Source organism: Opisthocomus hoazin, chromosome 12 (genome assembly GCF_030867145.1).
Source record: "Opisthocomus hoazin isolate bOpiHoa1 chromosome 12, bOpiHoa1.hap1, whole genome shotgun sequence".
NCBI lineage: Eukaryota > Metazoa > Chordata > Aves > Opisthocomiformes > Opisthocomidae > Opisthocomus > Opisthocomus hoazin.
In genome coordinates this window covers 19,426,277-19,498,365 of record NC_134425.1, presented here as the reverse complement: position 1 = coordinate 19,498,365, position 72,089 = coordinate 19,426,277, and the positions used below count along the sequence as shown (strand labels likewise).

The window sequence follows — 72,089 nt, the reverse complement described above, 5'->3', positions numbered from 1 at the left end:
CAGCTGAGCAAAGCTTTATTTTGTTTTTCAGCTCCAGATTCAGCTTCATATTAACATGGTAGGTAATGACAAGACAAATGCCAATGAGAAGCTGAAATTTAATTGTAAAATACATAGACTATTCTTTCATTAAGCAATATGTATTTTCAGTTGGATTATGGCTATAGCCTATGGATGTCACTTTGGAAGTACAAATGGAATACAACAGATTATTCTAATGGCTCATATGCATAGGAAAGTTGTGTGAAAGTTGAGGTGAACAACATAAAAATGTTCTGTAAAGAAATGAAACCGACTCTTCATTTGTGAGCATTCCTATTCAACACAAAAGGGCCTCATTGTCACTTAGCTAGTAATGGGTTAGAGGTGATTTAAGCTTAAAAATAAATATCCACAAGGGAGACATACTGTAATAATACTGCTAATTAGCAATGCCAATATTGTTATACAAGTACAACGGAAAAAACAATTTAACACTGGACATAAGAAATGCACCTGACTGTGGTGTATGTGCTGGACAGTAGCAGCTAGTTCTGTAGGGAATACACAAGAGTCAGTTTTGGAAAAAGTAATTTCTGACACCAAGGCTTTACTAGATTGTACTTAACAGCAGCTGTATGATATTTCTGTAGAATTCCTCACTCACACACTGTCTTTGTTTTTCACTAGTCGCAATTATGTATTGGACATGAAGAGAGGAGACTGCAGCACACAAACTCTCCACTTAAGCACACTTACCTAGAAGGAAACATGAGGCAAAAAAGTGAGAGGTTTAAAATAAACAAACAAAAAACAGATGGCAATTAATAAAGCATTCAAAATAGGAGAATTGCTGCAAGAATGAAAACAAAGAAAGCTCAGGTACAAAGTCCCCTTCTCCACCCTATTAGCAAGTCTTGCTAACTCCAGAGAAATGCAAGTAAATTCACCCCTGCTTAGCCCACAGAGTCATGGAAACCAAACAGACCCTTTCAAGGTTCAAGAGAACAGACAGGTTCATCCCCGCAGGCACCAGCCAAGCCTTGAATTGTCTTGGTATTGCTGCTATATTGCTTCCTGCACCAATTATTTCTGTACAGGCAGACCCTGAAATGTAAAGAGGCAACTGTTCAGCAGCTCTAGCTCATATTCATCTCATGATGAAAGACAGGACTAGATTTTGCATTAACTTAGGGGAGCAACATAAATCTCATTTTCACAATTCCATTCTACAGGACACCCCTCACTCCAAAATTCTTGGAATCCTGATCTAGTCCTTCTCAAAGTCAATGTAAATGTAAATGTACTTCAGCAAGGCTTTCGACACAGTCTCCCATAATATCCTCCTAGGGAAGCTCAGGAAGTGTGGGCTGGATGAGTGGTCAGTGAAGTGGATTGAGAACTGGCTGAATGGCAGAACTCAGAGGGTTGTCGTCAGTGGTGCTGAGTCTAGTTGGAGGCCAGTAACTAGTGGTGTCCCCCAGGGGTCAGTACTGGGCCCAGTCTTGTTTAACTTCTTCATCAACGACCTGGATGAAGAGTTAGAATGTACCCTCAGCAAGTATGCTGATGACACCAAACTGGGAGGTGTGGTAGATACACCAGAAGGCTGTGCTGCCATTCAGCGTGACCTGGACAGGCTGGAGAGTTGGGCAGAGAGGAACCTGATGAGGTTCAACAAGGGCAAATGCAGGGTCCTGCACCTGGGCAGGAACAACCCCATGCATCAGTACAGGCTTGGGGCAGACCTGCTGGAGAGCAGCTCTGTGGAGAGGGACCTGGGTGTCCTGGTGGACGACAGGTTGACCATGAGCCAGCAGTGTGCCCTGGCTGCCAAGAAGGCCAATGGCATTCTGAGTTGCATTAGGAGGAGTGTGGCCAGCAGGTCGAGGGAGGTTCTCCTTCCCCTCTACACTGCCCTAGGGAGGCCTCATCTGGAGTACTCTGTCCAGTTCTGGGCTTCCCAGTTCAAGAAAGATGAAGAGCTACTGGAGAGAGTCCAACGGAGGGCTACAAGGATGGTGAGGGGACTGGAGCATCTCTCCTGCGAGGAGAGGCTGAGGGAGCTGGGCTTGTTCAGCCTGAAGAAGAGAAGGTTGCGAGGGGACCTTATAAATGCCTACAAATATCTGAAGGGTGGGTGTCAAGAGGATTGGGCCAGACTCTTTTCAGTGGTGTCCAGTGAAAGGACAAGGGGCAATGGGCACAAACTGAGGCACAGGAAGTTCCGTCTGAACATGAGGAAGAATTTCTTCACTCTGAGGGTGACGGAGCCCTGGAACAGGCTGCCCAGGGAGGTTGTGGAGTCTCCTTCTCTGGAGATATTCAAGATCCGCCTGGACAAGGTCCTGTGCAACCTGCTGTAGGTGACCCTGCTTCGGCAGGAGGGTTGGACTAGATGACCCACAGAGGTCCCTTCCAACCCCTACCATTCTGTGATTTTGTAAAGACTCTCACTAACTTCAACTGTCTACACATTAAGCCTCTACACCAACAGACACGTTCCCTGCCCAGTATTAGGAGACACTGAAACAGTTGATGAGTTAGCACAGGGAAGTCAGTATTTCTTGAAAGGCAACGTGTTTTTATAGCAGCTTTTATAACAGGCACCTTAAGCCACTGAATAGTAGAATCAGACATTTTAAATAACTACAGAGCTCATTTAAACCAGTTAGAATACTCCAGTGAATAGAAAGGTCATCAGTCTCTCTTTAAACATAGCAAAGGAGAGCCTAATTCTGAAAATTAGAAAATCTAGGAAGTCTGAGGTAACTTTCCTCTCTGCTTTGAGCATGTATATCAAAGGCATAAATCAGAGAGGAGCTTGTGCACTTGTAGTTGTCAGCATGCAGAAACACAGGATTTCAGAACCTCCAAAGTGATAAGGGGAATAAAGTGGGAAGATGCATGCTTTGCCCATGTTGGTTTAAAATCTGTTTGCCTCCTTAATTTAGTTTAAGTACAGTATTACATCAGCTGAACACAATGTTTCATGGTGTACTTCAGTAAGGAAGTTGGCCCAACTCAATGTTACTGGCTTTATCCTCTCTACAGATCAGAGAAGACACGACTGTCTACAGACAGGTGTCACTTCCAAGTCTCGGTTATTAATTATCTCTTAAATATTTTCTTGGTTAGGAAGGAAAAAATACCAGGAAAGACAAAAATTGACACTGAATCCATGTCAAACCTAAGAGAAACAGCTGCTCTAGGTTTGGTCTGGCACGTTCTCTACCACTGGCAGCTGCTGGACCTGCTGTGCTGCTTTGCTCAGCAAAACCAGGATACTAATATAATAGAACAGAAATAAGTTCACAGAAGTGAAACAATCAGCCTCACTGGAATGCTCAAATATGCTCCAAGCACATACAATACACAGCCAGCACAACAACCAGACAGCTGGGGAGAAAGGAAGCAAAGCAGCAGAATTTGGAAAGGTGTAGAAGGACAAAGGCAAAAGGTATTTAGCACATCAAAAGAACATGCACCCAAGCCTTGTACTGCACACAGTGAAGAGGTTCCTATGATGCAATGACTAATATTGCTTCATAACTCCCCAAATGCCTTTCATGCATTTTATATGTCTTGAGCAATCTATGACAAACTGGCAGTATCAGCAAGACAGAGAACTAAATTTATGTCTCTCATAGTTCTTACAGTGTAAAACAAATTTCTGATGCAGCTGTGATTTGAAAGAGAACTGTTGCTTGCTTTAGCCATGAAGTTCACTGTAGATGAAGAGCAGCTCTGGCTAAACCATTATTCATTCTCAGGAATACTGTCTTAATTGAGCTGGAAATGAGCAATATTGAAACACTAAGGTTTATATGTTGCATAAATATGCAAATAAAGTAACAGAAAACACAGTATTTCAGACTTGTATTATGCAATACATGATTTGCTCAATTGTATTCTTATTCTTTCATACAAACCCTCCATGGCTGCCTGGAATTAAGATAGCAAGTTGCTAATCCCACTAGCAGAGTGGAAGCAAGAATAAAAGTTACGGTGCAAAATGTAAAGGGTCAGTACAAGTTAGGACAGACTACCAAATATGAATAGATATGGAGTTCTTGCCAAATAATCAGCTCATTTCCAGTAACATCATTTCATTCCGCCACCACAATGAAAGGAAACAGACTGAGATCAGCTCTACAGGAACAAAACAGACTATATAAACATGCATAAAAGATGATAAAACGGTGTATTCAGCAATGAAATTCTGGCAGCACTCAGTGCTTAGCTAGCTGTTTGCAGAGTTTAATATTTTCTATAACAAAAAAATAAATAATTAAGCCAGCTAGCCATGTTCAAATTGTTTAGAGTACTCCATTAGAGTACACCTGTCCAAAATGAAATATATTGATCAATTGTTGACAAATAAATCAAGAGAATTCAAGGACAAAAGTAAATCCTGCTTCTACCAAATTAGAATGCAATATTATAAAAAAAAAAAAAAGGAAAACCAGGGGTTTCGGGAAAGTTTACAAAATAGCCTAAGTTTCAAAAAATCCATCATGTTTTATAGTAATTGTCAACATATAATTGCTTCTTATCTGACAGAATTTTCAGACAGACATAACTCCCCTGTCTTCTGCAACAGTTTAATCAAACAAGACTGGAGTAGAAACCAACCATTCTTTCTACCTTCACCTCTTCAACACAGCATAACTGACTTGCCTTCAGTTGAGATGTTCCTCATTTTACGTCAGCTGACACAAGACAGGAGGGGAGTCAGGTCCAGTTCAGTGAATTCTGGAACAGACAGATTTAAAAATGCTTTAACTCGCCATCCGTTCATCCTATATCATCAGCTACGATCTCATCAGCACTTGACACCAGTAATCTATCACGAAGGACAAAACGCTGCATGTGTTCACAGGTATTGCAGGCTGTATTTTCTATCTGGCTAAATGGCAGGCTGATTTCAGGGAATCATGAGAATTGTTGTAGGCAGAGTTATCCTCTCAGAGGATTAAGTGCTCAAGTGAAATCAGGGTCATTGCGGGGACCAATGGCAAATGTTACAAGTGTATTTTAGTACTTGTTCATCCTACTGTTAGAGCTGCAGCAAAAAGCAAAAAACTTCAGAAACAAACACATAATTTACAGCGTATATTGTGAACAAATGATGCAGACCCTTTGTCTGCAGCTGTAGTATGAACAAACTGAACCAGAAAGATAAAAGAAATTAACACACTGGGGATACAGAACATAGTTCACCCTGTCTAGAGAAGGGACTGAAACAAAACATAAACTTAAAACAAGCCTTCTATTGTGATTTAACTCTGTGGTTTCTGTTACAATATATTACTCTGTGATACTATGGGTATTCCAGTGCTTCACAAGGGAGGGCAAATATCCTTATTTTATATTGCAGACTAGGCAAAAAAAAATAAGAGGAGTTACTCTCCTGAGGAAAAAAGCAAAGCTGGAAGCAGAATTTCGGTCTCCAGTGCCCACTCCTCTCCACTGTGTTCCTCCTATTGTGCCATAATGAAACTGTATGTTCCACTGAAAACACAACTTTTCGCAAGGAGTAAGATGTTGCAATTGCAGCCCAGCTGATAGGGCTGCATCAAGGAACACATGGCTATTGCAAGCTCTGCACCAAATCTTTACTACAGCACACTTTTTTGTATCATTAAGAAATTGCAGTATGCATTTAATTCTTCATACCCAGGCAAAGTGAAATGGGTGAACACCAGTTCTATCCCCCAACACTACTGTTTTACAACATGAGAACACTAAAGGCCAGTAATCTACTATTAATAATCTGCAAATTACTTCTCCAAGGAGGAGACTCTCGCGTCTCCAGAACACTCATTGGAAACTGCTCCTGGAGATTATTCTAGCTCCAATACACTTTCCCCCCCCCCCCCCCCATAGGAGCAATGAATGAATCCCACCAACGTCAATGAGAGGCTTGGACCTTAGTCAAGTAAGAAGATGTGCTACAGCATGGCCTTTCTCCTTCAGCAACATATTCATTGTGCACCCTTTTCACATTTGCCTCTCTCACTTCATGTCAATGGAAAAAAAAAAAGAGGGTATAAGAGAGACTTTAAGGACTGTAGAGAACATGGATGATTATTGTCTTCTCGTTCAGCAAAACAGTAAAATATTTTTGACCTTTGGAAAAAGCAGTAAAATGTCAAATTTTGCTCTTTTACTTCGGGGGGGGGGGGGGGGAAATCTTTTCTACACAGCATTGTCCTTTCTTTGTAGTAACACAAATTGTAATCAGCTCCCAGTATACCTAGCTTCCACTGAACACCTACTGGAAAAATCCATAGAACAGATATACTTTTTCCATTCCTCTTTATTAACTTGGCCCCGACCAGGGAAAAAGTAAATGCTCATCTGTAGTTCTCAATTTCTGAGGTTACTTGCACATTCAAAATTAAACAGGTGCCTGTACAGCCAACTGAACAGCCCTAATTCCTCCCGCTTCCCTTCTCTTTATGCACACAGACCTGGTGTTGAGCTTGTCTAGAACAACTCCAATAAGGAACGCCGCCATTGAAGACAACTGCATTCCCTGGAGAAAAGGTGTTTTTCCAGAATCGAGTCTTCCACTCAGAGACCCACACTTTTCCCCTACTGCCAAATTGTTGTTCTTGGCAGCTTCTTCTGTCATCACAGCAGCTGTGATTAGGTTTTCTAGGTTAAGAAAATAGAAGAAAACTCCTGTAGTGCTAAACGAGTCAAGGACACATACATTGTTTATGTATTGCTCAAAACCAGTATTTATCTTGAAGCTAAAAATCTCAGATGTACAGTTGTCCTCAGGATAAAACTCCAAATTAGAACTACTCTCTCTTTCAATTAGCCCTAAAGAGATAAGTGTCTATATAAGAGTATTCCCCTTACTTTTACACTATATTTATTATTATCCAAATAATACTAATTTTTATTACACTGCTGTATTGACTTGTTATACAGGAGAGAAATAATTGTCTTTTTTTATTTTTAGTTTTTGTATTACGACAAGACTAACACTTTTGGAAGCAAAAATTCAACCTTAACAATTCTTATTCTTCATGAATTTAAAATCCCCTTTTTGAAGTAGCAGAAATAGTGTTGAGCAAAATACTCCCTTCATTGACTATTCCGTATTTTTCTAGGAATTATTGACATTACATGCAGCTCATTATTCTCAGTATGTGGTGCAACAGTGGATGAAGAAACAAATTTTGATCAGTGTCAATCAATCAATCATACATTATCTCCAATAGAATGACACGCCAAATTCCTAACATTCTAATGCTAATAAATGATGACCTGTCAACTCGATTGCATACTGCAGCCTTTACACAAAGTGACTGCTTTGTAGTCCCTCTGTAGATAAAGGGCAAAAACTCCAGAGATGAAATCGACATTAAAGTGTGAAATTAAATCCATTAAAAGATCCAGAATGCAAGAAGTACACAGGAAGAAAAAAAAAAAATTCACCTATAGCGAGACTTAAAGTCCCTCCAAAACTGCACATCGGTGAAAAATATTTGAGTCAGCAGAAATAATACTGAACATAGACTACTCCTTGACAAAAAGAATGAGCTGAGTTGAGACCGCAAAGAGTCCCCCCAACAGTAATATTTAATTTCAAAGAAAATAGGGATTGTTCAATTTTTAAAGATATTTCAATTTACAATTGTGAAAATTAAATATGAACTATCAATGTAATGCCTGCTTAGGGGACATGTTTGATTTTTGACTGGTCAGCCAGCCTGTTCATCCCCCAGTGACTGATCTTATCAGGGAAAGTCTACCTCAGATATTGTGGCGAGCCTTTGTTTAAAGCCACGGTCTGCATTCTTTCAGGAACCAGCCAAGAACAGTCTGCTGCGGGACCCCTGAAATATGGCTGGAAGTCAGAAATTACCTAATGTTTGTTCAAAAGGCAACTCTGTTTTGGCGCATGGTTTTTAAATACAGGACTGGGAGAGATGATCATCCATGTATGCCCCACCAAAATCCACAGCTAAACAACAGTATCTCAGTAGCCTCGGAAAATTTCAAAGGGCGCAAGTAAAGGCATTGTGGACAGTCAGCAACAAATTGCTTTACAGACTTATGGAACTGCTTGGTCAAGCAGAACCTAGATGCAAGTGTAGCAGTTTATCCGAGCCTAGAATATCTCCATTCCATCTTAAAATTTGTACTAATCTTTTGTTGTCATTTTCGGTAGTTCTGTGGTTGCCCTTCTTTGGGTAGGGGACTGACAGACTAAGCACAATGTGTTGGAGAAGTCAAAGCTGTGGGATTTCTCCCTACACATAAAAGGGGAAATTCAAACATAATCAGGAAGGGCTGGTACCCATTCTGGTGTTTCTTACAGTGATTTCTTTCCCTTACAGTTTCAATTTCCACTGTTCTACCCATTGGCAGTGAAAAAACTATATCTTTAGTTGCATATTCACTACTCACAGGGCACACTTTTTTCAGCCACATATGCCAAGCGCCCACCAATTCTTGGCATTTGTTAGCATGCCAAACTACGCAGTGGCATAATCCAGAATTTTTGATGAAAGGAATTGGCCAGGTGTGAGGAAACAGCACACTGCTCTCTGCTAGACAGCAGAAGCTGGAGTTGAAACTACAACTCAAACCTATTATGAATGCACTGCCAAGGACTCAAGGTTACTGCTTAATTTTTCCCATAGCTCAGAAAAGTTAACCATTACAGCAAAAATTCGTAAGGCTATTTTGACATCTGATTATTCCTATTTTATTGGGAGGAAACTCCATTTCTGAAGGGTTTCCTCAGGACTACCTGGAGAAACTTTCAATAAGATACTAACAGCACAATTCTATTTTACAATATGGTTCACCATGTAGTAAATATGGAGTTATACACGGTACACAGAAAAAATACCTAGTAATTAGGTTGCTTACATCTTCTCTTATAATCCTGAACACTTCTTTTATATTTGATCTAGATTCAGGAAATCCCTGAAAAATAACTATCTCAATGATCAAAATCTGACAAGCCAAAGATATATCCAATATCGACCAATGATGCACAGGAAATGAATCATTGTCCATCCATTGTCTTACCTTATACACAGATCTAACTCCAGTGACATTTTTTTCTTTTCCATTTGTACAAAGAGCAGTTATAAGACTAATAATATTGTTTTTCAATGTAGACTACTGTCATTTTACTCTCAAAGCTTTTACTTATCCTTTTCTTATCATCATGTGATTCTGCTTTTAAACAGATATATTCTTCATTTAAGGAATAAACTTGCTAGTAATTAATTTTTATGCTATATTGGTTAACACTAAATTAGCATAGACTACATTAGGCGTAGCTGCAATATTTTGTTCTATTTCAGTAGTTCATGATAAGCACTAAGGTTACAAGCAGCCTCCAGTATATCAACATCTACAAAACAGCTAAAGTACAGATGATCAGAGATCATCTTTGTATTACAAGCCTGAAAGCTATGATTAGCAGACAGATACTGCAAAGAAAACAGTAAGTGAGAAATGTGATTTTACTGCACTTACAATTTCCTTACTTAAAGTTTCTTCTGAATAATGCAAAAGTTGAATTCAACTGGATATATCTAAAATAAGCCAAGTCAGTGGATAGATTCAGTAGATTAGGAGCGGTGACACTACTTTTACTTTCAACTTTCTTTTCCTAAAAAATTAAGATGGAGACTGACTTAAGTATTCTCTCCACAGAATGAAGCAGAGTATTATAGAATGCATTTCCCAAAAGAATAAATCATGATTGACAAAAAGAAATTTGTTAATACAATGGTTTGAGGCAGTTGACAGAAATTTTTGTCAACAGAATAGATTAAGGGATTCAAAAAATGAAATTTGCAGATGAAACGGCTTTGATGTTTCTGATGAAAAGTATTTTGTTGACAGAAGGGATCAGAGAGAAAAAAATGCATTTTCTCAACACAAGGGTTTTAGCTTGTTGACAAAATACATTTCATCCCCAGATGTTCTGGCTGAGTTGTCAATTATTCTCCATGTCTGCCCTTAACCATAACTTTTCTGTCAACTGAAAGATTTCTTTCGTAGCAGCTCTGCGGAAGCAACTGGAGGTATTACAAATATCACTACATTTAATCACGTTGAATCATTAGTTATGATCCTACAGCCTAGTCCAACACTCACCAAGTGCCAATTGAGCTAAAGATAGGAGTTGGGTTTGGGTTAGGGTTATTTTCCCCTCCTCATGTTTAATTTTTGCATAGTGTTTATTACAATATCCATTCTTTTCTCCTTGGAAGAAAATTTGATGAGAGCTGCCTTTTATTTAAGGCTTCATTTCTATAGACACCCATATATAATAAGGGGCCAGCTTGTGCTCCTGGCATATCTTAAGCAAGTGTTAATGGTCACAAACTGAAGCAGAGGAAGTTCCGTCTGAACATGAGGAAGAACTTCTTCCCTCTGAGGGTGACGGAGCCCTGGAACAGGCTGCCCAAGGAGGCTGTGGAGTCTCCTTCTCTGGAGATATTCAAGATCCGCCTGGACAAGGTCCTGTGCAACCTGCTGTAGGTGACCCTGCTTCGGCAGGAGGGTTGGACTAGATGACCCACAGAGGTCCCTTCCAACCCCTACCATTCTGTGATTCTGTTAATGTGTAAATTAGACTAACTAGGGCAAGAGAAACCACCTTCTCCACCCCAGTGAAGGAAGTCCTGCACCTTCATGTGGAGTAGCTGCCTTACACAGCTGTGTATATCTGCAACTAGCAAGGAGGAGGTGGGCAATAGAATTCTACTAGGCTGAACATCTTCCCCCTTGCACACAAAAGCAAGAGTATCCCAGAGTTATAAGCTTAAGCTGTCCAAGTAGAAGTGCCTAGAAGAAGGAAGAGAAACTAGCTACTTGTTCTCTTTTTTTCAGTGGTTAAGTAGCTACATGCCAATCTTCCTTCATTTGACTCATATGTGCGGTTTGGATTCTTATACAAGTTTTTAAGATGCTGTGACCACATTCAGAGGTGCATTCTGCAGCCAGGTCCCAGTCTGGCTTGCCTGAGGTCACCAGCAAACACAGATTCACACTCCGTAAGATATCGGCATACATATTCCAAGGTCATTAAGGACAGAGTTTTGTCATGCAAGTCCTACATCTGCACAAGCGAATATGTCAGCAAGAAAGAGTGTGGATTATTTTCTTCCTCATGAGCTGCCTTTGGAAATATGAAGGTGGCTGGTGACAACAGCAAAATGCCAGCTGTCCACCTGACTATGAAGTTGCTGTTCAGAGGCACAGCAGAAAGATGAAAATAAATGCATCTGGCTCAGAAGAAACAGATACACCACTGTCAAAGTAGGGCATGATTCCAGCTGGATGTCACAGAAGCCAAAATCTCTGAATGCAAAGTTTTAAGAGTGAGATCACAGAATGAGGGATGGCACAGCCTGTGGGAAAACACTGAACCAGACCACAACAGACGTGGTGGAATCTGCAAGACCATTAGCAAGAGGAAGAGAGAGAGGTCTTTTAGACCCTTTACCCAACCAAACTGTTCCCAATACACTTGCATCAAACCTTACCTAGCCAGACCTCTGTCACTCTCTTGACTTAGGATTCTTTTGTATGAATGGATAACCAGTTTTGGCAGGGAGAAAAAAAAAAAAACAACACAAAACCAAACAAACAACCACCACCTGAACAAAAAAAATCAGCTATAAACAACTTTCCAGAGATTATGCTTTTGTGTTTCCCAATGTCTGAAGAGTATTCCAAGACCTTCTTTTAGGATACCATATCTAATCTCACAGCTTTGCGCAAGGATAAGTCATGGCTTACTTTGGAGAAACTGCACCTGTAAAACAAGCCTTTAAAAGATCTTACTGAAACCTGAAAAAGGGAAAGTAATGGGCAAGGTAAGGAGAAGAGATGGCAAAACTCTCAGAGTTCCTGCTGGAAACCGGAAAAACTGTGCAGCACTTCTTGAATGCTGCGTAGCGCTACTGCAGCAAACTGAAACCTAACCCTAGACAGCTTAGCTAACACAGACTCCTGGAGCCCTCCTGATTCTGGGTTTAGCCTTACTCTTTCTAATAGGCAATCCCTGTGCATTTCTAGGAAAACATTTATCAAAATCTGGGGAGCAGTACGTATTTCACTCCAAATACTTTGCACAGTTTATTATGTTCCATTTTCTAAATAAAACTGCCTCCTTCATTGTCACTGTCATTATAGCGCTTCATTGTATTCCTGCTGGCTTCAGGGTAAGGAACTATTGCTCTGTGCAAAGGATAGCCAGGCTATGGAAGCACAGTTGCCCCCTACACAATAACTAGATGAATCTAACGATCTGTGAGGATAGTCCTCTTTTGTCATCCGAGTCCCTACTGTTAACTAAACAGAGGTTAATACGGTTTTCTCCTCCTATTTCCTCTTCATCCAGAGTGACTCTTTCCCTGGTCGCTGAAATAGTGGGGGTTAATTCAGATCAACACAGCCAGTCAGTACTGAATCCAGTACTCCTAAATTACCTTTTCAGCACAAAGTAAGAACATGTTTATTTCCCAATACTATTTCAAAACATTTCTTGAAACAAACTTTCTAGATAAACATCAAAGCTGTTGATAGCAAAGTTATTGCACCTGCACATTTTAATTGGCTAGGGAGGTATATCTTCATAATTGGCATTTGCTAGCTTTCAAACAGAGGACTTTTCAGTGCAATGAATTTGGGAATTAGTTCACATTAAAAACAAACATTCCATGAAGTGAAATGTAGACAGAAGTGATTAGCCAGTTGGGCTCAGCCCATGTGGGTGCAGAGGAGTATATTCGTAACAGGAGTAAAACAGTCCTTATTATTCCCATGTCTACCCCAGCAAACACGTCTGCACAACTCAGAGAAAATACAAATGATTAGTTGGCCATGCAAAAACACAGTCTGCACAACAAAACTATTTTTCCCCTGTCCATAAATCTGCAGTTTGGGGAGGCAACTAGGGCATTCACAGAATAGCAGGAATATCCTGACTGCAGATTTTGAAGTGCGATGTACAAAGACTGATTGATCATGGTGAGAGCTCAAGTCCGAGCTGTGAGGGGGATGTGTCCAGACCTCTTCATTTTAGTGAGGTTCCTGAAGAATACCAGAAGGGTTTTAAACTGAAAGACCACATTTCATTAGAGTGGAAGGACTTTTGGAAATCTAGTCAAGGGCTTGATACTTCTTAAAAGCCGTAATTACAAACTTCCGGATGATCTATCCAGTATTCATGGACATCAGCTACCTAAGATCACGTTCTCAAGACATCTTACACTGACCTTGTTTTGCTCCTGCTGAATTCAATCCAAGTAGACTAATTTTACTCCTTTTGGATTCTAAAAATGCCTCCTTTTGAAAAATTAAATAACACCTTTAAAGCATTTGTTTAAAATGTAATTGCTTCCTAGTTTAGTGGTTCTTTTTCTCATTTTCTCTAATAGTGCACAACCAAAACAGTCATTTATGAAACTATCAGCTATCTGCAACATAATTTATGAAACTATCATCTAGATATTCTTAACAACTCCAGTTGTAAATGCAATACAAAACAACAATTCTGAATACTAGAAATAAATAGCCATCTATTTCATAATGATTCGGTGGGGCGGAAAAACTCAGAAGCTTCAAATTATGTTCATTTATGGCTTAACAACATTAGAAATAGCTTCCTTTTCTACTAAAGCAAGCCTCCGCCATTACGTTTGATGAACAAGGCACATAACCAGAAGCAGAATAAAGATGACAAAAATGTTACAAGATATTAGCTATCCCTCATGCTACCTGTGCACTGCCTTGGACATCTTATCGCATCTCTGAATACAAATCCCTTCCACAGAATATCTGCGTTATTTCTTGTGCACGGTCGTTTTTTGGTAGCTTTTGCCTAGCAGTTTAGAGGATTATTCACTTCAAAGCAATTATTTCTGAAATTCAATTATATAAGAGATACATTAATACATAATTAGTTGACACCTTGTATGTCATGTAACATAGCTACACTACTCAGCAGGAGAAAGCAAACTTATCTCAGTGAACACATTTGCATTTTATAGTATGACATTACTTTGTGATATAAACAGACAAATGGGATAACACAAGAGACATTTATTATTACAAAGCAGCTGATGATGGATATGTATATTTAAAGAAAACACTCTGACAACCAATCAGCAGTCATTAAGCAATCTCATTTGTGTTAAGTAGGTCACAGCTTCTACTGCAGAGAACCTGGAAATCCATACAATAAGAGAGAAAAATATATCACTCTAAGTTTCCCATCTAAAACTGTGTTCTTCTATCTATGGTCTATTGACTGATTGCAAGCCTTTCCAAACACACTGTACAAGAAAACCTAATGAATAAATTGGATAGAATAGCTAGTAAATTAATAGTAAATGTTAGTCCCCTTTTTCCACAGCTGTACATGAAAATCAAGGTGACATGATTTCTTTTTTTTTTTTTTTTTTCCCCAAGAGATTGTGGGGGGAAAGACAGATCAGAAAAAATGCAGAAGAAATGATTCAGAATCGGGACACTTGACTTAATCTATAAGGTTGTATTAAATTGTGCTTTTAATGGAAAGAAGCCTGGTCTCCTGGTCCTACTTGACATCTGTGCTGTCACAATAGCAGAGCTTACTTAAATAATAATTTATAAGATTCCCTTCGTCTTACATAGAGCTTCACAAGGGAAAGAAATATCACCATTCTCACTTTACAGACAGATGCAGATAGGCAAAATAATTTCTTATTTTAAAGGTCATTAGGAAGCCCAGAACTCAATTGTGCAAGAACTCCAAGTTTCCAAATTGACTGAGGTCCATGTTGCCCCACATTATCACTGCACTCAAACTCCCCCTCTACACTGCGCTTTTCAGGCATCTGTTCCTTCCCACTTGTATCTCACAGGCTGTGATATTTTTAACCGATACCAAGACCACAACAGTGTTATTACAGAACTGAACAGCATTTTCTGATGTTGCAGTCAACATAAAGCACAGATGAACCTACCAGACAGCATCTCTCCCAGAATCTCTGTGCCCTATAAAAGGTAAGGATTTATGTTCATGCTTCCATCAGTGGTTTATGGTAATCGTAAATACCTGCAGCTCATGTTACATTTTCAGATTTTCTTTTATAGAATAAACCACACATTTTGCTAGTAAGATTTATGTAACATAAGGATAACTAAATATTTAAGTTCACAGTTTAAGCCTCTAGCAACAAAGTTTGGACTAAGTAACCCAGAAGTACTGACATGTTTAAAGAGGATTTAGGGGGCAGGAGTAAAAATAATGTATCTGAGAGCCAGAAATGCCCAAAACTTTTACTGTCCTAACCTAAACTAGGGCATGGAAGTGTCTTGATTTTCATCATAAGGTGTGTGAAACTTATGTCAGCAGTAAGAAAGGATGAGGTCTTTGTTACAAGCAACTTAGCGTGTTCAGAGTCTTCAAGAGAGAGTGCTCACCAAGCCAGTCCTGGTGCCAAGCCCAGCTTTCAGGACTTGTTTTCTCTGGGACCACAGAAAGGAAACAGTGTATATAGGACAGAAAGCCAGGTGAAGGTAATTCAAATGGGCACAACTTACACCTGATCCAGCCTTTAAAAGTATCATAACTTTTGTGTGCCAGGATAGGGATGTTAATTCCTCACAAACAACTTGTTAGATGAGGCCTTAAGCAGCACATAGCAGTGGCCTCATGAATTATTTTAGGGCGAATAGAAAAGAACAGCATAAAAGAAGGTCTGATGTGGGAGAAGCACACCAAAGTTTGCTATTTTTGGCAAAACTGAGGAGTCAGAACATATGCGGGTAGAGGAACATTTTAGCAAAGAACTTTAAAGAAACAGATTCTAAGAGCAGCTCTTGGAAGATGACAGAGTTTTGAATTTGTGATGGAGAAGAATGAATCAATGGAGACCCATAGCATTATTGGCATACAGCAACGACAAAGTTATCACTGTGATTGTGATTTGCATGAGTATATAGTCACCTGAACTTCAGGAGACATCGGAGGAAAGTTTTTTTACAAAGAAAACCAGTCAAAAGCCACAAGGACAATGTTGTGGATTCTTGGATAATTCTTGCATTTCACAAACTGCAAGAAAAACAGGCCAGCCCAGCTAGAATTTTGTGAGAGAGAAGAGAAATATTTGCAACCTGCTTAAACTCAGCTAAAGAGCAAAACTGAGGAAGAAACAAGGAATTAGAGTAATATCTAAAGGCAACTGTAAGACACTAACAAGGGTCATCGGGTTCAAAACAGGGCAACTGAGTCGTAATGATACAAGGAATAGATCTGGAGTGAATTCTGTGATCCTGAGTTAAGGCTATTCTGAACACTATTAGAATTAAAGGGCTTTAAAATGAATAGATTACTAATGTTTAAAATGCTCGTGACATACCAGGGAATTGAATGAAAAATCTCAGGTTGAAGAAAAATGCCTTTAGATATTTTGTACATTTTAATATAGAATCCAGAATTTTTAAATTATCCAAATATAAAACTTCAACAAAGAGATAGAAGGCTTACAGTACCAAAAATCTACATGAAAATACAAGACTTCTACCCATAATCAGCAAAATTATGAGGAAATTTATTCAGATAAAGCATTTTCATTCAAAATGACATTCCCTTATGTATACAGGAAAATGATCTTTGTATGCCATTTGAAATAAATTCTATTTAAATGAGTATTTGATCTGAGTATAAAAGTTACTGTGTATAACCAGCTGCAAACTGAATATTAACTTGGTGCTTAATACAGCACATCTTTCAAAAAGCATTCTATTTATTCCTGTAGTTGCATGTTCTGTCTCCTTGTAAAAATAATGCCAAAGACTGGAGTCTGATTGTGATCTCACAACGAGAACGGAAATATGAACCCTCTTCACACATGTAGTCCCATTTAAGTAAGAATCTGCCCTCTTTTCTTTAAGAAAAAAAAAAAAAAACCACATATGTGCAATCACAAATAATTCTAGCCCTAGAGTTTGCAACCTTAGTGGAATTAAAGGCATTAATATGCTTTGTTCTTTCTGATACTAAATATGAAAGTGTTTTTACATTTCTTCAGTTGGATTGATCATACATTTCAGAACAAGAACACCCATGAAAAGACATCACAAGTATTGTAAGAGTTTACACTTAATACAAAGATTCATTTTCACCTTCAGGATTTAGTTTCTGTGTAGATTATCTTTTAGGAGGACAGATAAGGGCTGTTGAAACCTTCGTAAGCACAGCTGCCAACATTACCACGTGGTCATCGTACTGAACTGTCCATCACCAAGAGTGTGGCAAGGGAGTAGAAAAGAAGCTGAAAATGTTCTTAGTTTGCCATGACCAGCTTAATTCCTGAATTTTATAGACAGGTCCACTAACTTCTGTACATGATCCAGACACTTGAGGGAGTATAAAGCCTCCTCTTCATCCAAGTTACATGTACAATTGGCATGGACTCTTTTTCATGACTCAGTAAATCTACATAGCTTTGCTGGAATCCACACAAGAACTTGCCAACCAGTCATGTTGCTTGCAGCATTTGGACTGATTTGTTTCCCCTTCCAGAAACCAAATTCTATCTCTCTGTTCAAAGAAAACATTTCTAAATACAAATAGCCCAAGCTAGCATTTGCTCCTCAAGTACTTAAGTGACTCCAAACCTATCAGTTAAAGAAAAAAAAAAAAATACATAAGAGGTTCTACTTATTTATAAAGAGCACTAGGAAACATTCTCCCAGCCAAAGAGAACTATCCCTTTCCCCCCCAAAAAATATACGGAGAAAGCGTTATACAGATTTTCCCATCTCTGAAACACGCAAAACTGGAAACAGATTCTGTTTAAAGTCATGAACTATTTTATATTGACCAATAATTCCTTTTTTCATTTCAAAAACCTAAAGGATGGCCAGATATCAGATGACTGAGTGAAAAAAGCATCTTAATTTTCATAATGAAATAAACTTTTTCCTTCTACTAGTAAAGAGCTAATTACATGTACTCTTTTAATGCTCTTTTTTTTTCTCCCTAAAAGGAGTAGGACAAGAATTTTAGAGATTCACAGTTCACCAATTTCCACTGACACCAAGTCACACATCACAAGGCAAAAACAACTCTTGTTCCAAATTTATTCCTCAAAACTCTTCCACCCTTACTTCCACCAAACATTTTGGTAGCAAAGACTTACCCTTAAGACTGTTTGACTCATCAGTACAGAAGTTAGAATATAATTCATCGCATAAACTTATTTAATCATATTTCATAACATTTTAACAACACCTATTAATCAAAAAACAACTACAAGCACTGTACAATTACAAGTTTTAACGCTTCCATTATTGTGCTGTTTTCTGCATGAACATGCACTAAGTTTTATGCTTATCTACCTTTTAGCGGTGATTGAAAAGAATATCTAGTTAGTGAAGAAAGCACACTGCAGATGCAAATGATATATTTGTACATTTTATTATTGCAAAAGAGATCTTCCTTAGCAAGTACGGAAGAAATTCTAGGACTGATGTTTACACTGAAAGAGGAATTTAGACTTTCTTACTAAAAAGATAAAGATGAACTCAAGCTAATACACCTGCTTTCAATTTGGTAAAAAGATTGTTTAAAGAGCATCGATCAAGTTATCCTTTCAATTCTATGTTATGTCCCAGAACAGAAGTTTAAGTACAAAACTTTAAGCGTCTCTCTAACTCCAGTGTCAGCCTTACTCAAGTCTAAGCTTTGCGTTATTCCAGTGTAACCCTAGGATGAATTTAAGCCATCTAGAACATGGAATTTTGGCACCAAAATGCTACGTAAAACAAACTACTTTTAGAACTTGACAGAATTATAGTTGATCAACAGGCCATAAATCTTCACAGAGTCAATTAAAGAGCTTTAAAGCATCATAATGCATGATAAAAAGTATAAAATGAATTATTTCACAGGCAATAGAGATTGCCTTCATAGGGCAATAGAGATGACCTGGAGCAGAAATAGCCACTACTCAAATATAATCATCAGCAATGGAAAAGCACTGGCTTCTAATGTGTACTCTGACTTGGTAAGTGCTATTTCAGGTAACAATCATTAAACAAGCAAAATAACTAGCCCAAAGTATACAGATACATATCTATCTATATACAGTACACAAACACATTTAATGATACACTTCATATTATTAGTTATATGCCCTTCAGCAGGACCAAACATCCCAGAAATTTCTGTTTCAACATCATCTTCAAGAAATTATCTCTGCAGTTCTAAATATGATTACATTTTCTACGAGTATCAGTTTTACTCGGCAATATTACATTTTCAGACATTTCGTTTTCTAGCATTTTTCCATGACTATCTGTGTAGATTAGAAAGGTTCTTAACTGTTATCTGTAATAGATTTTGCCTGTAGCAAAATTCATGCAGGCATAATAGAAGAACAAAGTGTACTCTGATGAAATTGCAACCATAATTTCCAGATGCCTGACATTTATTGCTTATTGCTATTAGAATTCAAGTGCCTATTTGTTTTGTACTTTGCTTTTATTCTTGCATCACAAATGGATAATGGAAAAAAGATATTTTAAATGCCGGGTTAAGTATCACAGATCAACATGAGGCACTAGAGTAATCAATATTACTTAAACACACTCCTAGGCAATTAATTTTTAAGGAATCAAATTGTTGTACCACATCAAAATTTACAACAATACAATAAAGGTTGTTACATTCTTTATGTTTAATTAAAAGCAACATTTAGCACACACGCAGCTAACTGTTCAGACATTATGACATAAAATGTCCTGTTTATGAGAGATATATAAACAGCTTTTACCGTAGATTTTATTACATATTGTTAATTAGACTTTATTAAATTTCATATGCTTATCAAATTATCAAATGTAATACTTCAGAACCCCAGAGAAATGTGCTGCAATGCACACAACTGTATCCTAAATATCTGCAATACTTCAACTGTATCCTAAGTATCTGCAATACTTCAACTTTTCTGTGTAGTACAAAAGTTTTATGTACCATAGTTCAGCCCATTCGGTGTAGAACCACTCAGATGCCATACACGTTTGAAGAGAGGGCCGGTACAGAAGGATTTAACTCATGTATTTACCCTTAAAACTTAGGGACAAATGTATGAATTATGTAAGCAACACCTCTTATGTAGGCTCTGATTTTCACAGATGAATTCAAGCGAAAAGGCAGCAGGTTAATGCAACGGAAGGCCCAATACTCACATGCACCAAGTAGCACCTTAAAAAAAAATAAAAAAAATAAAAAAATTGCAGACTCTTCTTGCCCATATGCCCAAAGTTCAGCCTTCGGCCACTCTCCTGCTTTTCATGCTCTCCTCTTGAGCCACATCATGGAGCAAGTCTCTCCCTCTCTCTAACTTGAACAAAAGGAGACCTGGATCCTGTTCCCAGCTCTGCCTTAAGCCTCCAAGAGCCCATGAACTTCAGCTTGTTCTCACTCTGAAGCAAGGCCTGGCCTTCCAGGAAACAATTAAACGACCAGTGTCCCAGAGCCTTCATGACACCAGACAACATACAGAGTCTGCTTTAGTAGTGCCATTTTCAGATGGCTCAACAGCAGTCAGTAAGGCATATGTGAACTGAAGTTATTTCAACAGCACCATGATGTTTTTTTGCCCTTCAGCTGTTTGGCCCCATGTTTTCTGAAACATGCCAACCTGAGTGAATATTCTGAATGGGTATTGCTTTAAATTTCTTAGCCCTCTGAGTAGTATTGATTTTCCATCCCCATTTCTTCAGTGATCATTTAGGAATGTTTGACATAACTAACTCATACAACACACCAGCAAACCCACTGACCTCTTTCATAAACAGAAAGAAAAATGGGCATTGATAACTTCTTCCTCATAAGAAGTTTATAAACAAGTAGAATACTTTATTTATTTTACTATTTCTTGAAGAAAGTACATATTCCAACTACAGTAAGCAGCACTCTCGGCTACAGTAACCATAATCAGTCAAATAGGATAAGAACTACACTAACATATGCATTTTTTTGAATACCTGATTTTTTTTTTCCCCAAACCATTATGCACAGCCCTTACTCAGTGTGTTCTTTGTCTACTCTCCTTTTGTAAAAGGAAACCAAAAGCAATCCTGTGCTCCTTGCCTCTTCCCAACAAGCAGGGGTATAACATGGCAGCAGATCCCTAAATGAGAGCTGGACTGGCTTGCATAGTCTGAGTGCGTTTGATGCCTGTTTGGGCATTTTGGCCTGTCCTGAATTCTAGGAGGGGCCTAGCCCTGCACCTTGTACAGAAATCATGTGGTTTTATAGGAAGAAAGCCTCTCCAGTTCTGTTTTATTTTCCAAGTACCCAATACAAAGTCTTTACATAGTCCATACTTGAGTCACTTCTCACTGCGGTGAACAAGAGTTCTGACATTAGCCCAGGAGAAACACCTGCCAATGCTCACAAGAGAAGCAGCACACTCCTTCAAATAGTATGATAAAGTGTGCTGTGAAAGCACAGATAGTCCCTGACATCTGCTTCTAGTATTAGCAATACTTAGCAATGTGATAGTTTTATTATTATTATTATTTTTAAATAGTGTAGGTTTTATTTCATTTTAAGATTCTATTTATACACAGGGGGAAATATTCTTCCTCCTCTAAAACAAAAAGCACAGAAACAAAGTTTGGCAGCTGAGGGGAAGAGACAGTAGCTCATGACATGAGCAAATAGTGGTCCTTGGCTTCTAAAGAGACTGGTTTTAAAGATGCAGGGAACTATAGTGACCCAGCTGAAGTAACCCCCATCTCCTGAAAGACAGAGGTAACCCTGATGTAGGGGTATGGAAGGGTTCCTTGCTTTTCATATACTTTTACTAGGCCACATGTTAATACACAGCTATTTTACCCAGCAAAAATGCTTCAAAAGTAAGATGTGATGCACTGAGTTATCTCTGACACGTAGTGACAGGTTCCTCTAATGTTAGACTCTAGTATTGACTTAATCTTCACTGATAGGTATTCCGTAATATCTCTGGGCAATCTCCTCACCCACTTTTGCTATTCGAAAGGTTTTCCCAACATCCAACACAAACCTTCCCAGCTCCAGTTTAAACTCATTACTATCTCTCCCAGTGGAAATGGAGATCAGTGGAAGTCTCCCCAGTTACACAGCACCATGAATAAATCCACAGGATCTTACCTAGGCCACAGCTGCTATCAGGAGAGCACCCTCCACTAGGCAAATTCTCTTATGACTCAGTTTGTTTTACCTTTCTCAGATGCAAAATCTGTCCCAGGAAAAAAGAGCGCTCTCAACCAATAAATAATAAAGTCTACAGTTTCTACTGTAAAATGTAAATGTTTTACATTTCTGATTTTTTTTTTATAAACTGACTTACAACTAAATCAGGCCCCATAAATAAAACAGGAGAAAGAGGTGACAGAACTCCTTTGCAGTCCCTGAAGAGCAATAGCAGACACCTGCGGTCTTGCAAGTTGTGCAGACTACAGACACGCTCTCTACCACGTATGCTGTCAAAGCACAAAACAGAGGGATGGAGGAAAGACTGGGTAAGAACAATATAACATGTGCAAGTCATGCCTTATGTATTGACTACATCTATGTGGAAATTCAGAAAGCACTGACAATTTGGAAGCCTTAATCTATAATCTATACTCCTGCAATCTATGTCAGAAACATGCCTTTATATACGTTAAATGCCAGTCTGCCATATTGCCACATTATAGTCCATTCCAACCCCAAATTTTATGCACGTGTGCGTTCTGACCTTGTAGGTACAGCATGGATATTTAGGATCTTATACAAGGAAAGGTATAGCCCTACACACCTTGAAACAAATGCTTAGGCAGGGTCTACTGCTCTGAGTAGGCTAGTCCTAACATAGACTGGAGGAGGAAAACTGCTTCTGACAGACAGAAAATGTGTTTGTATTTCAACTTTGACTCTGATTCACCAAAACAACATTACTCACTTGCTTAATTTTTTTTTGTCTTTTCTTATTTTAGAAACTAGTTTCCACAGCTCTTCAGTGAAATAAGAAACTGAGTGGGGTGTTTTTGTTTAAGATAAAACAAAGGCTTCTAACTTTCAAGCATGTAAAGAAAACACTGTGAAATGTAAACCTGAAAGGCTGAAATAAAATATCAAATAAAAAGAAATGCAATAATTCTTATATACAGAATTATGTATTGTATAATTTGTGTCCATGTGAGGGTGTGTGTATGTATGTGCATCTATACATATAAGCACTTTGATCTGAAAGCTAATTTCAGAACTTTTGAGTCATGACTCGTGAACATCTAGATTTTATAATGACAGAGCTTATCACCCAGTGCAGCTGATCCAGCACAGAGACAGAAATAAGCTATGAAAAGGTCTGGCATGGCTCAGTTCCCTGCAGGACTATGGGGCTAGGGAATGAGTGAGTCATGGTTTGGCAGTGGTGTGATCTTGGAGAAGGTGCACTGTGTGTTACCTAGAATCATCAAGCCAATAGGCAATTAACAGTTTCAAAACACCAAAGCAGAGATTTTACTGAGGGTTTTAATATTAAGCTGGGGTGGGGTTTTTGTTGTTGGATTTTTTGATGTTGGGGTTTTTTTTATTGATTGTTTTTTTAAGTAGGCTTATCAGACAGTTCAGGGTTCTGAGCAGACAACTTTGTAATCGGAAAAAGAAACAGGTCTAACACACCTACTTCATGTTCATCACATTCATATGCAATCAAAACATCATCAATATTGTAAAACAATGAGGAAAATGAATAATCTTTCCTTCCTCTGTGAGGTACAATGGGGTTTAGGTCCATCTTTCAGACATACCTTTTCTCCAAGCATATCTAATCCCTCTGTCCCAGAGTCCAAAAGACAAAAATCAATTAACCTTGCATACAGAGTTCTACACATGCTTATTAGAAGGAAATGTTCTCTAGGATCTTCTCTACTCTGTGAGCTTATCCTCTTTTTCCTTAGAGTATGAAACCATGAGAGCTTAGGCTGATATATTTTGCTGACAGTGCTAGTTTTAGCCCATATGAGCTTCCAGCTCAGCAAAAGAAACAGGCTAAAAAGGAAGCAAAAGCAGTCAGAAAGTGGGGGTGGGGGGGGAAGTCAGAAGCAGTCAGAAAAAAAAAGTCAAAAACTCAGAAGCAGTAACTGCTGCCTCAGACAGCAGTAGGTTTGAAGAAAATCCATAGAAAGAAGTACAAACTTTCCTCCCTAAAGGCTGTGAATTGTACAGGTGGGAGGGAATGAAGCAATCTTTGAGCTCTTTCTCCTCATCGAGAATCTTAGATTATTTTCATCATACTCACAGGCTCTTCAATCTGTTTGTTTTAAAGTTCCAGCTCTTGGAGTCAAGTGAATCTCATTCAACATTTCAGAACTTCCTTAAGGGCACTGCTAGAAAAGGAAAGTTTAATATTAAATTTCAACATATGATGAAGTCCCACTTACTTTAGAAGTATTACAGTAGTCTGATTCACAATGTACATAGTTCAAGGCCTGCCTTAACAAGAAAATTAACAGCCAAGGGAGATATTTTATTGCTACTCTATTCCTCTGGGCCTCTGCATGATTGATCTTAAAACCCCCAAGTTTTATGTGTTAAAATAAAAGAGCGTAATAGGTTGACTTTCAGGCTAAACTTCATGCTCTGTTTCTTTTAGGGGATCTTAAGACAGAACCGCATAAAATTTAACCCAGAACATTCTCTGCTGTTATTTTTCCTCAGCACATGTAGTATATAAAGAGACACGATGTTCAAAGGCAGCACATAAACCAAAGTTTGACTGGACATTCTGGACATCTTAACTCTTTTATGCATATCCTCTAAATGCCATAGCTCTTTAAAAAAATGCAGGCAGCAACACGACATTAAAAGAAATAAATGTTAGTGGTAAGTGCAGCCTTACAGCTAAAGAAACTTCTTTGACAAAAAAACCCAAAAGAATTAATTTTCTCAAAATTGATTGGTAAAGAAGTAATTTTATGAAAATGTATAAAAAATAGAAATAAAAACCATTTCCTTAATTTAACCTAGAGCATGGTGGGACCTAGTCCAAGTATGCCTATATAGTCCAGAGCTGAATGTCTGTAATTCATTGTTTGTGCCCTTAGTCGTGCAATCCATTTCTGCCTGTGTCTCTTCAGCTCAGCTTTGCTCAGCTTTTTCCACCTATAGCACCAGACAAGGTGAAGAAGTTTTATCCACTGCCTCTGGCCTGGCAGAAGTGAAATACAGCTCCTGTAAAGAAATTATGCTTTCCACTTCCATGTAAAGGCATTTAATGGCTAGGTTACTTTATGACTTCATGATACTCATGGCATCCGTAACCTAGGTATATATTTCCATAACCACACTCATCTCATTGGGAGGATACTATGTTTATGTTTCAGCCAAGAACCCAATGGAGTGGGTATTTGATTTTACTCTTGGCGTGGCACTGCAAGCTAGAAGGCACATCAAGTAAAAAGAAATTTTTGCCAGAGTTCTTTAGAATAGAAGAAAGCTAGACTCCGAAATATGTGAACAAGTCCACCATGTTGAGCTAAACTTCTCTTCCTAGGTTTTGCCAGGAAACTGCAAAATTTCCTTCTTAGTATTCCAGAGATATATCAGGGTGTACTCTACAAAGCAGTCCATGCAAGTTAGAAGGAAGCTGAATAAGGACTAGGAGTAATTTTTAAAATAATTTGCTGTATGTCCTTAACCCCCTGCTTTTAGAAAAAGAGCACCAAGAGCTTCAGCTCTGCTGCCAGCTGAAGGCCCAGGAGGGGTCTCCATTTAAATTAAAAGTAAGCTTAATTTTTAGGACTATGCTCAGAAACGCACATGCGTCCTCTCCTGTGTGTACACACAGTTGCAGACAGTACCTCTTACACCCTAGGGCACAGTCCTTACATGAACAGGAAGGTTTTCACGTACCAGGTTTTTTGCACACCAAGTTTCTGCAGATATTTAAGAATGAAAGCTTCCGTCTCTCTTTCCCCACTATTACGTCACTGGGAGTTGTGCCAGAGTTTGTGTATTCACTTGTCTGTCTGTTCCACTGTGAAATCTTAAACCACAGTGACACAGAAGTGTTAATCTAACAAGCTCTGAAAAGTGCTCTGAACAGGAATCTAACTGCTGAATAGTAGCAGATCTTTTTGTCTTGCATAAAGTTTTCTCCATCCATTAGTGCTTAGTTCAGCTATTGATTTTAATTCCCTGCTTTTTTTGTACATGCTTACTTTGTAGGGCTAATGTCTGAAGTGTTTTTTTTTACCTCCTTTTGCCTCCAGCTTAGAGGGAATGAAATTCATCTACAAATGCCCGACAGAGAACTTAAAGGGGAAAATAACTGTGCTTCTGTGTAACAACTAGTGCCCACACTTCTGTCCCACAATTTCTGCAAGGAATGAGTCTGAGCTACACTTCACTATATTAAGTTCCATGAGAGACCCGACATCAGGAGTATAAGTGCACTTATCAAAGTACAGCAAGGTTCTCCTGGAGCTAGAATTTGGACAGGGAAAAATCCACACATCAATAGTTTATGCTAAGATCTAAACAAACACAATGATTTCGCTACTTTGATATTTGAAGAAAATTATAGCAGAGGAATTAACAACAGTATGGTAACACATTTCAACTGTAATCTTGCTAAGAGAGCAAGAGGGCAGGTGATAAACCTTTCCAATTTCTATTGAGAGGGCAAGAGTTGTTTGACAGGTAAATCAGTCATAATAACTTCTCCAACAAACAGAAGGGAAACCTTCCTAATTCTCCAAATAGGTTTGTGTTCCAGTCATGTTTAATGAAAGATCCTCGGGTTTTCACCTAAGCACTGTGGACCATTCTGATTTTGGGTTGGCTTTGAATGGAACAGGCATGTGCTCATTCTGAAAATGTTTCATTCTTGCCTCTACGTCCTGTGGTTGAGCTGAATCCTCTTCCCCTCCATCAAAACGCTCCCACGAAGCAGCTCTGCTAACCTGGCAGAGCACAGCTCGGGCCACTGGGCTTTGGTATCACCTACACATGCTTAGCTGTCACCTGAGGCTGGCCAGGAACGTCCCTTCCTCAGCGGGAGCAGCTTTAGCCCCTCAAAGTTATTATAAAATGAAGTCAGCAGATTCAGGGAAAGGTGCATAGGTGAAAAGTGCTAAAAGAATACAATTCAGTAACATATTCAATAGACTAGTGATTTTTTCATCCATCCAGTTACAAACACTCAAAATCATTATTGTTTTCTTTCTCCCTTCACTTTACAAAAAAACAACACAAGCAAAAAATCAACAACAAACAGAACACCAAAAAACAAATGCCTCATTAAACAAGGGTTTCTACTGTGACTGGTAAAGCACAGTTATTAAGCCATGATGTCTTTCTTTAAAGCCAATTTTAAAATCGAAGATCACGTACCACTGCCACTTACACAAGGTTGCTCATAATTGCTCCATGCAACACTTGATTAATTAAATCACACTACAGATTGTTTCGTAGTAACACACCTGGTACACTCTTCATTGTTGGCGTTCATTAAAACGATGTGTTTCATGCTGCAAAGCAGCATGAAAGGATATTAATCAGCTAAATTGCCATTAAGAGTCATATCAATATTTGCTGCACACTGATTGTTTTTCTAAATCTTCAACAAAGGACATTTCACTGAAATCTCAGGTTGGTAACTAACCATACAACAGTGAAGTCAAATTAAAATGTTTTATTTTTTCTCTGGGAAAAAAATAAATCAAGCACATAAACTAAAAGGCAAAGACCGGGTGTTCAGGTGGTGGGTTTTTTTTTTTGGTCTGCTACTTTAAGACAAGGAGTGGCATGTTGAATAAACTAAACTTACTGTGCAGAAAATCTTTAAAAAACAACACAGATAGAAGCTCTCATTAATGTCTGTTCTGTTCCCTAAGCAGAAAAGGCTCCACTTTGTAATGTAACATTGGTAATTAGGTTCAGTTTCAGAGCTTGAGCTGAAAAAGTGCCCAGGGAATCAAATGTTACTTTTCATTATTAATGTGAATGAGAAAATGTTTCCAAATATTTCTCCTTCCTAGCACTGGTCTGTTTACATATGATCAGCGAATACATTGGTAAGTTGAAGGTGAACCCGTAAGAAGGGAAGTGGCTATAATGCTAATTACTTTTGGTTTCTCCATTTGTTCTTAGATTCCTGCTTTATTCAGGTCTCACGTACCAGCAAAAACTTATTCTGCAGGGCATAGACTTTTTCTGTGCTGTATATTTTTGTCAAAAAGCACAGTATGCATCATCTAAGCTTTCACATAGTCTACCTGTTATCAGGGAGCTGATGGATCTAGATCATGCAGCCTCTGGAGCTGGCTCTTGGCTACGAGACATGCCTGCAGCAGTGAGGACAAATCTAGAATTATGCATTCTGCACTGAACTGGCACAGACCACAGATAATCAGGAGTATACTAATTAAAACAACAGTTGTTCCAAACCGTTTCCTCCCACTAACCATAACATTTAAAGGAAGAGGGAACACCCACTGGTCAACCTATCTTTTGAAATAGAAATTACCCAAGAGTGGAGTGCTTTTGTGCTCCAGAGGTCTCTCTTTTACAGCATATTAGAATATATTGCATCACACCAGAATAACGTACTCATGTATAAATGCATAAGATATAAAAAAGTGATTCCACACTTTGCTTATTTGTGCTTCTCATGGACTCAATTTGGTTAATTTTGCTGTTGTCATGGTTTAACCAGGCAGCTAGCAATTAGGACCCAACAGCCACTCGCTCACCCCTCCCCTTCCACACTAGTGGGATGGGGAGGGGAATGGACAAAAGGGAAACTCATGGGTTGAGATAAGGACAGTTTAATAAGACAACATGGAAATACTAATAGAATCACAGAATCATTAAGGTTGGAAAAGACCTCTAAAATCATCAAGTCCAGCCGTCAACTCATCACCACCATGCCTACTAAACCACGTCCTGAAGTACCATATCTACATGTTTTTTGAACACCTAATACTAATATTAAAAATAATAGTGACTATGCAAAACAAACTATACACAACACAATTTTCTCACCGCCCAAGGACCAACTGGCAGCTGGCCTTCAAACAGTAATCGTGAAACTCACAGGTTTGCCAGAGCTCACAGTTTTCACCAAACTTACGAATTTCACATAACTCAAACTCATGGAAAAAGACCGAACTCACAGAAACACGTGGATTTGAACCCATGGAAAGGGGAAGAGCAGATTCCTGCCCCTCAGACAACCCCCATCCATAAACGGAACATGGTGTCCATAGTATGGAATATTTCCGCTGCCCAGCTCAGGCTAGCTGCCTGGCCGTGCTCCCTCCCAGCGCCTGCACACCTGCTCATCGGCTGAACATGGGAGACTGGAAAAAGCCCTTGATTTCATACTGAAATCATCAGTGTTATCAACATCCTTCTCGTACTAAATCCAAAATACAGCAGCTGCTAGGAGGAAAATTAACTGTATCCTACCTGAAACCAGGACAACTGTGTTGCATTTTCTCCTCTTTAGCCTTGAGCACTATCAAGACCTATGTGCTGATCAGCAATTGCACCGAAATCGATCTCATCATTCCCTAAAGAACAGCAATAGCCTCTCTCCATTCCATGTTCCAGGCTGCTCTCTGGACTTGACGTCTGCCTTAATCCAGGCAGAGTCTGCTGTCTCCCCGTCAGGTGACTGAAACAAAAATCACACATAACCGAGAGATATACTGCACACTAGGCTTGATCTTGGCCAAAAGGCTGAGAAGCAGCCTAATGTCCTGCCTCTGGTTTCTTCTTCTACAACAGTATCTTAAATAATCCTAAAATGCTTATGCCCTCCAGGAATGACACTTTCTTTTAGGATCACACTTCTCACAGATCTGTTTCTTTTTAAAGATGACCGCTGTGTCTCCCTAGAAGGTGTCCTACACTGCACTGAGGAAGCCTTTATTCCAGATAGATTCTCATTACATTTTAATTTTTAGAGCTGTTTAACCTTAAAGTTTTAGGGCTACAATCTTGTAAAACCACAGCACAAGTAATGGGAAGAAATATTACAACTAACCACACTTCCAAGGGTGCCAAAGCTTTCCATTTCCCCCGACAGAAGCCCTCTTTACTACCCTTCACAGAGCATTGCAACGCTCATCGATTTTCTGTCTTTTCTTGAGCATGTAAGTCAAGAGAAACAGTTTAGCTTGAAAAAATGGGTTATTATTTTGCTATATGATTGATATTTAGGTTGATTTAGTTGTAAATCACCACAGTCTTGGAAAAACGTATTCATTTTCTGATATTTTTAAAAAATGCATAAGAAACACAGGCATCTTTAGATCATAAAAAGGAAAAATGTAGACATCATAAGAGTTTTATATAAACTATGAAGAAAATACATGTCTTCATAGCACTTTCTGCTTACTCCTTTCTTGCACATGCCACTTTGTTCTACCTAGTTGTTAACAAAAGGAGCATAGCTAGCAAGTGGAGGCACGCTTGAATTAAGGCTTGTAATTTCTCCTGCTGAAAAATGTGATTGTGCTATTGACGTTTCTGAACCATAGTAAACACTGAAAATTTGTCCTGAAATGCAAATTCTAAGAACTCCCAATACCATTTCTGAGAAAATATTCTCAAATATCTACAAATTCTCACTTTCGCAACATTTTTATTCTAGCTAGAAAAAAAAAAAAAACACACCACAAAAAAACCACACTTTATTCATATACAGAAGGATAGAAATTATAAAGTATTGATTCAAATTCCAAGGAACATGAGTGTGCCCAATTGCAGGTAAGTAAACCTTTTTTCATCAGGTAAAAGATTCAGGTTTCAGTCATTAATTCTGATCTTAATCATACCACATGCAGCAGCAGATGTTATTCATATTTGGGCTGCAGTTAGTAATGTGTAGTCCTGTCTGCATACACCTGCTCCGTAATACACCTGTGATGCAATAATGCAACTCTCCAGGGTATTCTTTCCTTGGAGAAAATATTTCTAGCCATATGGTTACTGTAAATCCAAATCGCCTCAGTGGAAGCCATAATGCAGAGTAGAGGAACAGGAAGATTACACTACTCGTTTCATGTTGTCCACCGTCTCATTCCTTACTTTTCTCCAGGAGATGACCAGTTACAGATATTACTGGATCTCCTCCCTGAAGCCTATAAGCAGTGGACATCCAAGGAGAGGAATGACTGTTCCACCTGCAGTGACTCCAAGGTATTGACTGCAGGAGAAGTCCTGGCTCCTCTGCACCTGCTTGCCCAGGGAGCACGAGGCCAGACCAGGAGCAGCACAAGTGACAAGCTCCGGTGGGCAGGAAGGGGCTGCCAGGGTCTCGCATCACCAGCACTGCTGTTCTGTGTTTTCAGGAGACCCAACAACTATAATGAACACTGGCAATCTTTAAGAATGGCTAAACACTTAACGACTCGTGTGTGCTAATGATTAATCTAGGTTTCAGATAAGAACCTCCAAGAATGTATCCAAGTATTCCAGTCTCCAACCATTACTTCTTATTTAGTAGAAGAGGAAAAGGAGACAATAGCATCTACATATTAATTATGAGGATTGTCAGAAGTATCTAATTTTCAAAATTGTGCAAACATCAGAAGCACAGACATCCAGCTGCCAGTCACCAGAAATTCACAGGAATAAAGGAAGCATCCCTAGATGCTCCTGGTGAGTTCACCTTAGCTCATTTCATAGTATCATTTACAAGGCTCAGCCTTTCTGAGCTCTTGCACTCATGCATTATTTCCATGATGATTTATGCCCAGTTTCATTTGTTACTGATTTAACTGGTTAAAATGTGCCACTCGTGATCTGTTAGGTAATCTTAATGTTCTAGACAAAATATGTTTTAGAAAATCTGAACTAAAACAAGTGAAATAGAAAACAGCTTTGAAATGCTTTAACATTCATTTATTTATGGCTCTGCCCTGTTCAGGGTTGCTAATAGCTATTATAAAGCAACAATGCCTTGCATTTATTGATGGAAAGATTATTGCTTCTAGTTTTACTTCTTATCCCCTGTATCACAAATAAGTAAATCATAGCCAGCCAAACCAAGATTAAAAACCTGAAGATGCATTTTAACAAGATCCTGAAAAAAAAATTAAAAATAACCTTCCATCTATGGAAAAGAGTTGTTAATTCATAGAATTTTGTGGATTCCATGAACTGATAAGCTCTGCAGCTCAGGCAACTCTGAAATTAAATTAGGTTTCAGAAATGAATATTTCATCTTTAAGATACTGTTGCTTGGAGACCTGGGAAAGGAAGGGTGATTTAACACAAAGACATGGGAGTTAGTTACAATGGGCATCATTTTCCACTCCAACAGGCTCTGGAACATACCATAAAATGCCCAGAACAAAACACTACGTCACCAATGTAAAAAAAAAAAAAAAAGTATGTTGCACATATTTTATGAGCCCCTCCCCTCTTTTTTTAGCATGCCTACTTTCAAATCAAGGAGTTCATTTTAACACTATTTAAATAATAAAAAAAAGCATAAAGACACAATTACAGAAGTTCTTCAAATGAAAGTTCTATTAACTCTCCTGTGAAATCTCTCTCCAAATACAAAAAATGTTCTAGCCTTTCCCACTATTACTCTTCCTTTTAGTCCTGATTTTAGACTTCTCTCACTGCTTCCAGAGCTCTTATTAAAGGATGCTGGCATTCCTATGTACTGACTATGCACATACAACCATCTTTCGACCTACATTTCCCCAAACTACATTGCAATTAAAGAACCAAGGTGTAAGTTCATGGTTTATAAGCATGTCTTGAACCAAAAAAAACCCCACCATCTTCTGATGAACCAGATAACAGACTTTCCTAGAATGATCCAATATCCTGGAAAACAAGTGTGTGGAATATCTTGCATTTGTTGCAAGCGTTAAGCATGGGTCTTCCCATTAGTGACCCTTACAATGCAGTTGTAATTTTATTTCTGGTTTGCAGGACAAAATAGCTCACTTGAAGCAGAAACAGGCAATAAGAGACACATACTTTACTGTGAATAATTTCTGCTCACTGTATAACATTGAGGGTAACCACCTTTTCAAAACAAAATGGGGGAGCAAGGAGGAGACTAAAATGAAATACTGTTCTCTGCTGTACATCTGAACATTAGGATAGGAGGTGGATAAGCTATCTATTCACAAAGTGAGTGTTGTCTTACAGGCTGGGTTTGATTATAGAATCAATCTTAGCTATCTAACTACATCATTTAAAAAAGAAATTGAAGAAGGGGGAGCAAGAGGGAACAGCAAGCACTTCTAAATTTAGAGCAGTGTGCTTCAGGAGTCTTATGGAGATGGAAGTGAATGTCTGCATTAATGGAAATATGTTGTTTCCATATTGCAAATGTAGTGAACTGATCACACAAGACAAGGCAGTCTCTTGGAATAAATGACAAACAGTAATTTTTCCTGGCAGAAGGCAACTTAATTTTTGCAAAATAAGATTTCAGCTGAAGAGGATTCAGGGACCAATACCGATGTGTGCATTTGCATGTACATTAGAAATCTCATAGTATCTTTTTTCTGAATTGCTGCACTGAAATTCCTGAGGGAATACGGCCATTTTCCTAGTCTGCTATTTTCTCCCCACCTTAGACTTCAATTTCAGTTCTCCCAAAATGAGCCATAACCCCTGTGCAGTTGTTGTTGCTTGCTGTGGTGTTTTATTCACATTCTGTGCCCCACAGGTTGGGCACTACTCTTCCTGCAGCATTAAGGCAGGGGATGTTCAAAAATTTTTTAAAAATAACAATTTATTTAATAATAAAATTAGATATGATCAGTGCCACTTCACACAAGACCAAAAGCAAAGTGAAATGCAAAAGATGTGATTTCTAGGAAAACAGTCACAGCAAAAATGTCTCACCAGATTCCAGTATCTTTGTCCAGGTGTTTCTGCTGCCCTTTTGACACTCAAGGATTTCAAAAATCTGATATTTAAACAAGTGTGATCCACACAGCATGTTTATAAGCCAAGCTGAACTAAGCATCAATATACAATACTTCAATGCTAAAATTAAAAAATAGACAATGCCCTTTTGACCTCCTAGTGCTGAAGACATAAATGAATCAAAAGGAAACCTTAAAATTAGTCCTAGTCTCATCTCGTTTAGCTTGTGTATTCATAGCACTTATTATGGCTATTTTCTATATATATATACACACACACCCCCTAACTCTGTACAGCTGAATCATTACACAGGTATCCAATATTTCTCTATTTCATGAGAAATGTTGTTACTAACACACTATGGACTCAGTCCATTCTGTAGGTGTTATCTCAAAACATTAAACTATTGTGATATGCCAACAAAAGCGACTCAAGGCACAATTCTAGCATTAGATAGACGGTATTGAAAGCAGCTGTCTCAGGGAGCCCAGATGGGATCTGTCAGTGCTTCATTCCTATTCTTTTCTTCTACTGAAAACCAATAGGCAACCCCAGGCAAAAAGTGACCCCACATAACTCTAGCCAGCCTCAGCTCTAATAAAGCTATTAAATCAAAGAAGTAGTTCACGCTTTTATCAGTTTCAAGTATCAGGGCAAATTGCAAATCAATACCCATTTTTAATCATCATCTACAAGTTAAAGCAAAAATAAATCCTGTGGCAATTCCATTTAGTTTTCACTCATTTTCTTCTTTGGATGGACTTTTTTCCACTAATCTGAACAGAATTCCATTATAAATAGAAACCTAGGCAAGAAAGTCTATTATTGGAGCTTCTGATATTCATCTTTTTGCCAAGAACCATTGAAGCAACTAGAAATTACCATAAGTAGTCAGTATTCAGCCTTACTGTGATACCAACCTTGGGGATGTGTAGTAGTGTAATGGGTTACAATCTCTTCCTTCTGATATGTCTTTATAATTGGAGATTTGACAGTGTAACTATTTCATAGTATATTTTTACTGCCATACTATCCTTACTTCTAGCAGTTTATGAATGACGTACTGTTCACGCTACTATGTCCACACTAACTTCAGCTCATAGACAATGATTACACAGTTATTTCTGATTTGGAGAAAATCTAGAAAGTTATTCATTTTTCAAAACTCAAAATATATTTTTCTTAATTACATCTTGAAACCTGTTGGATTACGTATTCCAGCTCAAATGAACCAGACTCAACAGCACAGATCATGCCCTGCTAGAAATCAATAGCAAAACTCTCACCAATTTCAGCTGGACAGGTTCAGGTGCACAGTACCTAGCATCACTGTTGTACATGAATTGTATACTTAATACTGCTCTGTGAAAGGTTAGTTAGGATTCAGGTCTGCCCTGCAGTCCTTCACCTACATAACAATCACATTGCATCCACGCAATGGAAAGTAGCATCCAATTTACTCTGCAAAACCACAAATGGAAACATGAGGATGTTCTTCAATTAACATCCTAACGTGACAACTGCTAATGTCTTTACAATTACAGGAGACAGACAATATTGCAGCTAGAGCTTATCATCACAGATAAAGGACTATTCCCCATAGTCTCGATACAGCTTCATGGATTTATTTCCCAAATTGCATCTATTTAAGTGCACTGTTGCTATGATAGACTAACAAAAAGGTCCTGGAGCTATGAAATGGTCTTTCCACGCACACAATTTTCCGTTCATCCTAACAGCTTCAATTTGCCTTAAGAATTTTAAATTATAGATTCGTTTTTATAATCTGAAGGAGCCTTCCTTCATTGATATATAGAAGACTTAGTTTTTTCTTGCTTATTTTTTCAGGATTTACAGCTGGGTCTGCCAGAGCTGCTCTGCCTGTTGCTTTGACTGGACGCTGCAGGTAAGCTTTGGAACACCCCTCCAAAGCTTCCAAAAGCTCCTGAAAAATCAGCACATAAGATACAAGTGCACAGCCCTTTTAATGTTGTTCTCTTGTTCCACCAAGGTTATGCGGTTGTTTGTCCTTCCTCCAGAAAAGGATTACAGCAGACCTTGGTGGTCTCCTGCTTTTTTCCAGAAGTTGATACTGAAACATTTTCACAAAACACACTTTCCATTTTCTGTCAAGACTCCAGTTTTTGCTGTTTTAACTATGGATGCATCAGAAGATACGCTGAAAGAGGGAGAGAGCAGACAAAGATAATTTCTGAAAAGAGCTTACTTTGTTCTAAACAAAGAAAAGCAACGTTGGTTGTGTCAAACACACTAACGACCTGCAAAGAGAGATCGCAATTTTTAAGTTGTATATTAATATGCTTTCAATTAGAAGTAGTAGTCATAAGAATATTTTATGTTTGAAGTTAAAGTATTGTAGATCAATTACTGAAAACAGCATAGCTTTCATCTACTTCCGCTTACAGGATTATGGTTTCACATTGCCTAGAAATTCCTCTCTGATACCAGAATGAATTCTGTTATTGAAAAGCATCACATATTGAGAAACAGAATCAGCTCAGATCCAGTTCATTCTTTGTTGAGGTTGATTTGGCAACAGATAATATTCCTGATTTTAGCCCAGCAAAGTACTACCTTGGTTCAGTTCAGTAGTTAGTTAATCTGCTATCTGAATACATAATTTCAAAATGCACCAGCTAGGGAAAGAAGTGACAAGAGGGCAGTTTCTCATCTCAATATTTTCATTTCATAATGACCCAGAGATTTAAATTTCCATTGACTCCACCCTACTACTAGGACTAAAAGCGGGGAAATAAATAAGTCACTTCTGTTTCCCCTGTATCACACCCTGAAATCACAGAATCACAGAATGGTGGGGGTTAGAAGAGATCTCTGGGGATCACCTAGTCCAGCCCCCCTGCCAAAGCAGGGTCACCCAGAGCAGGCTGCACAGGACCGCGTCTAGGCGGGTTTTGAATACCTCCAGAGAAAGAGACTCCACAACCCCTCTAGGCAGCCTGTTCTAGTGCTCCATCACCTTCAAAGTAACAAAGTTCTTCCTCATGTTCTGATGGAGCTTCCCATGCTTCAGTTTGTGCCCATTGCCCCTTGTCATGTCACTGAGCACCACTGAAAAGAATCTGGCCCCATCCTCTTCACACCCATCCTTAAGATATTTATAATATCCCTGTTCAGTCTTCTCTTCTTCAGGCTGAACAAGCCCAGCTCCCTCAGCCTTTCCTCGCAGGAGAGATGCTCCAGTCCCCTAATCATCTCCGTAGCCCTCCGCTGGACCCTCTCCAGTAGTTCCTCGTCTTTCTTGAACTGGGGAGCCCAGAACTGCACACAGTACGCCAGAGGCAGCCTCACTAGGGCAGAGTAGAGGGGCAGGAGAACCTCCCTCGACCTGCTGGCCACACTCTTCTGAATGCACCCCAGGAGACCATTGGCCTTCCTGGCAGCCAGGGCACACTGCTGACTCATGGTGAGCTTGTCGTCCCCCAGCACACCCAGGTCCCTCTCCACAGAGCTGCTCTCCAGCAGGTCAGCCCCAGCCTGTCCTGGTGCATGGGATTATTCCTCCTCAGGTGCAAGACCCTGCATTTGCCCTTGTTGAACTTCATCAGGTTCCTCTCTGCCCAACTCTGCAGCCTGTCCAGGTCTCGCTGAATGGCAGCGCAGCCTTCCGGTATATCAGTCACTCCTCCCAGTTTTGGGTCATCAGCACACTTGCTGAGGGTATGCTCTGTCCCTTCATCCAGGTCACTGATGAGTAAGTTCAACAAGACTGGGCCCAGTACTGACCCCAGGGAACACCACAAGCTCCAGGCCTTCCAGTAGACTCCGCGCCGCTGATCACAACCCTCTGAGCTCTGCCATTCAGTCAGCTCTCAATGCACCTCACCGTCCACTCACCTAGCCCTCACTTCCTGAGCTTCCCTATGAAGATATCGGAGACCAGCGTCAAAAGCCTTGCTGAAATCAAGGTATACAACATCCACTGCTCTCCCTTCATTGGCCCAGATGATCATGCCATCGTAGAAAGCTATCAGATTGGTCAAGCATGATTTCCCCTTGGTGAATCCATGCTGACTACTCCTGATAATCTCCTTTTATTTTTCCTAACTTCATTGATTCCTTAAATGAAGTACAACTTTTCTGTTTACCAATATCCAATGAAACTGACAGAACAGCAACACTTCATACTTGTGAAACATAACAGAAATCTACAGTGTTGTCACAGGAAAAAAAAAAAAAGACACCTCAGAAGGCTGTTCAACATTTTAATAAAAATGTGATTCCACCAAGAACTATTTAACAATTTCATTTTTGCATGATATTCTGAGGTTCTGGAGACACCTCATTGCTTGACACAAGTCCAGGGACATTTAAAAGCAAGGAAGAAGAATTTATTTGTTTTAATGAATAGTAGTGCATGTTTTACTAACACATTTCTGTTCCCGCAGATCACTTTTGAGAAAACTGACCAAGAACTGGTTATTTACAGCCACAGCCACACAGGTACATACTCCCCTTCTCCTTCCAGAGAGGGCTGCTATATGGTCATTAGCTCCCATCAGCCTTCCTTCTGGTATTACATGTGCTCCTCTAGCACACGGCATAGCTAAATCACACAGCTCCCGTCCCTGCCTCAGCACAGACACATCACTAGATCAGTGGTGCTGGGGAAGACACTGAGGAGCCAAGCTGACTGCAGGGTTAGGAAACCCGCCACATCCAGGAACACTGAGGGATCATGTAAATCTTTTCTGAACAAAATTTTAATACCACATGCTAATATAAAGCTAACTGCTTCACCATTTTATCTCTGCATTTCCTCCCAAACCTTCTCCATCCTACATGAAAAGGGTCCTCCCTATCTGGTGGCAGGGGACTGCCCACTGCTGGCACCTTCTACACAATCATGGTATGGCTTTTTCTCTCATCCCTCAGTAAATCTCAGAAACCAAAATGAATTCATAGAAACACCTAACATGACATAATGCAGCATGACTGATGAAAATGTATGCTGCAGTACAACCCAATATCTACCTGTCTGAAAACTGCCCTGAAATGCATCTCTCTATTCTGAAAGAGAAAGAAAAATAAATAATGAAAAAACACTTATTTCTCCGTATTTGTCTCTTTTTGGCTTCTTAGTAAATTGGAGCAATAGCTACCAGGGCCCAAAATTGGTGAACTGTTACCTAAAATGAAGATGAAGCAGAATACACTGCCAATATGGACAATAAACATGTGGGGGGGGGTTTGTGTTTTGGTTTGGGGGGCGAGGGGGAGGGGGCAGCGGAGGTTGTGGGGTTTTTTTGGTTGGTTTTGGGTTTTATTGCTGTGGGGATTTAGGGTTTTCGGTTTCGTTTGGTTTCAGTTGGGACAAAACTGCAGTACATGGACCATGCTTATATGTTTTGGGAGCACTCAGATTTTGAATAAGGCCCAGGATCATCCTATTTTTTAAAGAGATGCAGAACATTTCCAAATGAAAAATATTTACCCTGAATAAGTCAGGCAAAGAAAAAGCAGTTTTCAAGACTGAATCGACTTCTTCTTAGACTTGTCAGCCTATGTGTATTTTTCCAGTCTCCAAGACTAGGACAATAGAAAGCAATCACCTCAGCTTCACTTCTATGTACAGTGGTTTTCACCTTTAGATTTTCAGTAAAGCAATATATGGCCTGCAAATTATGTAATCTAATCCTTGCTAAAAATAGTTTCCATAAAAATGTGTTTTTAAATATCAAGGAAATAATTCTGTTGATCATGAGATGAACATATATTATCTTCTAATCTCTAGATTATACACAAGTTTGAAGCATTCATTTCAAGAGGTGGTGTGGTTTTTTTTTTTGGGTTTTTTTTTTGTTTTTTTTTTTTTTTTTACAATATGATTGAGTTAACATTAAATGACAAAAAAAAAACCACCACTCATCATTGCTTTTTTCATACACCAGTGGAAGGTAAGGGAGATAAAAAGAGTAATCGCTTTTACAAAAACAAAAGAGAAAAGAGAAAGGAAAAAAAGCCTCCAAATATGAATATTTTAGATTTTATTGAAGGGGAAAACTTGTGGACAATTATCAAGTCAGACATATTTCTGGACTAATTAAATACATGACTAAGCAGCTATTAAGGTTGATTTGATATGGTTAATTTAGGGTTTAAAAGGCAGTGGACACCTTGTGACAACTAAAAGTGTTGCTAGTGACAAGCACAAATACTTGAGGGGATTTACTCCTCTAACAAGATTTGCCTTAGATCCAACAGACAAACAGGTTCTTCATAGATAGCAAGCTGACAAACTTTACTCAGTGTCTGTGAGGAACAAACGGGAACATAACACTAAAGCCTGTTTCTGTGATATAAGACATTTCGTTGCATCTTTCCAAGTGATTGAGCTATATTTTTATCTTCCATCCCTACTTTTGCCCCACCCTGCCCCTTCCTTCAGGCCCTATCCTGACAGCAGAGCAAGCCCAGCAGATTTATATATTTGCTTTGAGGGACACTTATGTTTTACAAGTTCAAACTTCCCTTGTCCTTCAGTTGACTTCAATGTACTTTGAATCAGGGCTGTGTGAACCCTGACAAAATTAAAGCCCTAGATCAGCTCAATGTAGTGGGATGCAATGGTAAACCTCATACATACTTGCAAAACAATCCACAGAACTACTTGTCTGCAGCTGAAAGCTGGAGACTCAGCAGCTTATTTATGCATCCAAGAGAAAGTCGGTATCCGGTTTTGGGGCAGCAAAAGAAAATTTGCTTCCTTGTAAGTGTAATTGGGGGAGGAGGGATGCACAAAGAAACTTGGACTATTTTCTAACAGAACATCTTCACAGGCTCGGTGTTTCCAGCTTTCAAGATAAACCTCTCGACTTTGCTTTGACATTAATTTCTGATAAATGCCTCAGGTTTACCTTGGCATTTAACAAAGCAGCAGGAGACCATTATCCTGTGACAACGCTCTATTCCACTGATACTATCTCTTAATTGGAGAAAATTTCTCTTCATCTGAAAATGTTTGGCAAGGTTCCCCATAAAAAACTATGGTATATCTAAGTTGTAAGCTTTAATAAGATAGGGAATAAAATACCCAGAGCAGATGTAAATCAAATCTTTCCTATCAAGTTGCAGAAAACAAGCCCATTGTTGCAGACAGCACTGTGAACCCCAGCTTTTAATTATTTATACAAACTACTCACGTGACAGGATATTTGGAAGGATAGTCAATGCTATAGATAATAATGCAGCTCATTTGTTTGTAAAACAAAGCAAACAGGAACTAACATCAATTGTCAGATCAGCAAAAATTATTTTAATTGCTTTTGCTCCTGAGTGACAGGAGAAGCTTGCCTGTCATAAACAGGAGACACACAACTTGGAGGAAAAACAGAACTAAAACAGCTGACTTAGACTTGCAGGAGATTTATACTCTAGCTCCCAGGTTCTGTCATTAATCTCCTTTGCTTCTACTTGGTTCTAAGCTAAGAACTTGATAATATTCTTACCTCCGTGCTCGTACTAGGCCCACAAAAGCCAACTGCCCTGTCGATTATGCTTAAGTTCACAGCCAATGTGGGTATCTCTGCCCACACAGTGCTGCTGTACTACATAGGTACACTTTAAGTCTTCAGTCATAAAACTGGTACCTCTTTTCTTGACTGCACTGTTACTTCTACCCTTCTGCTCAAATGGCAGACCCATATATAAATGCATTAACCAATATAATACCTTCCACAGTATTAATGTTTTGCTCAGTCCAGCCTAGCATTTCATTGCCTTAGCTCCATATTGTGGAATCACCTTGTGATCAGCTAATACACACAGACTTTCTCCACCACCGTCGTCTGCAGAACAGGAGCCCCTTTTATATAACAGCTTGCGCTATTTGGTTCTCATTCTTTCTATAAACACTTGTGCTATTCAGTTCTCAGTCTTTCTACTGCAGCTCATAGTTATCTTACTCCACCTGGTTAAAATTACGATTCCTTTTGATGCTAATGATGCTTTCTCAGCTATGCCTCATCTATAAATCTCATTATCAAGCCCTCATTTTTTTCAAACTCAAAAATCATGAACAAAAATACTAAATAGATTCGTTTTTAAACAAACACCTTGGCATACTCCACTAGTGACTCCCTTACACACAAATTCCACGCTGTTGTCCCTTCCTTACTCACCATCCACTTCTACTAGTCCCAATCTTCTACAGGTTAAATAACCGCTTCAAGTGGCAGCTTATCAAATGCTTTACTGAAGTCCAGAAAACTAGATCTACTGCCTCTCTATTGTCTAGATTATCATTTATCTTCAAGACCAGTCTCTCTCTCTCATTCCACTTCAGGAATATGATTTTAATCAGTGCTCATAAAGAAAGCAGTGCTTTACATCTATGTTATCACGTTCTATAATGAAAAACAACATACTTCAAGAAGTATTGGTGATATTTAAGTACCTGCTGATCAATAATTGCATTAATAGCTACATCAAAGCCTGGGCTGGGTTTTGGTAAATTATAATAAAAGTTTACTCTACATTTCCCGAAGTCCAGGCCAAAATTTCAGTCTGGGGAAGAAAAAAAAAGCACACATCACAACAACCATCTCAATTATTAATAAAAGCGATTCTTTTCCAATCTTATTTTCCTTTTTGATGAATCTTTGAACTTCACTCAGAGATGGAAGGATTTTAATAGACAAACGTGCAAAGGATAGTTGAGAACACATGCATGCATCTCCCAAGGACAATATTCTGATGAGAACTGATGATACTTTTCGTTCACGCTGTGCGCTAAGCTGCACAAAATATCTACACAGAACCAGCTTCTGGCTCCCAAAAACAACCCCGTTGGTTGGGCTTGGATGAATCAGTAGGAAAAAGCTCTACCATTCTCTTCTATTACAGCGACAAGCCCCCTGCCCATTCCTTTCTATCACCAACTACACCTCCCACTGAGAATGAGGAGGAGGAATGCGAGGCACTACAAAAGCTACACAGCTGTGTGTGCACGCTGCAGCTCCCCTCTTATTTTGTAAGGGAAAGCTATTTGATACATGGCCTCACGTGCAAAAGCAGTGACACTGAACGTAATAGGTTATTCTGTTTCTTCAGATGTCAGTGACAAGTAGTATATAAATTCAAGTGAATATAGGAATATGAACTCTCCTACAACTACCAGTTGCAAGGAATACAGGCCTTAAAGTAAATGATCTGCCTAGATTAATGGCATTTTTAAACAGCATGGTAAATTCACATAGCCACCCCAATGTCTCTACACATATATATACTGCTCTTCCTTACCATCTTCCCTTGGAGAGATGGTTTATAACTGCCTAAGTGAAAAAAAGTGGTCAATCTTCTGTTCTCCTGGCTCGTCTTCCCTTGGTCCTCCGACCTCATCCTCTCTAAGCAGAGCTCCTCGTTACAACCAAGGTCATTAAAAAGCTTTGAGCAAGTTGCTCATCTGGTATCTCAATGGATTAGACTGCAAAACAGGGGAGGGATGATGAATATCCTGCTTCCATTTGCTGCTAAATTCATTTAGTACTACTCTCTCGGCCATATTTTACATTACATTTAGTGCTATCTATACCACTTTAGAGTGTACAATACTGTTACCTAAGAACGTCATGGACATGGTATTTTATAATGAATGAAATGTATTCATAGCCAGAGTCTCAGAGATTTTTTTTCTATTCTACCCCCAAAATACTTCATTCTCTGTCAATTCATAAGCATTAAAGTTTGTGATATTCCCAACACCGAGGAGCACAACTCAAACAGAAACAATATAAATCCATGTTGCCACTGTGGGCACATGCAGTACAAACATCTTATCTAGACCAAAGTTTGTCGACTTAGCACGTTGTAGTTGATGCTGTGTGTCATCTGTCTCGTTTGTCTATAGATTAGCACAAAAATGTCATTGCAAACTAAGTGAATAGGGCACAGACTAAGCACCTGCCACTTTTAAAACTCTTTAGAAGACTCTCTTGTTTATTTTGTAAGCACCCAGGGGTGCAGTTAAATAACTGCATTGAAACAAACAATACTGGTGATTATTAAGGAGGCTTTTCACATGAAAATTCACTTCAGAAAAAAATGTTTTGCAGATGTAGAGAAGAAAACTGTATCACTAAGAACCACTCAAAATACTTTGGTGGGCCAAAATACCTTTATTTTTCTCTTGGCGATGTGCCAAGTTCACTGTCGGTTTGAAAAGAATTCTATAGCTGGAGGCTAAAGCAGAAACTGCAATGATTTAAAAGAGAATTGGCTACAGTAAGGATGATAATGCACCATATCGTTAAAATGCAACTGGCATCTTAGCCTCCCTACAGCTCTTGAAAATGTGCTTACTCCTCAACTATTTACCAAGAAAGGAGCAGAAACAATTGAAATCACACAATATAGAAATATGTTTAAAGAACTTAGAAAATAAGTACATGCAGAATAATTTGCTGGTAGGACTGTTAAAATAACGATGCATTATACATGGCCAGATTACAAAGAAAAGCATATGGAAATATATAGCTGAATTTAGTACTATATTCATTTATCTCAATTAAACATATAGCAAATGAATTAATAATGAAGGTCCACTTACATTTAGCAAATCAAAGCTTTATTTGCAGCTTGCGGATTAAGCATCTAAACGTTGTAGGCCTGATAATATTCACATTTTAATGCTTGGAGGATCATCAACTGCTTTCTAAACTGCTTGGGAAATTAGATTTAGAATGTCTTAGCATCAAAGCCTTGTATAGTGGTCTTCTCTAGAAGGCTCTTTTGCAAGACTAAGACTATTACAGAAAATAGCTATGGTTTCACAATGAAGGAAGAGTTCAGAAAGGCCTTCAGCAGTTTCAGATAACAGAATTTGTTATTCAGATGTTGCTTATATTAACAAGATAATAATATGCAGGCTTGAGTCAGAAAACTGCGCTACTGTGTTTTTCAGGTTCACAGTGAAGAATTTATTTACAACTACATGCTTAACTTGCAAATTCTCTTGGTAAGATTTCCCTCACAAAATTCAGTTTGACAGATTTCATTCGCTCAATAGTTGTGTCCAGTTTTACAATTAAACGGAGCTGCTTCACTCAACATTTATAAATGACATCAGGTGCCATAGCAACATGATTACAAGTTTCCATCAATTTGTAGAGCTGAGTAAATAAGTATCAGTGAATAATTAACTAAACAAAATTAGCCTCTTTTTCTGCTTCCAGCACATCCACAAGCAGATTGTATTTTCTCAAATGTATTCCTTATTTAAACCACATGGAAACACTCCAGACCCCACAGAACCAGATCTTCAATATGCTGTAACTCTATATGAGGTAGATAACTAGCTAAGAGAGATATGCAGGACTTCCCATGGGAAGTGCAAAACACTTGCACTGTGTTTAGGTGGGGGAGAACTACTGAAGAGGGGATTGTAATTCAAAATATTTAAGTACTTCAACACTTTATTTCGTCCAGGTCTAAATATATAGGCCTCTTAACACCAAACAATTGTTAATTAAATAAATTCGACTGTGCAGTACACTTTAATCAGAAGCCACCAAGCAATGATTTTCAGAGAAGGCTCATGGCTAGACCTCTCATGTCGAACAGGCTAATACTGGCACCTGGGTGATTAACTCACTCAAAAACCCCCATCCCAACAGAAAGAAAAGTATGTCATCGTTCTTGCCAAATCTTGCAAGAACACTCCCCCAAATCAGCTAGACCATATTTCTAACACTACAGCCCCAGAAAGCTACACTTTCTTTGTCACAGGACTACTAAATAAGAAGCCTGGCTGGCAGTAAAATACTTCTCGAATCACAAATCCGAGACCAGAAGAGGCTCCTGAACTTTTAGTGACAGCTACAAGCCTGGAACCATCAGATTGTATCCTTCCTGCAGGAAGTCAAGCATCCCTAAATTAGGAACGCAGCATTACTTCACAGTAGCAGTCAGTCCTGCAGGATAGGAAAAGGCTGAATGTTTTAGACCTGTCAGCTACATTGGCCAGATTCTGTTTCTTAGGGGCATTTTACTTGGGCACTAGAAGGCAGTGAGACAGCACAAAGGAGACAAGAGACCTCGCCTTTCTTTACAAGGAATGTACTAGTCACAGAATGCAGAGCAGACAAATCAGTGGGATGTTTTCCTTCCCTATCCATATTAGGGGAGAAGGATGCAACAAAGATTTTTTAAAATTAGGATTTTTTTTTGGCAGCAAAAAAAACAAAGTAAAGCACAAAAAAAAAAAACACAAAAAAGGGTTACAAATTCTTCAGTCTAAAGTAAAAAGTTATTCTCATTATAGCATGTAATAGTAGTCATAGGTCTAGTTCGGCACAAAGGGGAGCAAACACTGTAGTTCAGACAAATTTCATTGTTAAACTTTACAAATTCAAGAACAAGGTTTAGCTTTCTGTGTTGTTTGCAAGCTTATGTGTTACACTGGAACCGCTTCCACAAAAGCTGAGCGACTGTTGGGGAAGCTTCCTCAGCTGAAGCAGAGCTGCACTTTGAAATTCAAAGAAAATAGTTCACAGTCTTGCTAGGATACCCTCCTTACAACTTTGGCCATGTTTCTTACAGCTGGGAATGCATTTTCTGTCTCTCCAACTCACATCTTCTAAGCTGGTTAGAAAGCAAAATAACCTGAAAGTCTTGTGAACCTGGGTTGCAAGTTAGTTGGCACCATATGAAGTTGTCCTTTAGAAGCAAGGGGGGGGGGGGTTGGTGTTAATTAAAAAAAAAAAAAAAAGGGAAAAAAAAAAAGAGTGGCCCCAGACAGTAAAAAACAGCACAATGTGTAAAGCCTAGGACAAGTTTGCTGAAGCTATGGAAGCTATGTTCCAGCAGTAACTTGTCTCACTTAAAATAAATGTTTGTTAGCCCTTTCTTGAGATGGATGCAGTAATTGCCATCCCAAAGAAAGCTGTGCTGAGAGCCCTTTGCCAAAACGTTCCCTCACACTCTTTGGTAGGTATCTTCTACTACAGTCAGCAGGGAATAGGGATGTACTGCAATTCCCACTTCGCATCACTGAGACACAGACTGACCAACTTCTACAAGGGCAGAAGCAGCTCATGGCAAAAAGAAGGAATTACATCTACATTTCTGAAGACTTGACTTGCTCCCCAGGAAGCATGTTTTCCTTTTTAAACCCTCCAACTTTTTTTTAATGGAAAAATGCCAACATCAAACTGCAAACAGACTTGGTTTCACAGATTTCCTCTATCTCTCTCTGGAATCCAATACCAAACAGAGTATATTGATATGTATGAAAAATATGAAGTGATAAAGCATCCACTCTGATTTAATTAGTTTTTAGCCACTTCGAGGGGAAAAAAAAAATGCTGAAACCTTGAGTCAGCTGCTACTGTTACTAAAATGATTCACTTTCCAAGAGACTTTTACACCACTAATGGTGCTAAATTAGCTGCTCTGAGATCTGACAGTAAAAATGGAGATGCTGACTTTCTCCTATCTGCAGGATTATCCCAAAAGGTAACACTAGGCTTGAATTTCTTACTTAAGGGCCCCTCCACATCAATAACTACACAGGTTAGTCTTTCCACTGTCTTTCAGCATGTTTAAGCCAGCAGAGGAGACGGCAAAACGTTTTGCTGATGATACTCTATCTCCTCTATATTAAGCCTGGTTTCTACTATCTGATTGCTTTCATGTTGTCAGACAGATAAACCTGAATGAATATTAACTCTCGCTCACTCATTCAGGGTAAGATAGCAGCCGTTTGCAAGATGGAGCGTGTAAAGCATGCAAAGGTGACAACAGCCCTTTCACCATCTCTCAACAAGTTCTTCTACAATCCACCACAGCTCCTGCAGCACACTGCTACGTTCCTTTCTGCCTGTACCTGATCAGAGACTCCAGAAAGGTTTCCCTAACAAATAAACCCCAGAAAGACTTGTTTTTTTATTTAAAAAACAAGTCACCTGGGGACTTTCTCCATAGGCCTGCACCAGGAGCTAGCTCCAGGCACATGCACAGAGCTTGGGAGTGGATCAAGACAGTACTAACCTGCCTTCTAAAGCATTTGCTCTCCTCCTATTTTTTCTTTCTGTGGACAAATGAATGAAAACACTTTTCGTGTGTCCTAGCAACCCAGGAACCACATATCAGAGTTCTAAGTCTTTGTAACAAGCTGAGATCCACACTGAAACACCTGCTTGCTGCTGTTCCAGAAGTACACGCGTTGTCCGGTTTACAGTGTAAAGCCACATCTGGCAGTCATTTCTAGCAAAGCAGTGCTCTCTGTTCAGCAACCCATCAAATACTGAAACTGACAATCTCCAGGGAAAGATCCATTTACTCAGATTAACATATTATTTACTCATCCTTGTTTTTTTCCTCCCCCCGCCAAAAAACACCCTACAGTTGCATGTAATGCTTCTTTATGCTTTTATGATTTAATGCCTTGTCACTATGGCAATTATATTTGTTCACTATTTTCTATTTGATACCTAAGTGCAACAGTCAAATGTGTTACAAGTGTTAATGACATTTGCCACAAAATAAAACTACATGTTATTTGGCACAGCCTCAACGTAAATAAAGTTTTCATGGAAGTTCAAAACACTAGGTGTAACAAACCCTTTCTCTTTTATAGAGAAGCATGATGAAGGAAAAAACACAGGATTCAGAAGACTTGAGGTTTTCAGGTCTAATACAGATTTGGCTTTTGAGGAAAGGAGACCTGATCTCAGCTGATACAGGTTAGAGTCAATCCCCCAGTTTGAGTGGGTTTTGGATTGAGTCACCCTCTTCTGCTCCAGCGGAAAGTAAGACATTTTGTTTCTCAAAAGAGTGATGTCTCTTGACTGATAGGATCAGGTAATACCCAGATAAATATATTGGAACTTTTGTCAAAACAAACACCACAAATAAGACCAAAGATCTACAGGGCTATACACAGTAGAACAAAGGAACCACTACTCCAAAAGAGTCCATAGTAAAAAACATATAATAAAAGAAAGCTTAGTTTCCTACAGTCCACAAATGGGAAGCTCAAGCACAGAGATTCTGGGGGTGTGGGGCAGCTCTCTTCAGAAGTTCTTAACCTTGAGACCTTAACCACATGCTCTGAACTCTACTGCCTACATTATTACGTGCCTCTGCAAATTCTGTGCACAAACACATCCTCAAGAAAAATCTACAGTTATTTTTATTGATCATTCATAATATGACATTTAATAATTTTACATTTCATTGTAACAGAGGATCACCTGAGCCCATCAGTGACAGAAATACATAATGGCATCAGAAATGACCATTCTGATATGATTTGGCCTGTTTACAAGTAGCCCCCTTAGAAATCATTAAGAACATTCTGAAAAGGAAACTGATCACACTTCCTTGCAAGAAATCACAGTGAAGTTAGATGTGTTATATGTTAAACTGTGATATTTTCATTCTGTGTGCTCTACAACAAATATTAAGAGTCATTTCAAAACAGAAAATAAGTCCTGGGACATCGTATTGTTTTAGACGTCTGTGAGGAATACACCTATGATAAATCTAACTGCATTTTACCACAGCTCTTCACAGCAAGCCTGAAACTACTTTCACCAGTAATAAAAAAGTACACTTTACAAAGATAGCTTAACTATGAGCATATTGGCCAGTATAACATCTGAAATTTAAATGTGAAATTGTAGATCGAGTCATTTTATACCTCCACTTAGGTTTTAAAAAACAGCACACAAGCTGTGCGAACTGAAGGCGGGGCAGTGGGAAGGGAGAAGCAGCACCACACTCGGAATAAGCCACAATGATTCAGAAACAGAACCTGACCTCTCCATTCACCTCTCCCTGGCATCAGAAGAAAAGGTAGATTGGGACAGGTTAAGAGGAGGACTTTTTCATCTTTAGGCATCTGAAAATATTTGAAAAACGTTTTCTGTTATCTGAAAGCATTATAAAAACAAACATAATAGCAGCAGACCTTTGTTATCTGTTAAGCATATATTTCCATTATTATTTTTAATTAAACATCAGAAGAATGAAACTGCTGGCTAAAAAGCAGAGTCAGGAATGTGTGGCTTTCACACAGACTTTCTGAACAATGTTTGACAAGTCCCTTAACCTTTTCCAGTCTCAATTTACCCATTCATGAAGTGGGGCCAGTGACATTTAGCTGTGTAACAGGAGTGGCTTATTTGATATTCATTAAAGACTCCAAGATCTGTGAACGGTAGATGTTGAAGTGTTGTGTTATAAGGTTCTATTATTTCTCAAGGCCTTCCCTTCAAGTCCTCCTCTTACTGGAAAAGTTGACCAAAAAACCCACCATGCAGATACCGCTGTAGATCCTAAGGAAAAGGAGCAGTGCAGTTCTTAGGATGATGTAAGCTCTACAGGACATCAGTACAAAGACACTGATGAAGAAATCCCCTTCCATTTCCACCCTCCTTTTCAGGGCACATTAAGTTTTCTTCAAATAATTCCACAAGACATTTTCCTTATTCACTAGACCAAAATGGTTCAGTAGACAAATGTAGTTTGTCATTTCCGCAGGACTCTTGTTTATATCCTTCGGAAAAAATTGTTCTAGTCATCTTTGATGCAAGTTATTTTTTCCTCTACCTTTCTAACTGTCAGTCTACAGGATTAACTACTAGACTCCTAGGAATGAAGATTAAAACCCTCTTAACTCCCTAGGAATTCAAAGCAAGGACTGGTTCACATACATGCATGCCCTTTAACACTGTAAGCACCTCACAATGACAACTACATTTGCCTCACAATCAAGAAATATCAGTATTAAATTCTAATAGCCCTTACCAGCACATCGGTGTGCAGGATCTGTTATCTGGACCATAGAAAAATCATTATATGACAGAATTGATAACTGCATTGTTTGAAGTGGCTGGTTCTCAACCAGAGACCATCCATCCTCCCAGTGCCCTGTTTTGCTCTGATTTTTTTACACTTTTACTCATCCTGCTCTCTAGCTGCTCCTGCTTCAGATACTTAGAAAGCCTGTCCCGGTGAGAGGATTATGCATTCTATAGACAGCTGTTCTTTCTTGATTTATGAGACCTGATACTGTGCAGTTGAATACTCCCTTATAACAGGGTCTGGGCACACCCAAAGTTCTCCTGGAAGAGCACCAGCTTCCTCAGATATCCCATGGGATCTTTCACCTGGAGCTTTATACACCTCAGTTTGAATAACAACTTTATATTTGGCTGATCTGGCTCTTTTCTGGTATTCAGTTCCAAATCTTGTTTTTTAAAAACAAACCACTAGACCAAACTATACAAGTAATTTTCACTTTCGCAGTCCTCCATGGTGGATTTCTAGAATTCTTCCCATGACCTCTGCACCACTTGGGCACTAAGGTTGGGAGGAAGGCTTGCCAAGATCTACACAACTTTAGAGATCTCAGAGTAGTTTTGAGGATAATGGGGTCACCACTAAAGAATCCATCAGCCTCAATTTCCACTCACTTATGCTGGGACAAAGCAAGGGTAGCCCCACTAAATTCACTTAGTACCAGTGTTTGCTGTCAACTATTGTCACCTAACTTTTTTTTTCCTGGAAGAAATCAAGCTGTTCATTCAGCAAAAATTCATTGAAGAAAATGAATACAGTCTTATTCTATTGAGTCAGATAGAGATCAAAATACAAAACAACATAGTTCAATTTAGTTCAGATGTTATTGATAAATACATTTATATCACAATTTTTTATTTATTTATTTTTAAATAACCACAGTCTGGACCTGTTCTGCCACTAGTTTAGTTCCCCGTTATATTTACATAGAACATTCCTAGAATCAGCACAAGATCTGTTCAAACATCACTGTAGCTCTTAGAAAACTGCTGTCACCAGTGTACCCAAGTAGTATATGCATTTTTCATGTTCTGCAGAAACCCATGTCTTCATAAAAAGAGAGCAACACACACAGCCCAAAGTGTTAAAAAGAATCAGGAAACAACACTTGAGCAGATGAAGATGCATTCCAATTTTTCTTTCTCTCTTTCAACCTTTCTTACCCCAAGACACATATTCCAGATATATATGTAATGCAGAGCAGTTAATACAGGCTGAGAGATTGACATGGCACTTATCTAAATGGATACCAAAATTCCAGGATACCTATTGCACTCTAGCTGATAGGAACTTCAGAAGCTCCAAGTCAAAACTGACTTCACAAAACCACAACAGCACATTTCACCTTTGCCAACAGACATTGTGTAAGCTAGTTTATAGTACTGTGCCAAGGGCATATCATCCAGACTTTTCTATTTCAGCTGAAAGAAAACCCACTATCTGATAAGCTAGCATGATGAATGTTCCCAGGACGGCACAAATAACTAGAAAACAACAAGAGTTTCTGAACTAAACTTCCCTATTTTTTAAATCCACCAAGTTAAAATATATTTTGCAAGTCTTACTGATGTGTGTATACATATAAATTAACCTGCCTATTATGAATTCCCTGAAAGTACTGACTATTCAGAATGAGTTCTGTTTTAGTCAATGTTAAATGCCAGCAAGAAAAGAACCTGCCATCTCTGCTAAGAAACAAAAAAACAATATTCTACAAACTTATTTGTAAGACGATCTTAAAAAATGCTGTTACAAAGACAGCTTTTCAAACATTCACTAACTTTGACTAAAAAGTGCTATGATTTAAGGAACCATACAAAATGGGAATGAGGCCTTGTATCATCTATTCATTTGTCCTCATTTTTCCAGCACTAAAAGAACATAAGACTATCGTCATAAATACTGTATAGATAAAATGACACTGCAAAGCACACAAACAACTCTGGAGTCCCGTGTGCTTTGTTCATGGAAGGAGAATACAGCCCACTATCACTCACTCATCTGAAGAGCAATGAAAAGTATAAACTGATGGCCTTTTTTTCTTTTTAATTCAAACTTTTGATATAGAACTATTTTAAGATCTCCTGAGCACCCTCCCCCTCTGCCTTCCTTTGGAGGACTGTATGAAGCTTGCACAAGTCAAGCATCGTTATTTCTACAGTCACATTCTTTTGACAAAGAAGAAAGTCACTGTGACAGAACAGACAAGTTGTTGGTCGGTAAAATACAAGTGATATGTTAAACAGATTGCGGAATGCACAGAGTCAAATTCTAATCTCTCTTTCATGCATTTCAGACAATGTTTTAAAATCAAGTTCAGGTTCTCCACATCATGGCCTTCTTGAACCTTAGTAATTACAGTACCTCTAAAAACAACGAAGGGTGAACCACTAAAGATCTGTAGCTACAGCTCTGTTCAGATAAGTATTAAAATTTGACATTTCTAGTCAGCAATTCTCAACTCCTAAAGAATTTCTAGTTGGCTAGAAGCACTGTGATACACAGACTTTCTATCAGCATTTTAAGTATTTATTTTATGCCTCCATGCTAAATTGAGAAGTCGATGATGCTGTTAGCCAAAATTAAAGGGACAGAGATTGAACTAGGGTTTTACAAATTAAAAGAAAAAAACAAAGTGCTTAGCAGAATATGATCTTATGATTGTTACAAGAAAAAAGATAAGGCCACTCTATTGGAATTCCATCTATTTGAACCAGCTCACTGAGGCCTACTTTCAATTTTGAGATACACCACATTCCTTCATAGGCCTCGATTGACAACAAAAACCAAGCACAGACTCTTAGAACTGACACTGCAAGACCTTCACACAAGAAAAAAAAAAAAAAGGAATAAACCAGCTACAGCTTCGATAAGAACAAAGATTTAGACAAACACATAGAAAAATTAGAAAGGAACAATGACAGAGAGAAAAATTTACCACGTACTCATAAAAATAGTACATATGATTTTGCAGGCCATATAGTGTAATTCTCAAAACTCAAAGACTTTATTCTGCTGGGGAAATTATGGTTATAGACTTATGAGAAAGTAAGGCTTGTGAACTAGTAAGATCATTTCTTGCCAAATCAGAAAGAGAAAGAAAAGCAAGTGCAAAACAAGAAACTGGTACCCAATAGGTTAAGTATTAAATATAAAAAGCTTCCCAAAAGCAGACAGAAAATCTGTCAAGTTTTTTCCTATGCTTATTGAATTGAAAGTCAGCATAACCCAGCCTAGAAAGGAAAAGCATTACAGGGACCAATATAACCTTATAGTGAAAGTCTTGTGCTCACAGTGAAATGGGACATTTTTAGATCAAATGCCACTGATCTCTGAAACATGCTTAGTGATCATCTTAGCCCCTTGCTTTTTACTCTTGTCCTAGAACTCACTAGTGCCAATTAAAGAGTTTAAATAGAGACTGCAGTTTATCTTACTTTTTCAAGTGCCTTTTGTAATCAGTCTTAACAATGTAAAAATGGTGTATAGAAAGCGCTATCTTTCTAACTTTACAGTAATTAATATATAATTTGCACTAGTGCAAGAATTTAACGTGATTCAGAAAAAATGGTGATTTATGCTTGTGACCTTCTAGTATTCACTCAGGGAAAACCTGAAGCTTGTGCTCACAAACCAGAAATTTATTTTGTCTCAAGTTGACCAAATCCTGATTTCCTTAGAAGTGATCAGGATTTTTCTTCCTCCAGGACAGCAGGACTCTCACATGGAAGACTGCTATTCATATGCATCCCAGATGAAAAAAAAAAAAAAAAAAAAATTACTTTGTTAAAAGATGCAAGAATGAAAAGAAATCACTAAATGGAAAAGACTAAAGCATTAATTCCTCTAGACTTTTATTCTTCTTCAGAGATGCAGACCTCCGACTGTAAAGGCAAATTCTACTCTCCATCACCCCTTACTGAGTGGTTCTTTGGCAAGCTGAGTGGCTAAGCTCATCTGAGAGGAAGAATCCAATCCTCAGTCTTTATCCAATTTCCTGAAGAGAAGTACCAAGATGACAAATACTATGTGATGAAAGTTTGTATACTACTCTGGACTGACTTTGAGTTTTATGAACCATAATGCATTACAGTTTATTTTCTGACCAGTGTGAGCTCAATAAATTATAGAAAATTAGCAAGGCACTGGAACAACTTCAAATATTGCACCAGCAAGAGAAGAGTCTTCTCTGTATTAACCATCAGCAGGTGCAAAAACTCCACTTGTTAACTTCCATTAAGACAACAGCAGTGAAGAAATGTTGAAGAAATTACTTGCTCTACTTCATTAACTAAGCTACAAGATAAGACAAAACCAGAAGTCACCTGTTTTCAACTCCAAATGAAATACTTTGATAGATTAGGAGTTAAGTATGTCTTCCATTGCATGTCAAAAATACACCACAGGTTATCCTGGCATCTTGTTCACTTCACAAGGCAGTTAGCACACACCTGGAACCTGCTTAGCATTATAGTACTCCCAACACAGCAATTCATATTTGACATATTTTGCTATGTGATGTACAACGTTCTGCCACCTTGGAGCCTCTCTGTCAGCCTCCCTTGCTATTGTCCATATCCAATAATGTAAGTTAATGGAAGGGTTTCTTTTCCTTTATGTTGAGCAAGGTAGTCAGCAACTGCATTGCTGAAGTATACTTAAATTTTACACCAGCCTCCCCCCCAAAAAAAAACAACAAAAAAAACTAACAAAACCAAACTCGTTTCAAAATGCTGTACTCTCAACCATGAAAAGTTTTGTTCAAAATACCATGTGTCACAGAAATGGATATCATCAGAAAGCAAGTGGCTTCTGAACTACAAACAGCATTGTGTTAGCTTGATAATTAAATATGAGAGGACAGGTTGATCACACACCAGCTTCATCACACATTCTAAAAACACTCAATTCAACATGTCACTTATGAAACTTCTGCCAAATTTGTCATGCCATCACACAATTATTTAGATAAAGTCATGAACAAATAGACAAACCTGAAAGTTCTTGTGAGAAATACAGTTGTACTGATTAACAGCATTAATTGTATTAGTCACACCAGCCAACAGTGTTGACATGTAATAATTTAACAGCAAGAAATAAAAAAACCTTAAAGAGAGACAATTCAGGAACTTAGTACACAGGCTTAGAAGTTAAGCATAACACCCCTCAAAACATATTTAAAGGTTTGGATAATTTTAAAAAAAACCAAAACATCAAAACAGAAGAAGCTATAAAAACACCCAAACTCCATGTATCGGGGATCCAGCTGTACAGAAGGGGAAGAGTTCAGCTGTGTACAGTAACTGTTGCACATCTACAGTCTCCTACAAGGTCTCCATCACCACAAGTAGTGCAGGCTCATGATTTTTTTTTTTTTTGTGTCACAGAACTAGAACTCGTTCCCATGGCTACAAAGAAGTTCTGAATAATCTTGGGTCATTAAGGATTCTTTGTGCAGATGATGACATTTGGAAGAGGAGGAGGGCTGACTGAAGCTTTTTAAAGGGAAAGTGGCTTTGCTAAAGGCAGACCTCTGTATGGAGACCATGAAGTGTACTATGAAAATAAGGGAATCGTACATCACAGTACCAATTTGCTCATCAGCAACATTCACAAATTATATCAGGCCAGGTGTAATGTCCCATAGAGCAAGAACTATTGCCAGATGGTAAATCTCACATTCCACAAAAAATTTGAAGGCAGAGTTGTTGGTTTTTTTCAGTTGTTTGCTGGGTTTGGGGTTGAGGGGTGGGGTGTACCATACCTCCCACCTTCACCCACATTTTTTTTAAAGTCAATGAGTTTTGGGAAACTTAACTGTCTATATTAAGTGTCAGGTAGGTAAAAACTGAGTATATGAATGCCAAGTTGCTAACTTGTTACTAATTTCCAAAACAAAAATCGACAGAGCTACTGAATATCTGCATTACCATTTAGAATAAACTTGAGAAATTTGCCAGTTTCCTGCATCAAAGACTTGAGATGATGATGATGAACACTATCCCCATCTTAACTGTTAGGAAACTTATTAATAACTTCAAGACCATAGAAACTAATCACTTGGCACGCTACTGGTGGGAACACAAGCGAGAGAGAACATCATCCTCCCTGTACCTCTACACCTCTGTCTGAAGAGAAAATGAAAAGTGAACTTGAAACCAAAGATGATGTTACTATAGTCATGTGGATAACAAAGTCACCATAGGTGCTAATTCAACCCTAGATACAGATTACATCATCACAGCAAACAGCATAGTTGCTAGAGATTTCCTGGAAAATGATAGAGCTATCCACAAACACCTGAGAAGACATGACAATCAAGGCTCCAAATGCATTTTAAAAACCTCCAAGTTTACAACAGAAAAAAAAAACACCCAAAAAAGACCCAAAAAAACTTTCCTAACATTAAACATTTCAGACTTCAATTAGTTTTATTACCCTTAATAATTAAACTACTAAACTGTGGGGTTTTTTTCTTCAGAAGAGCTATTCAAAAAACATCAACTCTTATTTAGATGCGCATCATCTCAGGCAAAACATGTAACAAGTCCACAAATTCTATCACAGATCAAGTCATGGTTATTTTTGTTAACATACCACACAACATCAGAATGCAGAACTGATTGTATATAATTTAAGAGAGAATAGAAATTTAAAAGAAAAAAAAAAAGAACATTTACAACCATACTTAAACCAGCTATCAATTAACATTTGTTTTTGATATTTCCTACGTATAGGTGTATATATTGGAGAAATTCAAGAGCTGCTAAAAGTTACCTGTATATTTCCTCCACACCCCTTCTCATGCACTGACACACTGGAAGAGCAGGAAACTCCATCCTGATGAGGTACTCCAGCAACGTGTACAGCAGACGCTTGCACATCAGCCAACTCCAGCAAGTACAAATCCCTTCGTGCTGGGCTTGCGAGGTCCTGATAGGGTTCTGCCGGGAAGACCACATGGCAGCTTCTGCAGGAAATTGCACCATGGTGGGAAATCACTACTTCGATCAGCTAGTAAAAAAACAACCCCAAACACCAAACTGAACAAATCTCCCATCCCCTGGCAGACTGCACCTTACAGGTTCTGCCCTTAATAACTCTTGCCCTTAATAACTCATACCTGTGGGGGAAGCAGAGCAGGGAGCAGAGACCTAAGGGCGCTGTGGGCAGTTCTTCAGCTGGTGGTTCCATGCGGTAATCACCTCTTGTTTGGTGTCTGATCATAAATGCCACATGCTTCATACTCCTAAAACTGGCTGAGATACACAGCCAAATTGTTTCCCAAGGCCTTATTCCAGTAGGTCTGTGTTCCAGGATCAGCGGACCGAATGGCTCTGACACGCTGAACCAGCTCCAGCCTGCAGCATAAAGCCCAAAAGCTGCCTCGGACACCTCACTGCTCGCTGAGGGCTTCAAACTGGTTGAGGGGCTGGGCTGTGAGGTGAAACCTGCGCTGCAAGGCGAGTCAACAGCACAGCCACCGACAACCAGAATGCAACCACATTCCTAATTGCCTGCTATGATACGACTGAATGCTGCCATGAAACCCCGGTGAGGTGGGAAGCAGCAGTTACACTGTGGTAGATGTTCCTCACAGTAGTAACGATGTCCTCTCCCAACCCCCTAATACACCAGCCCAGTTTCCAAACCCACACCAAGCTGAACCCATCGAGCTGCAGTGGTGTCTAAGACACAATTAAAATGCTCTTTACCCTTTTATTGCTTGCTTTTTGCCAAAGTCCTCGTCAATTAAGCACAGGTATTGAGGGCTGGAAGAAAGATGTAATGAAATGCGGTCAGTTACTTTCTTCTTCCTTTGAGTATGTTCAGTACACAAAACGTGGAAAGTCACTCTCTGAAATTAACCTGTTCCCCTGCCAGCAAGCATTTGGGTGCATTTAACAAATGACCCTTTGCTCCTCAAAGAGTCACCGACGTTCACGTGTTTCCCCCCTGCCCGCTGCAGCTCCCGCCGGGGAGCCGCTCTGCGCAGAACCGGGGAAGTGCCCGTTACTGCGGACCGCCCTCCACCCCCGCCGCGCCGCGCGCAGGGAATACGGCCACGAGCCTCTGAGGCAAAGCGGGCAGCACGTGCCGGCCCCGCGCGCCCCGCCCCGCTCGAGCTCCGCCCTCCCGCGCTGCCCGGGGCGGGGCGCCTCTCCCGCCCCACCCGCCCGGCTCGGGCTCGGCTCTGCGCGTGGCTCCGCGCGCCCCCGGCTACCGCGGAGCGCTGAGGCGGTGCGAGCGGCGGGGGAGGTTGGGGCGGCCCCCGCGAGCCGCGCGCGCGGCTGGAGGCGCGGGGCGCGTGCCGGTGCGTGCGGTTAGCGCGGGGTGGTGCCGCCCCGCCTCCGTGAGGAGGTTCGGGTCGAGGCGGTGGCCGCCGGCTGGCTGCGCCGCACAGCCCGCCCGCGCCTCGCCGAGCTGAGGGGAGGCCTGGCGGGAGGGCGCCTCGCCCTCCCCGCAGACAACGGCGGGGCAGCCCAGTGATGGCTGGGGCCTGGCGCGGTCCCATTGCACTGGCCCAGTGGTGGGGCTTGCCCTTCTGCCGTGGTCCCTTTGTGTAGGCCAGGGCCTGCGCACCCCAAGGCAGACAGCGTCTGCCACCAGCTGGGTCCTCCATTTTGTGGTGCTCCCTGCACCTTCCCATTCTTCCCCTGTCAACCTGAGTCCAGCAGCCTCCGAGTCTGCCCCACTACAAAATACCAGAGAATAACAAAATGAGGGCAGCCCCACAGCCTTTAAAAAACGCGGGCTTTTTCTCTCAAGGTGGGCTGCGCACAGCATGGCACACACAGCCCAAATGTCAGGGTGCCAGGGCCTTGCTTTGGGAGACCAGATAGTGGTGTTCATCCTAGTTGCTCACTGGATTTATCTTCTTTTAGGTCAGCCTGGCTGAACGGTGTGCTCAGCATGCTGAGATTTATCAAGTTAGCTATTGTAGCTGGACACTTTCCATTCTCTCCATTAAGTCTATTTGCATGAGGGCATTAACATATTTCCAGGCATGCTGAGCACAAGTATCCAGCTCTTTAGCTGATTTCCATCCAGTGTTTTTATATAGTTTGCCTGCAAACCCCCGTTGGAGAGGCCTGTCTGTTTTGATTAAAATTCACATGTATCTCAATGGAAATGACTGCATGACCAGCACACCTCTGAGGACCTCTTACGGCAAAACACGGAGCACGGGAGAGGGTTCTTTTCTCCTGCCATTTGTAACTTGTTGCAATAAGCTGCTGTTTAGAGGCTAGCCAGCTGAACATCACTATTTGGAAAGTTTTAGTTTTTGTAGTTGCTCCAGACTGCTTAACCTACAACAAAAATACAAATACAAATAGTAGTTTGCTATAGCGCAAGCACATGTTTTGCCATCACTGACCTATCTTTGACTACTAGAAATGAAATTGCCGTAAAAAGGTGAATAGTAATAACATGCGATTTTTGTTTAACATCTTTACAAAATAATAGCAACAATAATATGCAATGAGATCAGGGCTTTTTTCTGTAACGCACATGCTGTTTGTAGCGAAACACAACAGATATGATCAATCAGTGAAAGCAATTAAAGAGTAACAGTAAACAAGTAATCTGGTTTGTGAGAAAGCCAGAAATTCGTGGAATACATACCTGGGTACGAGACTCAGTTCTGCCCATACAAAAATAAGAAACCACCTGCACATGCTGTATATGCTTTATGAATGACAAAGATACAGCTATTTAGAGTGGTTTACAGGCTATGCACCACACTATTCTTTATTAAAAAATGTTAATTTAGTGTCTCAGCTAGTCCACAGATGCTTTATTGTATCATGACCATTTAGATTCCACTTTTCTCATGCCACAGTCAGATATTGTGAAAAATCAAGTTCCATTTACAGCATCCATTGTTGTCTCACAAAGTAGCACTTCATGCTACTACTGATGTGTTACAGACTATTAACAGTAATTTTGTTTTAAATGCCAGTGCATGCCAAGTGTTCTGGATATGAATACTAACAGGATGAAATTATGCAGGTGTAGAAATTTAAAGAAAAAAGGAAAAAACAACCCCACTACACACACCACAGCCCACATAGGAAATGCCTGCCAGCTCTTCGAGAGAGCATGCAGGGGATGGGCCTTGTCTCATCACGTTTTAGCTCTGTGAGGTTTGTAATTCACCCCACTCATCAGAGGAAACACATCCCCCTCCAGAGATGTCTGCCGCTAACAACCCAGAGGTTTATATACCCGAGCTGATTATAGAGAGAAATTAAATAATAATTTCTGGTAGTTGCTTATCTTACAGATGGACGAGAACGTAGCCATGGCATGTTAGTGATCCCCACAGCTACAAGTGGTGCTTCACAGGCTGAGACATTCTACAAGCAGTATGGTGAGGTCTGAGGCATGACGAGATCTCTGCTTAAAGCAAACTGGGAATGTTCTCATTCCTGGGGCAGCTTCTTCTGTCTGTTTTTAACTGCTGCCTCTCTTTGTCCGCTTAGTTTGTTGTAACTCTTTGTTAAAAGCGCTTTTGTACCCTGTTGACATCCTAGCTAAATGAGTTCATTATCCACATATGTAAGCACATGATAATAATTAATGAAAAAAAATGCAAAACCAAATAAGCATACTACCAGAGCTCTCTGGAGGATGAGTGGTCCCGTTTAACGTCTATTTTTTTTTAAGAAGAAGCCAAGTGATTAAACAATACAGAGAAAGAGAGACGTTCAGACTCTGATGGATGCTTAAACTACCTACGAAACCTGCTCTTCTCGGTTCTTTCCTGTATGCTTGAAACTTAGATGGGCTGAGAATTGCTCTAGCTAAAGTAGGTCAGTCCCAAGAATTGGACAAGAAACTGTTTATAGATGCCTAGTAAGCCTAATTAATTGATTCAGATGGATAACAAAACAGACAATGCCAAAAAAGATTGTTCCTTTACCACACCCTTCCCTGTTCCCTCTCCCTAGTTCTTTTTCTGTAAGAGCTGCCTCAGAGTGGGGTTTCAGCCAGGCAAGATTTCCACAGTGGAACTACGTGGAGAAGATTAAATATTTGACCTGTGCACCCCCTTTCGTTTTTAGCACTAGAGATAAAAAAGTGAGAGGTTATTTTTATTAAGCTGAGAATGATTTTTGAGAGACTTTGCCAGCACTGAAATGGTTACTGTACATTGAAATAGTTCTTCACCTTTTTGTTCAATGTGAAAGGCAAAAAAATGATGCAAATATGAAGCAATGTGTCAGTTCTGCTAAATAAAAATGTGCACAGTAAAACTAAATCACATACATTGAAGTGTTATTTTGGTTTTATGGAAATGTAATCTGTGTTATGACATTTGCATTTCATATAACTGCTATGGATAACTAATCTTCCACTGCATTGCATACCATTTTGTCACCAAAAAAAGTAATACTGTATCATCTGTTTCCACCTGTACACTAGAATATTCCATGACAAATGTATCAACATCAATTGTATGAATTCACTCAGGAGCCAATGAAAAGTATGGATACATGTAATAGAAAGATTTCTTTTTCCCTTAAACGCTACACAGCTATTAGAAGATATCATAGCTTGGTAGCAAATAAAAAATTACAACTTCAAACAACACAATATATGGATGTTTGTATGCATTATAAGACTTCTGAATTTTGAGTGAAAATTAAATACATCAATATAGACTGCCCATATAGAACCTTAACCGGAACCTGATGAAATTGCATGCTTCCCATTCCGTGCCCCAAATTCATAGTTTCCAGCTCTAAGATAGTTTGCATTGTGTTACATATTACAAAAAAAGTGATACTTAAATACAAGTGAAAATACTAAGTACATCTGGGATTCATTAGCCTTTCACTTTTCCTTCTGTCTCCCTTGCTTTTGTTTTCATGCTTTCCTTTTGCTTACCTAAATCATTACCCAACATCCCCAAAGTTTTGATTCTCAACAGATGACTTTGGAGGTTTTAACAAAGGGATCACACATACTTTAGCCCAGATTAAGCACTGATTTCACAACATTAGTACAAAGAAAAAGCCCCCAACTCACCCAGTTTGGAAACCAGTCAAAACCAAGGGGAGTCTATAGGAATACAGAATGCAAGAGTAATCCTTGGGATTTATCTCCCAGCCCTTGAAGTCACTTAGGCACAAGGAGCAGGACTACTTGCAGTAAAAAAACGATATAGTAAAAGTGCAGTGATGAGGCATGGCGCTTCAAGTAAGTCATTGACCTAGCAACAGACTTTTCATTGACTTTCAGTAAGATTTGTACCCTTCTGTTACTAAAGGACATTTCAAAAAGCTATATCTATGCCTAAAGTACAGAATGGCCTAAAATACTGGGAGTTGCATAAGTTACTGAAAACCAAACTAGCAAATATATGGTCATTTGATTATTTCTTAGCGTAATTAAGGTCAGCTTTAAATGTGTTTGTTTCTTTTATTGGGAAAATCATGTTTTCCTATCTGTTGTGAAAGCCAATGCAAAAAAGATGTCTGTTCAATGGAATGTAGTTTTCTGCAGCAATGTAGCTATATTTGGGATTCTTATCTGTGCTGGGTTAGGAGTAGCAGCTTTTTAAGCTCAGATGTGTAAATGTCCCCATTTACACCCTAGCTCTGCAAAAATAGGTTTATGTGCATTTTGCATTCAATATACACACACAAAAGAGAAAAGCAAAATAGAAAATATAATTCTCGTATTAGAAAACTGAGTACTTACCTAGTGATAGCAGCTGGAATGAAAATGGCTGAAAGCAATAAAAATCCATTTTACCATTTAGTACAGTTTGTCAGACTAGAGAAATGGGATTGAATTTCAAAGCCACAGGCAAGCTGGCAGAAATCTGTAGTTATGCAGTTGATAGGGGTTTTTTTTTTCCCTTTTTTTCCTTTTTTTTTTTTTTTTCCTTATTTACAACTCTTTTGATAAGCCTTCAGCAAGTTACATAGGTTGTTCTAGTTGTATCTCCTTTGACTGGATTAGAATACTTGATGACAGTTTGGATAAGTTTGAGGCAGATGGTTCTTGACATTTTTCATGCCATCAGTTACAAACCATGCAAGGAAACTCTTTCATCCTTTGTTTATCCTTCACTTAGAAGCCACTATAGTAGATCGTTAAACTTTCATTTTTCACAGTGCTGATTAAGGCGTACTACAAGGCAGATGTTATGCAGCACCATTTTTAACAATTTCCATTTAGCACCAAAGCTGGCTTTGTACTTGTTCCAGTGGATCAATTCACATTTCAAAAACTTCAAGGTCAGCCTCTAAGCATTGCTACTCTGTTGAACAACTAAATGTTTCATAAAGTTTTCCCTATGACTGTAGCACTTGAAAATATGTGCTGGCCACCCTGTTTACATGTTTATATCTACCAAAACGAATACAAGAATCTATTGTTCATCTCTGCCTCAATTAAATGGCAGATACAGTTCTATAAAATCCAAAGACTTAAACTAAATTGAACAACAGATTACTATTTCAACACATAGTATGCCAAAAAAATTCCTCATTTATTTTCAGTATCAGCATTTCAAAATAACAAATAATTACTATGCGGTTGGCAGTTGGCCTTAATTTACATCAGGTCAGGCAGTAACATTTCATGGATAAAAATGTTTACTGTTTTACTTCACATCTTTATGTGCATTCTTTATTTTATGATTATGTAAATTATGTACTTCCTAGCACAAACTCTAATAATAGCTGTATGTAAACAAAAATGGGTAAAGGCACCTTTAGAGAATAGCCAGAATAATGACAATAATGACAATACACAATAATCTAAAAGTAATTCATGACAACTTCATTTTTAGAGGACTTCGTGCTCTATAGAAAAATTTGAGTATTTACAAATACTTGAGCTCATCTGTAGGTGATATAAGACCATTTTTTACTGAAAATTATGAAATTATATGTCCATTTTAAGTGGAGTTTAGCCAATCATAGCAGTGGGGTAGAAGGTTTTGTGCTAGTGACAGTATTACCAATGGGAAAATGAACTTTTGGTAACTGAAGGCTCCTTTTAATTCAGACTCTTCAAATAATCAACATTAAATGGAAAAAAGAGTATATGTAACATTTAAAAGCATATTTTCTTGAATGGCATGACAGATGACCAACATGAATTTTCAAGATTCTTATTTTTTTTTAAATGGGGGATTTTCTATGCTTTTGTGTCTTTTTTTTTTAATTAAGCTGTAGCAGTATGTCTTTTAATTATTGTTGTCGTGAAGTTCTGCAGCAAAGATTAGCAGACTGAATTATAATTTCATCCTCCAATACCTCCTGATCTTCATCACACCCTTTTCTTATGCTCGATTTATTCTATTTTTTTTTACCCTGAATCTGTGCCATAAGGACTTTTCTATCCTAGTCCCAACTCCCTCAAGATTTCCCATCTGTTACTACTACTTCACCTTTTACATCTAAAACTATTTCATATCTGTATGTCTACCCATTATTCTATTAAATTAATGTTCATGCTTTTCTCAAATTAAAAATGGGTTTCACCTGTGTAGTTCACTTGAGTAATGACCAGAAGTCAATTAAACCTTGTTCTTGGATAAACATCTATGCCACGGAAAAAATACTAGATACAAATCTATCATGAAAAATATTTTCTGGTCTGATCCTATGAAATCTTAATTTCAGTATTACCTGGGAACATCTTCATTTCACCTGAAGAATTACAAATGCTGTAACTGTCAGTCATGCTAATGAAAACATGGGGAATACACAGATAGCACATGGTCACAACTCTGCTGCAAAAACCGTCCTGGAAATCTCATAAAGAAAAGGCTACTTAATCTCACAAAAAGGTTTGAAATGGTGCTGACTTGAGTTATGTATCTGTCTTAGATTTGATACTTCTCACCTAAAGCCATACATCAATCTATATTTATAAAACCTTGAGCAAATAAGGCTCAGAGTAATGATGACTCTGTCGTTCAGGAATGTGTAATGGCCTTGCAAAAGCACTGCCACAGACATTGTCTTCCTTTTCAATAGCTGTATCAGCAAAAATAAATATAGAAGATGGATACAAGTGGGAAAGGGTGGATTTCATCTTATTTTTTTTGTTATATTATTATCCTGGCTTACAACAGTATTTATCATCCCACAGTTTAATTTGCTATAATTTATGTTTACCTTTCATCTTAGAAGAAAAGAGTATCAGCCTTCCAAGGATATGGAGAAGCGATATTATTTAATTATTCCAAACCATCTTGTGCTTTGGTACACAGAAGATAACAGTCAACATACTGCTACAAGTTCGCTGATATGCAAGCTGTGGTCAAGATAAAATATTTAACAGCAGAAAAATACACTTTGTAGTGCAGCTGCTATAATGGGATTTTAAATAAGGAAAAACAATTCTGTTTACTCTCAGTTTTGAAAATACATATGAAGGTAACTACAATCATCCATAAATTAACGTGATAACAACTGAAGATAGGTGGATAATGGAACTTGATCAGTTAATATATACACACCAAACAGGTAAAGGAGATAGAGAAAGCCTGTGCAGGTAGCTGTAAGCAGCGACACTATCAACACATTAAAAAAGAACTGATGTTATCATGGAAACTGAAAATAAAGCTTAAAGAGATTGCACTATCATAGTGCCCTGAGGTTCATCTTCAGGCTCAGCATAGCTGCCTATGTAAAGTTACATGTATTTCAATGTCTGGGAACAGAAAAAGAATAAGGAAAAAACAACAAAAAACCCAAAACAAATAACACAGGCCAGATCCATGTAAACTGGCATTACTCCACGGAAACAAATGCAGCAGTGCCAGCTTGTGCCAGCTGAGAGTCTGATATTACATGGAAAAATCCTGAGGCACCTGAAGTTCTGTGAGGGTGAATAATTTATGAATACACGAAATGTTCCGAGTAACATCTCTCTCAATATTTTTCCATTATTCACTCCATCCTAATTCTTTCACAGACCATATTCTTTAAAACCATTTATTACAAGCTCACAGTAGAATTGTAACAATGAAAATTATCTGGCCAACCCCCACCTATTTCAGTTTCTTTGCCTGCTACAGTTTTACTGGAGGTGAAGAGAGGTGACTATTTTAGTATTCTAAAACCTTTAGTATTCTTCTTCTGATGGTTCTTAGAAAGTGATAGACAAAGGACAGACAGGTAATTCTTCTTGATTAAGAGGACAGATATAGTCTCTCCTGGCTTCTCTAATTGCTTTGGCTGCACTATAAATGTTATTTCAGCCTTTTCTCAAATCCACATTCCACTTTAGACCTAGCATCCATTAAATACTAGATAAGTTTCTCAACTCTACTGACAAGTCAGATAAGGTGAAGGTAGAAGGCCAAGTATAACGTCTCTAACTGACCACCTCACTAAAATCCTTCTCTTAGGATCCCACATCCAAGCCCAGAAATCAATAACAGAAAAAAACATAACCAGCAGTACTCCAAAATTGATGTTTTTTAGAGAGAAGGTCTACCTGCTGTCTGTGCTAAGGAGCTGGCTCGCTCTGTGCCAGGGAGCTCATCACACATCCAGACTGGCCTTCACCAGATGAGAAGTTCACACCCCAAGTCCACAGCTCATCAGCTATGGAATTTCTCAGCACTGGCTGAAATTCTGGCAAAGCCTGGACATTCATCCGCTCCAGGTACAAATCTTCAACAAGAATACTGCTCGGGGTGATCTTAGCTGAAAAACATCCAAGAAACTCACTATAGAGCAGAAATAGCTCATTGCATTTCCAGATGCACAGAGATAAAACACAGTGTGCTTCCAGACGTGAATGCATATATGCAAAACTCTACTGCAGCAAAAACATTCTGGTAGCAACATTTTCATACAGTTGCTACACATAAATATCTTTGTGCGTGTCTGCAATAGAGATGAAATGTGATGTGAAGCTTCTTGAGACAGCCAGTGTCCAAACTGATGCCTCCTGTAGTGGATTTACTGTGTCTAATCCAAAACTGAGCAGCTTCCTAGACTCCTCCTGTCTCGCTCTCGCCTAGAGCAGAAGGTCCCTGCTGAGCTTGTCAGTGTGAGAAGAGTTCATGTTGGTACCGGCACCTCTACCATAAACATCCTGTGTGATTTGCATGTTGGAGACATATGCAAACATGTGGCAGGACCAAAAGTTTACATGGGCCTTGTGAATCCTAATCCAGCCCCTTAAACTGAAACCTTAATTCCCGTTGCCTACTTTTCATCAGGAAATTCTGTCATACGTACACCTTTACCAACGATGCTCGCAGAGCTGTGCTGCCCCTTGCTTGTGCGCCATTTCCCATTAGCCTTGCTGAGATTTATGCATGCATCCAAAGAGGAGAATAGCCCTCTACGAACATTTTAACAATCAGAACAATGAAGCATTGTGCATCAGACTGTTAAAAATGTTTCTAAACACTGTGTTCAATACACACTACTTGATTTCCAAAGCTACTTTGGACAGAAATGATTTAGAAAACAACTCACAAGTAAACTAAAGCTCTTCTAATAAAACAAATATTTCACAGTTCATTTAATCTAAGATATTGAAAAGAACTGCCAGTACTCAGGTACGTGACCTGAAGCACAGAACTTTATTGCTTTCTCCACCAGGGATTAGAAATGTTTGGTGTAAAACAGATGCTGCTAGGCAGGGCTTTCTTTAACCTAACAGTTATATCCCAGGACCACTGATCTTTTCCGAAGAAGTAGAGAAAGCAGCAGGGAAATTGAGGTCAAGAAGATTTCACATGGTTTTTGGCTTTCATCTGCCATGTTAGAGAATAATTTCAAAATTCACAACTAAATAAGTAAAATAATTTAAAGCATTTGCATTTGGTAGTACGCATGAAGAGCTTTACATTTTGTCACCATATTTTTTTCCTACGGCAAGTGTTTTATTCTACAAGACACTTTGCCTTGTTGGTGCGCAGCGGTCTCTCCCCTTCCTTACAAAAACTTTTCTCTCTCACTATTTGTCCTCAGATATCACTCTACCACCCCTTCTTTTCTGTTCTGTGAAAGGCTTGTTCAAAAGGTGACAAAGAATGTAGCTAGGGTGGTCAGGCTGCAGACACATGCATAATATTCGCAAGAGATGAAGTTCACATCGCGTGGACAGCACACTCAAGGCCTATAACCAGGACATTTTGTGCTGTGTAGCTGGTTAGTACTAAATAGAGATTACAAGTGTCAGACTAACCAGCTGTGTAGATTTGCTTTCAACAAACAGATTTTTTCATGGAGTAGTGGCTAGGTGTTCTTACTGCATGCTATAATCTGTTTCACATTCTAGCATGTTAATAAAAATAAATTATATTCAAGGAGCTACATCTCTTCTATATTAATCTTAACAAGCCAACGATTTGTCAGATTTCTCCAACTCTAATCTCTGCATGAACTGACACTTTTGCAATCTGAAACAACTAATACATTGCCAAGGAATAGAAAGATAGTCAAATTAAGTATCACTCAAATAGTCTAAACTGATTCTAATTACCAGCATCTCTGTTGTTTAAATACATAAACTGCAGAAGGTCAGCCCCAGCCAAACATGACGCCTGTTTTCCTACCTAAAGAGGAAGAGATCCACAGTGGTACCTTTTGGTTATATTGTTCTCCGGGGACTGCTTGGAACACTCCTGGTGAAGGCCAGAGGACAGGTGTTCTTGTGGAAAACACAGCAGCATATTCCAAAAATAGTTGTAATAATGGTGAAACTTCTGAGGCGCTCACCATCTCCAAATAAAAGATTAAGAGCAAAACCACGCCTCTCCCACTATTCTTCAACAGCACTAAGCCTGGCTACAGAATTAACTCCGTCTGAAGGAGATTCAGTGCCTGTTGCTGTTACTTGTTCATTGTCTTCTAATCAAAGATAATTTGACAAATTAAATTATATTAAAAATATCCAATAAAACCTAGTTCTCTGAACTCATGGAGAAATTTAATTCCAATTGAGATCAATGGGATTTATGGGCCTAAGTGCCTTTGGGACTCTAAATCTTAGTATATATTTTACTACCATGTAATAATTAATAGTTCTCAAGGCGGCAGGACTAGTAACGCTCCAGATCCCTTTTGAAGATGAGGGTGCTTTTTAACAGATATCTGTAAGAGACTGAAAATGATATTTGCTTTCTTATAGATCATCAGAAAATTATTAAAAATTAAATCAGTTTAACTTTTAATAAATACATGCGAACAAGTATCATCAAAGTGACAGCCGTTGATTTATTTGTCTGTTTATCAGATACAGTGATTGAGCAAATCTGTTTTGCTAGAAGATTCACAGGTAAAACAGACATCCATTGCCAGCATATACTATCATGAAGATAAGACTGCATTAGCTCTTGTGCTGAGAAAATACAGTGGAAATTCCATAAGACATTAATAATGCATGGTCCTAAGAAAAGAATCAAGTAAAATTGGCATTCTTTTCACATTATTTGAAGTACATATTTCTAGGTATAAAAACTAAAAAAAAAAACAAAAAAAACCATAAAATCAAATTTGGCACAAGTATAAAGTTTTTCTTTACATAGACTTTGCATATAATTTTCTAGCTTTTATTATATGGTATAATTGCATGAGCATATGTGTAAGATAGTAGCATATCTCAGTAATTAATGTAATGTAAACCAAGAATAATAGAAGAGCTTGGAGTTGCTAGCTCAGTAGCTTGCTTTTTGCAAACTTTACAATGTTCTTGTATTGTCTTGATTAAAAGAATAAAAAAATTATTTAATTGAGCAAGTCCTTCATTTTTCTAGACAGATTTTACCTTATTATTTGCACTGAACTCTAAGTACTCAAAAGCTCGGGGCTAGGTTTTCCAGTACTCAGTATCAGGAGTTCACTTTCTGACAAATACGGCAACTTTAAGTGACAGTTCAGCTCTTTTGAAAATCAGGCCTTAACCTACTTAAACTTCTGAGTATTTCTTTTGTTGATTTTTCCACAAAGTCATTTCAGTTTGAGTACCAGCCCCCCACATTATTTTGACAGCAGTGAGTTGGCAAATTTCTCTTTCATACACACAAACACTGCATTGCCTTTAGAGAGGGTTCTGGTCAGTTATCAGTCAGAAGTTACATACATCTGTCACTAGCAGAACATCTAAACATAAAGAAATCAAACAAAAAGAGCAGACTGCGTAGGAAAATCTTAAGAATGTAACTGGAGCTTCTGCCCAGCCAGGCTGGCAGAAGAGATCTAGGTCAGGCATGTTCGTAAATACCAGCTTTTAAAAGAAATTTATTTTCCCTACAGTAAAATTAATTTGAAGAAAAAGTCTATCTCAAAATAAAAAATCAACTTGGGTTTCTATTTTGCAAAAGCTTTGGAGAGAAGGAATTTATTGTATTGAGCAAAAAGCAAAAGCAACTACCACATCATACAGTCAACTTCTGATAAAGCAGCTTGCTTACAAAATAGCCCATAAACGCAGTATCTAAGTAGGTATATAATATTCACAAGTTTGTAAATAATGGATAGGGCAGACTAACTTAAAGCAAATTTGGTGAAAGAAAACCAGTAAGCCTTGGACTTCACTTAAATATATCCACCTAAGAGGAGTAATTCATTCCAGTTTGCTCCACTAGTAAGGTGATGAGAAGAAATGGTAGACACCAACATGACAGGAGTTCTTTTATAGTGTCCGTTTCTGAAGAAACCAAACTGAAATTCTGTCTTCAGTTAAAAAATGAAAAAGCAAGTTCAGACATCAAAGTGTTCAGCTTTTTCTAGAAAAAGGACAGAAGAAAGCAATCATTTTTATGCTAACAAAGGTAGAAATAATGCCTTTTTTCTCTCATCTTTACATAAAGATACAGCTGTTGTTGGTCCTATTGTGGATTTAACCTGCATTTTGAGAGCTGAACCAGTTCCATACTTACAAATAACCACTGCTCTTATCCCAAAAATCTGCACCACAGTTTTGTCTCTGCATAGCTCTTGGCGTGAGCCGTTCGTGGAAAGAAAGAGCATTACCTTCCTTCTTCCCGCAGTAGCCCTTGACTAACCTGCTTGACAAAGCTATTCAGTATTTCTAAGTTACCTACTTTTTCTTCCTCCTATACTGCAAGAGCCATGGTTACAATAGGGAGCATTATTTTTACACAGCTTGCCTGATTTTCTCTTTTATTAGTTTGCAAAGAATAAAACAGAGCTGTGGTGAGGAAAATCTGTTCTTTTTCAAATACCTGCCTTCTTGAACTTCATGTGCGTGTGGCTTTGCAGTATTCTTAGTGCTCTGTGTTGAGTTGGGCAATGTTGGGGGAAGTGTAATCATAAATTTTCTTGAGATCATATAAATGCCTTTCTACATGACTGTTGTTCCTTAGCAATTG

The 72,089-nt window shown here is 38.9% G+C and overlaps 1 long non-coding RNA gene across 1 annotated transcript; it reads left to right on the top strand.

Moving 5' to 3' along the window:
• The first annotated feature begins 35,762 nt into the window (after positions 1-35,762).
• Positions 35,763-38,938, top strand: LOC142362875 (uncharacterized). The gene is made up of 3 exons (XR_012765346.1): positions 35,763-35,822; positions 37,639-37,863; positions 38,344-38,938. It is a non-coding gene; the product is annotated as an uncharacterized LOC142362875 (long non-coding RNA).
• The last annotated feature ends 33,151 nt before the right edge of the window (positions 38,939-72,089 follow it).